Source organism: Dromaius novaehollandiae, chromosome 1, assembly GCF_036370855.1.
Source record: "Dromaius novaehollandiae isolate bDroNov1 chromosome 1, bDroNov1.hap1, whole genome shotgun sequence".
Classification (NCBI taxonomy): Eukaryota; Metazoa; Chordata; class Aves; order Casuariiformes; family Dromaiidae; genus Dromaius; species Dromaius novaehollandiae.
In genome coordinates, this window is record NC_088098.1 from 79,223,908 (window position 1) to 79,295,996 (window position 72,089).

General features: G+C 40.3%; 2 protein-coding genes across 3 annotated transcripts; one reads left to right on the forward strand and one right to left on the reverse strand.

Moving 5' to 3' along the window:
• Positions 1 to 3,557: 3,557 nt before the first annotated feature.
• NDUFA9 (NADH:ubiquinone oxidoreductase subunit A9) lies at positions 3,558 to 23,677 on the reverse strand. 2 transcript variants are annotated; one of them, XM_026106281.2, is made up of 11 exons: positions 23,535 to 23,676; positions 18,629 to 18,799; positions 17,695 to 17,792; positions 17,412 to 17,503; positions 14,365 to 14,506; positions 13,005 to 13,107; positions 12,196 to 12,263; positions 11,977 to 12,053; positions 7,871 to 7,966; positions 5,771 to 5,837; positions 3,558 to 3,848 (listed from the first exon to the last, which is right to left on the reverse strand). In XM_026106281.2, exons 1-11 carry the CDS (start codon positions 23,593 to 23,595, stop codon positions 3,678 to 3,680), a joined length of 1,146 nt encoding a protein of 381 aa, XP_025962066.1. In that variant the 5' UTR covers positions 23,596 to 23,676; the 3' UTR covers positions 3,558 to 3,677. The 2 variants fall into 2 exon arrangements, 1 of the variants encoding a protein (XP_025962066.1); XR_010390834.1 differs by having other exon boundaries at positions 3,813 to 3,848; positions 5,771 to 5,885; positions 23,535 to 23,677.
• Positions 23,678 to 30,939: 7,262 nt separating this feature from the next.
• Positions 30,940 to 37,168, forward strand: AKAP3 (A-kinase anchoring protein 3). Its single transcript, XM_026106276.2, has 3 exons — positions 30,940 to 31,032; positions 33,616 to 35,781; positions 36,643 to 37,168. Exons 1-3 carry the CDS (start codon positions 30,940 to 30,942, stop codon positions 36,796 to 36,798), a joined length of 2,415 nt encoding a protein of 804 aa, XP_025962061.2. The 3' UTR covers positions 36,799 to 37,168.
• The last annotated feature ends 34,921 nt before the right edge of the window (positions 37,169 to 72,089 follow it).

Here is a 72,089-nt window from a genome sequence, read left to right on the forward strand (position 1 = left end):
AAGGAATACAGCAGCTGCTATCTAAGACAACAAAACATATAGGAGTTAGAGGGGAAAATAAACAAAAAAGAGAATAGAAGTTTATAGATTAACAACAGTTAAAGGGAAAGCAAATAGGGAACCATTATTTCCTCAAGCTTGAAAATAGAAGAGAAAGGAATCATCAAAATGCAGTCAACCAAATGAAACATTGAAAATGAGGAAATATTTTTCATGCAGTATGTCCTCAATTTGCAGAGCCACATTTTAAAGAATGATGCAAGTTTACTTAAGATTTAGAAAGCAATCAGACAAATAAATGGAGGATCAGTCTACTGAGAACTATTAGATGTCCAGTTCAAGAAGACTTTAAGCTACAAACTGCTGGAAGCTGGGAAAGGGTACCCAAAGAAGCACCACTCTAATTGTTCTGTTACAATATGTTTCTCTAGCATCTGCTATTAATTGTTGTCATCTAGTTATTATTTAGGATTTAACTTGTTTTGAGAAAGACCGATAAACAAGCCAGTGTTTTATCTTTTATGTTTATTCTCCAATCACCTCCCTTTCACACTCATTCTCTCTTCAGATATATATATACATATATATATATATATATATCTCCCTGCACACTTCACAGATTTAGACAATCAGGCACCATAAAAAAAAAGACTCTCACTTCTCTAGCCAGAGAAACACATGCTGCATATCAAAAAAGGGCAGGGCTGAGACTAGGACACTGGTTTTCTGATCCCTACCAAGGCCACTATTCACATTCTACCAGAAACATATGAAGAAGCATGTGCTGATGATTCTGTGTCTTTAAAAGGTTCTTCATCAGTGCTATACTACATTTCTCAGCCAGAAACATTTTTTCTAAATCCAAGTGATAGCGACTGCCAGAGAGACATAGGCCAACTGGGATAAAACTGATGAGAAAGCATTGAAGGAGTTTAAGTAATGGAAGAAACATAGACTGTGTAATACGATGCACAGATGAATCCTATTGAATTTACAAGCATGGTTTGTCCCCACTGTCTGAAACCATAGGTGTCAGGTCACTCAGCTGCATTCACAGTAGAAGAGCTTTCACAACACAAGAGAAGGCGGGGGGGGGGGGGGGGGGGGCAATCCCACTAGGAACTACTGGATGCCTCATCTAAAAATAAAAACTAAATATATTTAAAAAAATTCATCACTGATGCTGCAATATCAGAGTCCCAAAGATAGAAAATATCACAGTTAAGGCTTCATACACTGGCTTAATTTCTTCCCCTTGCATGTTATGTTGTGGACTATATTAGAAAATGTGACTTTTACATTCAAGATCTCTGTGCCCTAGAGAGAATGCTTTGGAGGGTAAATAATGAGAAATAATACTGCAACTTCTGCAAGAAAGGAAACAGAAGTGCTATCTAAGGCAAAATACTGTGGAAAATTGAAGACTTTCAGCAACAGCAGCTGAACACTATTGTGACCATCCTCTTAGCAGTATTCCCATGTGGTGTGGAGCAGGTTGCTTAAACCAAATACTTTTCACAGCAGTTCATCACCTGCAAGTTCTCCATTTAGTGGCTGTCTGAATTAAGATTCTGCATTATTCTCTATGTTGCAAATGAAGTTATTGAAAAAGTAGCACTTTAAATGGAAAAAAGAAATCACCAGGTTATGGTAAGCATTCTCAGAATAGCAAGTCATTTCAAATTGGCTTAAACCAGTGCAGCATCGCTTTTGGCAGTTTTCTTCGGCCTCAGTTTGCCATCTGAAAATGGAAACCGTCCATTATCCACGCATGAATATCATGATAATTGTGCACCGCTGCACTCCATGTGAGACAATCCAAAAAATATTAGTTTTCACAGTAGGATTTGAATAACATGCAGTAAATCAAGTATATGCCACATATATTAAATGCGCTCAAATGAGGCTATTTAAAGTTAGGGTTCTATGGAAAAAAACATGCAATCAAGTAAAAAAAAATTAAATCATAACAACAGCTAAGGATCAAATTAACAATATGCACTTCACTTCTAGTTTTTGCTAGCCTTTGAATGTGTGACTTGGCAGGCTTAAAGTGATTGAACTTACTTTATCAAAAAAAAAGAAACAAACAATCCATGAAAGCCAACATGAGTAGGCAGGATCAGAAAATCCACACTATCACATGAACCTGCCTCCTCCCAACAGTGTAAACATTCTCAGGAGTAGGTTGCACATCAAAGAGCAACATGCAGCACCACTGAAATTAAACAAACACTTTGCCTATGGTTTTACAGTAGTTTGGTGACAGCAGAGAAACTGAGATTCTGATCTTTTGCTCCAGCAATGACTGTGATGTAATGGAGAGACTTGTGTGCTGCTTCTCCTAACCTTGACCTTTTTGCCCTTGTTCTCCCCCACACACACCCCCATGCTCCATTTTAATCATCTGCTCAGCCCCAGTCTCTACCTCAGGTTTCTCCACCACCATTAGGCTTCTACCTTTGATATCCTAATCATTTGTCCACCTTGTGCCAGTTCCTCCTCTCCTGATGTCACATCCAACAGAGGCAAATAGTAAGAAACTTGGAGGTGAAAACACAAGATGTTCTGTCACTCACTGCATCCCCTCTCCCAGCCCCAATTAAAACCAGATTTCTCACCAATCTCAGCTCATCCTAGTTAATGCAACTTGGCCTTCTCCCAAAACTAGCAGCTCCCTCAATTCAAGGAATTTCTTCCTTCACTTTTCTTGGAGCCATCAGAACACTGTACTGAAGACAGAAGATCTAGATCTCTGCTCAGTACAGTGCACGAATCTTACTCTGTCCTAAGCTGCACCATACCTAATGGTGCCCCTGTCAAAATTTAACCAAATTCAAAGCACAGTACTTGGTCAAATTCAGGCAGGGTTCTTCCTTTGATCTTTAAATAATAATCGTTATTATTATTATTAAACTTTGAAACAAAGCTCATCCCCCTTGCCAAAAATCAAGGCAATGCCCCAACACATAAGCTTTGAGCATCTCAAAATAATGAGATTCTCAAATTCAAAAATGGAGGAAATGACACATTTCCTCAGGTCTATGAGCCACAGCACATAGATTTATCACAAGAGACCAGGTGATATGCAGTTTGCATGCAACTTTTTTGCCTGTCTAATCCACCTTTCTTGATCTTAGAAACAGCATATGCTATTTTGGTTGGTATTTTCTATAATAATTCAGCTCAGCGCAGATGGAAAACAAAGCTCAAAAAAGTCAACAGCAACTAAGAAAATGGTTTTATCTTACCTGATAATCTGAATAGATGGTAGTACTGGCTCTGCCTATCAGAAAAAACATATTCCAGACCACATAGTTTTGAACTATAATGTTCAAATCATTTAAGGAGAGCACTTACTAAAACCCAGTGAAAGGCTTGCTTTGAGAGTATAGGGAGAAAGTGACTACAGAGACACATTGCCCCTCACCCCAATATTTTAATGCTCACAAACTAAGGAACAATATGCAAATTTGCTTCATGGTCTTTTAAAGAGAAGAATTACACATCACTGAGATTCTTCCATAATTAAAAATGAGACAGTAACACCAGTGAAATATAGTTTATGTGATTAACAGATTTTACTCAGTATGTTTACTCAGTATGAACCGTGTGGTTCTCCAAACTAGGTCACAGAAAAGCAGTTTAAGAAGCATGAGTAACCACCTTGGCAACTGTTACATGGAATATGTCTTTGCTGGTTTTGCTTCCTCCAGCTCAGCCTCCAACCAGCGGTATCTGCGGTGACGGCGCAGAACTTCAATTGCTTTTTGTTCTAGAGGTGTTGGTTGAATACCCAGGTCCTCCAGACCAGGAAGATCAGGAAATGTCATATCAGTTGTGTGAAACTTTTAAAAAATAAAAAATGAAAATAAAAATAAAAAAAAGGAGAGAGGGGAAGTCACTTGACAGAATGAACAGCATTACAGTCAATGTAATTGTGCACATACTACAAAATACTATGTACTTACACCTGAGATCACCTTTTTCTTTTATGGAAACAAACTAGCACAAATTGCTAGTACTAGAAAAATTTTAATACATCTCAAAACAATTTTCTACAGATGGCAAGTCCTGGGAGATTCAACTGCAATTACTCAGATTTTCATTTGAAACACTCCTTTTAACAAAGGCTAATGAGGCAAAATGTTTCCCCCAAGAAAGAACCCTACAATACAACACACTACTATATCTTGTACTCGATCTGAAGAACTGTTATCCATCCCAAATCCCTGACCATTATTTTGGGTGTTTGTTTTTTCTTGGGAGGAATGAACAATTCAACATCGCCCTACAGAACTGTGGCATAATTTTCAGAGATATTAAGCACCTAATCTACTTCAATAGGAGGTTCAGATGTTCTGCATCTCTACAAAACATCCTTCAGATTTGGATTTAGGAATGAAGAGCAGTAACAGATGCAAAAATTTTCTTCATTTTCTCCCCTTCATCTAAACATTATCAGGAAGTTTAGGTCAAACTTATAAAGGCATATTTGAATTGGAATCATATAAATCCTACTTCATCAAGAAAATTCACATTGAATTATCACCTTTGATAGGTTGGTTTACTCAGTTTATAGTTTAAAACAGGTTACTGCTACGGTAAAAATCATATTTAACGACCATATTTTCAACACATATGACCTATACCTTAGCAAACTGGGGCCTGTGTTAAAGTAGTATTCCCTGAAAGGTCAATCACATCTGATTTTGTGTGTACTATTTGAGGCTGAAAAGCTGGGAAAGGGGGGAAGAATCAGACACAGGAGTGACTTGCCATGCTGTAGCTGAATTGCAGTAGTTTTAGAGACTGGTGCATGGTTCTTCTATGAAATATGTATTACCCTATAAACTACAAAGGCAGTTAGAAGTTTTCAGAAGATGTTATGTCTACAGCCTGGGTCATTACAGTCAACAGAGTGATGGTGGCAAATCTCTCTTGCATGGGGGAGCGTCAGTGGTTTGAAAAAAAGCTTTGCACTTGACCATGAATAAAACTTAACTTCTTTACTTACTGCCCATGGTTTTTCAAAATGATTTACAACAGAATAGGAAACTGCTGTTTATTTCACAGAAGGATAAATTTAAACATAGAAAGTAATTGCTTACAGCTATTCAATAAGTAACCTTAGGATCAAGGTCAGAGTGCACAACTCTACCTTTGCTAACTTGCACACAGGCCAATAGTAGATTTAACAAGTATTAATGTCAAAGCTGTTTCTTTACTTGCAGTATGTTTTTTGCAACTTATTTGTCCACATACTCCACTACTCACATACTCTGAGAAGTCAGGAATAAACATGAAGCTACAACTTCTTCAATAGTTACAGAGTCTAATGTTAAGCACAAATTTTGGCTGTAACCAATGCAGTTAGTTTAACTTGAGTTGTTAAAAAATTCCATTATCTGGATAGCATAAGCACAATTTGAATGCAGCTAGAGGTACCTAAACTCACTAGTTACCTAAAGTGGGGAGCATCCATCCCCAAGGAGGAAGGCGGGGGGGGGGGGGGGAAGGAAACAGCTGCACATTGGATCTCTACTTTGGCTTTTCTGTTTTGAATACTGCTTTTTTGTTTGAGGGGTTTTTGTGTTTTTGAAAAAGCAAGCAGCCTTGACTCGTTTTAACACCAGGAAGGATGGGCCCTCCCCCACCATGTTACCTTTTGCTATATAACTAGTCATTTCAACCACAAAGTTACAAGTGGAGGTTACAAGCACACAGCAAAACATTCCCAAGAACAACTCTAGCGCTGTCCTACACTTACCCGATCCACTTTGTCTCGTGTTAACCATGGTTCAAATGGATTAATCTCAAAGCATCTTGCAATTAAACTGTAATCAGAAAGAGTATTGTAGAAGTACAGTCATTATCGAGACGCACTGAAGAAAATAAGAATTGGTAAGAGCATTTCAGACTCAATCTGTCCAGAGTGAGCAAGAGGTTGTTTCATAGCTGCTCTTCTAACCTAAAAATTCATTTAAGCAGTGAACAAGCAAGTCAGCAAGTTCTTAGCTGCACTTCTGGGAACTCTAACTTTGCTACCAAATTCTTCAATCTCCTATTCTTCCACTTCTGAAGGGAATGGATGAGCAGGTATCTGGAAGTAAAACCATGCCTTCGTGAGTGGGAAAGGCAAACTTCCACTTTCAATGCCCCACACACCACAGGGTTCAGTCTTGCCCGGACCTCTGCTCCCTGGTAGTGTAGGCAGTAATCCAGTTAGTCACAAACTCTGATTCATTGCCTCCACGGGAAAACATACTTGCTGACAACTAAATGATTTAACAGTCATATAAACAAGATGGAATCTGGAGCAATCTACATCTATAAAAAGGAAGAGGATCAGAGTACTTGCAGTTTCCTGAAATGAAACTTCCCTTCAAAATAAGTAAATCTGGCAGAGAAAAGAAAATAATATAACAATTTTCTTCAGTGTCTCAGGATCAACGGTATTCAAGGTAGCACAGAAGTGCTCACTTGGCAGGCTAGGAGCTCAGATAATTAAGTTGCTGCACATAAACAGAGCTAGACCTATCTGCCTTAGATGCATCTTTCCTCAAAAATATGAAATATTACTTAGTTTAGCCTACAAAGAAAAAGGCTTAACATGGCCTGAAAAGAATGTAAACTAATAAGAATAGTAAACAGCCACATTGTTACTTTTCAACAAGCTCCCCTGTGTCACCTGAGCCATGTTAAGCTACTGATGTGTCTATGGCCAATTTCTTCAGGAACAGTTCTAACAGTTTAAGATGTTGTTCCAGTATTATTCATCATCAGTTACATGAATGCAGCATGGAGACCCATTAGAAGATTGGTAGGAGGGTTCTAACACTGGTGACTTTTTTAGCTAAGTAATTTACGTTGTACTAAAATGAAGGAGGACCAGCACTCAAAACATTAACACATCTCAACAATGCCAAGGGTAACTTTTGAAATGGTGTTTAGCGCTCAAGGTAGCTCTTCAGAAGAATGTCTGATTATACCTCAAGGACAAAGCCCAGGCTCAGATTTGTACTACACTTTTTAATGCACTATTACTCACTAGTTATGGTGTAGCAAATCAGTCTCCCCCCTCATTTATCACCCCAGCGCCTTCAGTGTGTAAGATGTACAACTGCAGATGACGTTCAGTGCATGCAAACTGAGCCTTCACAACACATCTACTGTAGTCATCTGAAGTGGTACTACACCTTTCTCTTAATCCCTCCCCATTTATTACTATCTTCTAAAGATGTTACTACCCTCATATCACAGATGACAAAGAGATGTGGGCTTGCAACTGCATTGCTCAAATTCCCAGGCCAGCATCTCGATACAAACTTACCTCCACCACTGTTTCAAATCAAAGGACTGAACTAGAACAGTCAAATACACACATACACATCCTTATACGAATTCTGCTTCCAGGATGGCAGTGTTCAATAGATGGGAAGGAGAGCTAACAGTAGAAATACATTAAGCAGCTGTAAAAAAAAATCTGTCAGAGCCTACAGTCAACAGCATACACACAGATTTTCTCTGTGGTACTATTAAAAGTTCGCTTAATTTTCTAGTAATAGTCTATACCTAGGACCTTTTACTTCTTCTTGACTCAGCAAAAGCAAGGCCATTCAATAACTCTGTAATAAATAGTTAAGTCTTTTACAAGTACACATTTAATACCCTGATTCCTAACAGGCAGACTTGCTGCTTAGCAGAAAACTCAAGTTAACTCATGAGTACTCAGGCAAAATCCAGTCTTCACAACCCTACAATATTAAATAACATTGACAACATTAATATTAATTGACCAATGCAATAGTTATTTATGTTTCTGTGCTACTTGATGGATCATAAATTCTTAGAGAAGGATTCCACTTACTGATAAAGAGGACGTGGAAGTGGATATGGGAAAAAGGTTCGAAAGGAAACAGCATAGATGTACTCTACCAAGTCATAAAGGAGGTATCGATTAGGTCTGAGGGAAAAAAAAAAACAAAAAAAACAACAAACAGTAGGCAAATTAGGCTGGTTTTTTTTTTCTTCTTTTTTGGGGTGGTGGTGGTGTTCAATTTCTTGTCTCTTGCTGCAAATATTTAAATATAGCTATCAATGGCCTGTTTTCTTCATTCTAAATGATTCGTCATTTTCCTCACAAAAGGGGAGCAAATTCTGGTTCTAAAGATTCTATACTGTTTGAAACAAAGAGAAATTAAATTAGAAAAACATATCAAACACCAGTGATGGTAACAATATACTTCATCAATTGCAAAATTGTTTCAGTAGACAATGAAATTTATTCTGAATGCTTTTAAAGCACACTTTTAAAGTGCTTCCTCCATGTAAGGACTGATTGAAATTCCAAATACCAGATTTTCAGCACTGGAACAGGACTGAGTTTGTAGAAGCCCGTTCAGCACCCTGCAATAGAAGGAAGCCAGAAAACAAACAGTGAACTTAATGAGGTTTGTTAACAAAACATCCCATCTTTGGTAACAAATGGCAGCAAAGAAATCAATTCACTTGACTAAGAACATGGCGTTCTCTCCAAGAGCAAGAGGAAGAACCTAAGATAAATTCCCCCAAAAGAATGCATTTATCCTTCCAAAAATGGAGGGAAGGAAGCAATCAAGTTGCTTGCATGCTTGCAGTAGATTAAGAGAAACATACACCATTGGGAGTTCCCATTCCTTTCCTGTTATGGCTTTGCCTTGGCATTTTAATATTCTGGCTTCATAGATGGCTTAGACTGACAGAAAAATCTCCCTTGGCTTTTAAGACAACTTGCTGGTATTTCAAAACATTCTGAAAATCTTCATGATGACACCCCAGAATACATTGCTGAGCTCCGGCATGCCACTTGGTGTTTCAGCCTTCAAAATTCCATCCTGCTGTTTATAATCAGAAGAGCAGTAAGCACACCAGAAGTGTTTTTCTCCTAATGATCTGCTATCACTTTTCAGCTAAGCTGAAGGCCTCAATGAGATGACAATCCCCTTGCAATGCACAACTTCCTAAACATAAGACCAAACCTTTTTCATCTTCAACTTTTTTTTTTTAAAGTAACAGACACTGAATTACTGTCAGATCTCAAATCCCAGAAGAATGCAACCACGTTGGCGTAGACAGTTTAAAGATGCAAAACTATTCAAACAGTCCAGAAATCCAAGGCTGTGATGCAAGTAACATGCATTTCAGTTTGATAAATCAAATATCTTATTTCAAGGTTTGAGGTTCCAGGCATCCACACTGAGGCTTCAGTACACTTGCTCTTCAGAGCAAACAGCAATGTGCATAACCACAAACTAAACTGGTTGGTTGATGCTAGAAAAGGGAGGAAGCCCCAAATCACCTTTTTCTTCTTCTTTTTTAGTTTTTAAAAGCTAAATTAGGGCAACACATTCTCAAAGCTAAGTGAACATATTCAGGAGAACTCAAAAGAAATCAGCACTTGCACACATCCTTACCAAGTTGACCTCGGTGTTTATAGAACCTGTGAGATTTGAATTTATGAAGTTACATTAAAGGAGTATCATCAGAAACAAGGTATTAGTTTTCCTCTTTTAATAAAACTTCTGAGAAAGTTACACAAAAAGTGGATAACATTAATTTACTTATTCAGCTGAGAAAAAAGGAACTGAAGTATTCATCAGCGATTTTTACCACATTTGCTGCCCTTATATCTTAACATTCTCATGCTTATTTATCCAAAGCTAGTAAAAGTAAGTTTCAGTTCCACCCTAATAGATGGGAACACTTGGGGCAATATAGTATAGCCATACTTCAAAATGTGAGAATAAAGAAAAATACTGTTTGCTTCTCTACACATTACTGTATAGTAACAATACAACATCACTAAGAAACTAATCACATTGAAGCATAAGCTCTACAGAGCATTAGCATTCAAGATGCAAGATTTAAAAAGGGGATGAAGCAAAACCAAGGTGGAAGAGAGGGGAAGAGTGAAAAATGTAGAAAATGTAGAAAGTCCTCAGTCATTCAGAAATGGCAATGACACCACCAACTGTTATGGTTAAAGTTGCATTCTACCACAGAGTAGAGCAATATTCTTTTACAAGATCAGTATTTTAAATCTCAAACTGCTAACTCCTGTAAAAACAAGAAAAAAAAAAAAGCCTTATACAGCTTTATTCAAGGGTTACTCTGCAGATTTGATTTGAACCTTCAGTTCAGACAACTATTTGTTCAAAGTCTTTTCAGTCTAGGTGCCTGAAAACTCCGAATTCCTTGCTCTGAAAGTCTGGCACCCTTCCTTGAATTCCTGCCTCTGAAACCTGGCCGTTGAACTCCCGGCCTTCTGCAAACTGCCAAAAAAATGAGACTTTGAAACTTTAAGAACACATTCAAAGTTTAGCCAACTGCCCTTGCATTTGGCTGCAAACAGTGTTCTATTTAGCATGCAATCCTCACTTTCTCCTGCAGTTGGAGCAATTGCTTCTGCTGAGCCAAAGTAAGAAAGCCAAAAGCATCTCTCTTTCCTTGTCTGGTAAAAGTACTTTGGGTACATGTTGACTCATATTCAAGTTTGCCACCAGCAAATAAAGCAGTCACGCAAAAGGTTAATTCCAACACATCTGTGCTGGCTGGAAAGACTTCCAAATCAGGTGCATTTCTGCATTGATTGTAACTATCTGATACAAACGTATCTGTTTTCTTCAATAAAAAGTCTTTTTAAATGGCTGGCTAGCACTGGTTTCCACTTGCTTAACGTGGCACTTGACATCATCCCAGTGATTTGAAAGCAACTTCAGGTTACTTAACATCTCATCACAGCTTTTAGTTCTTTCAGACTCTTGTTGCCTTCTTCATCTTACTTTGCCAGTTTTTGAGTAAAAGCTCCTCAGCATGACCCACAAGAAGTTGAAGACCTGCAGCTTTTTCCAGTACACCAGTACCTAGCACAACCAGCCCGGCTGCTAGAACATCTTCCTCAACAACTTAACCATATAGTACTGAAGAAAGTGAAAGACTAACCAGCAACGATCTCTGCACTACAGGGGTAAAGAGCTGCCACTGTAAGAGCATCAGAAAATGAGTATGGAAAAACAAAAAAGTCACTGACATCCCTTTTGCAAACTCCAGACAGTAAACATATTTCCAGTGTAAAAGGGGAGAAGACAAAGATAAGCATACAATGGAAAGGAGGGGTGTTCAGCATCATTTGCAACTTGGCTAATTAGCAACTGTTTTCTTCTTCAATGTATGTAAAGCTCCTTTTGCCACATATATAGGACACAGACCAACTCCAATGCCACATTACAATATTGAAACATGAATCTTTGCCTTTACCGTGCCATTTTTTCTTAGAGCTAATGACCTATTCTACCTTGGAGTTTTTGTATTCAGACTATTCAAAAGGTTCTACTGCCTCTATCTGTTCTTATTCCAGGTCATTTTCCACACATTTTAAGCAGAATTTTCTCCAAAGCTATAGCTTTCTCCATTAGTAGATATAAGTATCTGGCCCTGCTTTTAAATTCTGGAAAGTTCTGTTAAAGTTTTGTTTACTCTTTCAATTCTTTTACATGATACTGACTATCGGCATGGATTTTATTCCTCAGTTCCGTAAAATAAGTATCAGTTTTTTTCATAAGCAGTCCAGGAAACAAGTTTTATATCACGTCCAACAGATACCTATCCTGGAACATCAGACATGCTGAACTCAAACTGTTTGCCAACAAGCTGAATCCCTCTCTTCCACCGATCTATCTTGACTAGTAAGTTTTTCAAGACTGCCCATTTCTTTGTATGAATACACATAACATTAAATGCAATGGGGCCCAAACTAGGTTCATCAGCATATTCACAGTAACAGCTTGAGTCACTTCTCCTCCCAAAAAGGAGGTGGAATTTACTGCAGCTCAAACTGTGTGTATGGATGGAGAAATTAAATGTGTTGTGCAGCATGCCAAAAAATGACACCAAAAAGAAGTACTTCAGTTAATTAGAATCAGACAAGTAACCTACCCAGCCAAGGCGTAAGTTTTTCCTTTAGCATCAGGATCCTTAATGGCATTAATAATTGCCTTTGCAACATCAACCACCTGCGAGAAACAAATTGGAAAAACTACCTTTAGAAAACACGAACGTACAGACAAACCCTTCTTCCAGAAGAGATGGGGGAGAATTCCTCTCACACATGCACACATCAGGTTTGGGACTGTCTTGTTTTTCAGTAAAACTTACATATATTGGTTGCTTCACTGTTTTTTTTCCCATGGAAAGAAGAGGCACACCACCAAACCAGCGCATGTCTGAACAGAGAGACATAAATAATTTAAGAATAAAATTGCTGAATCCTTTCAACAGTCAAATAACTGACATGCTGCACTGCAGCAAAACAAATCCAGAGTGCACTGACAGTGTGGATATTTCCTGAACAATGACTTTATTAAAACAAAAAAACAAACAAAAAAACAAACAAACCCTACTATCCAACTTTAGTACCTCTGTTTTCAATTAACATTTGGTTTTCTTATCAAAAACCACCAGACAATTGTATTTACTGCTTCCCCAAAGTGGTTCAGAGCTCTCTCAACTTTGTGAGACAGAAACAAATTCTGCTGTATGTTGTCTAGCAATTTTGCTGCTGATACAAAGCAACAGTAATGACTCTGATATATCAGCCCAGAAGAACTCAAGTCAATTTTTCCATTCCAGCATTACTAATGTGAAAAACTCATTTCAGAGGTAAGATTTCAAAACTTAGCTCAGACATTAGCTCAGAACAATCTAAACAAACAGCAACAATATATAAAATCATCAGTCACTTAGTCTAATTGAATTCAAAAAGAATTAAGAAGCTACCATTTCATCATAAGGTGAAAATGTATTATATTTTCACTACACAGTGCACAGTACAGCTAACAAAACACAGTCTATTTCTGATAAAAATATACCTCCCTGCTTTTCAAAGAGAAAATACTGCATTTTCCCCTTTCTCCTCTAGATACAGGTAAACAAACCAGATAGAGTTTTATTTCAAGAATACATACTTGCATAATGATTGAGAAAGCGGTCCTCTCTCCCAAACATCTCGGAGGGCTTCAGAATTATAGCATCTGGCAATTCTTCCCTCACTGTTTTCTCTCCAACTGCCTGTCATTAAATTAAGATGAACATATGAAGTAGTTGTAAATTGGATCCATTCTGAATAGGCCAGAATAGGATACCCTTTCAGAACATAGTGCATCCTGACTACAGCACTCAATGAAATAATACTGGCAGCAGAACAAAACTATTTCTATTTGACCAATTTCAGCTTTGCGATGTTTTGGTAAGAAGCAGGTCTCACAGAAAGCCCCAGAAGTCCAATAAGCACGTAGATAATTTATAGCTGAGATCCGGTATGGTTACACATTTAAAGTGACTAAGCTCAAAAAGTGAAGAAAGTACTAGATACTTCTCCAGCATGTCAGTATCTCTTAGTACTTCTCCAGCATAAGTCAGATCAGGGTTTGGAAGAAATCAGAACATTTACAGATCCCTACTATATTACTGGAACACTCTAAGAACAGCTTATGTACAATTTAAAATTCAGTGGCAGCTATCTGCTTTCCACAGGGGGCTGGTCAAAACAATAAAGCCTACCTATCCTAGAGAGTCACTGCACATTGATGGATACCATATTTTATCCCTGCTTTGAAAATTGTGTTCATACTATAAAGTAAACCAACACAATCCAGTGGGCTTAAAAAAAATCTGAAACTCAGACAGCAGCCATCTGGAAAAAATAAATAAATAAAAGAGCAAGAGAAAGAGAGAGAAAAGCAATACCAGAAACTGATCCCTCCTGATTACAAAAAAAAAAAAAAAAAAAAAAAAAAAAAAAAAAGGGAGAGAGCAAGCGAGAGAGCGGGCATGCGCAAAATTTTTCTTTTTTCTTTTCTTTAACTGAAACAGCTAACAATCCCACTACAAAGACCTATTATTGTGTCACTAATCTGTCCTTGCAGGAGTCATTTTGGCATCAACTACTTACTTATATCTGCTAGGTCATTCCAGTCTTAGATGTTAAGACTGATTCCAGATCGCTGTCCATCACCAAACTAATTCCTCTTTCCTAGTGACAGTAATTGTACGTGCAGACATATTCAAGGATAGAAGGAAGGAAGGGTTTTAAGGAATACATAATCTACTTCCCTTCAAAGCAGAAGTACTAAGCAGGATTTGTAGTTCCAGGAAGCACATGTTTTAAGATCATAACGCACAGAAATTACTTTCAGCTGAGGAAAACATTCTTTAGTAGAGAAAATTCATACAGAAATCTCCTTCAAACAGATACAGTTAAAAAAAAAAAAAGAGAGAGAGAGAAAGAGCTCTCCAAAAGTATATTCAAAAGAATTCCATACTTACTTTACTTCTGAGGTATTTGGATGGACTCTTCATGTTAGCATTCAGGTGAGATATGTGCACAAGTGTTTCCACACCAGCTTCCCTAGTTACCTGAGCAATAATTCTAGGAATATTTACAAATTCATCTTCAAAACTGAAGTTTCTAAAACAAGACAAATACAAATTTTAATTTAAGAGCAATAGTAGTTGCCAACCAATAGCAACTAGTAACATGCTCATTGTTCAGTTATCACCTGAACATACTTCACAAACTTATTTTAATGCCCTTTGTTAGCAAGTTTTCTTTATTGAGAGACTCTTCATAAAACAAAAACATAATGCAAATCAAATAAAACAGTAAGCTGCAATTATAGCAACAGTATCACCTGTTTTTTCTCTATTAAGATTAAATCACTATTTGAAAAACTCTTGCCCATTTCTCTGTGACAAACAAAAACTCTTCCCAATTGAAAACAGATATTTTTTTAAAGTGCTGCTTTTTAAAATCTGAGTAAAGCTATCTGTTTTCACAACACCTGTTAAAAATCTGACTTTGATGCCCTCAATTACAGAGGAGCTCAAAAATCCTGAGCAGTCTCAGAGATTGGACAGACGCTGGAATTGGAAACTGGACAAAAACAGACCAAAGAACTCACGAGTACTTAAACAAATGAAAAATTTTACATAGATGGAGCAGTTACAACAGTTTCATAGCAGCTGTAAGGGACTTCAAGGAAACGCGTGCAGAGGAATACTGAGTTTACGGCATTCAAGGGGCCTAAATCAGGGGATTCAACTGTAATCTCGTTTGGCATCTGATCAAAAATAATACAGAAGCTCAGTTTCCAAGCAAAACTGACACTATAGCCTGGCTACAATCCCCAAATTGCTTCCAGCTATCCCAAGCCTGGGGGGGGGGGAGGAGCACAATTGACTTCTCATGTTTCGATACTGTCCTTGTAAACACCCTGCTCCATCTTTTACGTCTGCTTTTGGGTAACAGACATTTTGTTCAAATGCCTATCTCTGTCCTTACCTACTCCTACAACTCTTCAGATCCCTCCAGAGTCTAAAGAAAGCCTTAAAAATAAAAAGTTATTTTAGACCCATCAATAACTAATCTGATCCTGGGAACCATTACTCCTGTTCTACTCACAAAAATAGATTTTGGAAACACACAAGAATGAACGACATCCCTCCTGTAGCTATGGAGTTCTCAAACAACATAGTATACACAGATGAGACTGTATACTAGTACTAGGCAAGGAGGAAAGTATTTAATGGCAGGCTTTACTTTTTTTGACTGATTTACATTTCTAATCTTACTTTTTTTTTCTGGCTTATGTTGTTCATACATTTTGGGATGATTACAACGGTTAGTCTTACCTCATATTTACCTGGCCACAGAATTTCACAGAAGGGTTCCAGCATCACCATTGATGTCGACACGGCAGTTAACATATATGATAAGGGTTTCTGGGCAATATAGCAGTAACTATTGGAAAACCTAAACATCCTTAACACGTACCAAGACCTCTCTCTGTTTTTGGCATTGTTGAAAGAGACCACAGTGACTAGGTTTGGGGGTTTTTTTTATTTGAGTGAATGTTTGATTTTTTTATTGTTGTTGTACTTCCAGAAGGCTTTATTTCAATAACCAAGGAGTCCTCCCTTACATAAACCATGTATTTCACATGAGCCCAGAAATTTGGAGGAAGAAAGTGCACATGAAAAACATATCTGAACAATAAATGGAGATTATGTAGTTAACAATTGTTCACTTCTACTCTGACAGCACTAGGAGTTTAAAGTTTCATATTTGTATTTTAGTAACAGTATGCACTAATCTTGGCAGGTTGGTTTGTATGTCATTACCTATATCCCAAAGTCTGAAAAAGACAAAAAAAAACCCAAAAACCTTGTCAGATGTACAAAATCAAAGTTAAGATGGGTCATGGTCTCTCTCTCTCTCTTTTTTTTTTTTTTCTTCTCACCAATTAAACTATGCTATAAACTCCAGCAACGGGATAAGGGGCTAAATGACATATCAGAAAAAAAAGTGCCTCTGCAAATTTGAATGCCAAATCAAAGTGTCTCAGAGAAATTATATATGATATTTGACTAGACAAGAATAAGTTGAAATGGATGCTTGCCAACAGACATGCTATTTTAGGAAAAATAATTTTAGAATTTGAGACTACAACACCAAACGACTATCCACAAAAACAGTCAACAGAGGCATTAGGCTTACAAACGTAGGTTAAACTGAGATCTACATTGGTTTCTGTCTGCTACAACAGGAAAATTAAGTACTGAATAAAGGCAAATCACACAACTAATGAGTACTTCTCTAGCAGTTCTCCACTAACAAGGCTTTAAATAAAGCAGACTTACTTGCATGCAAAAAAAAAAAAGATTATTACAGGTATTTTTTAACATAAAATAAATATTAGATTTCATGGATTTAAAAAAGGAGCTATTTAGAAGATCAGCAAGTTATCAGTACGAGAAAACTGTTTAAGACACTAATAGTATCTCTGCCAAAATTCTATGAAAGAATGACGTTATTAATCATACCCATAGAAACTTTCCACTAGCTATTCCCATTTATTAACATTTACCAGAGAATAATAAAAACCTGACTGTAGTTTATTATACAAGGTTATAATTCATCAGTACACCAAAGTGATAGCATGGAAGCCCACTTCTGTAACACCATAAATATGAGCCCAGAGATTTGTAAACCTGTATCACCTATAGGAAGCCACCCACCAAATAACATCAGTAAGGTGTACGAAAGCAGTAAATTTAACTGTCTGACAGGGCAAGAGTTGTGCATTAGACAATTACAGAAAGAATGTACTTTCTAAGAGCAGATCATAAGCAAAATTCCAGTTAACCATTCAAAGTAATGGAAGCACTTTTATGCACAAGATTTCAATCTTGTCTCTTCATGGAAGGCGAGTGAAATATCAGTGTCACTGTGTACTGTAAACAGGCTGTAAAATGCTGCGACAACATCCAATACATGTTGCAAATCTATGCATACAGAAAAAAAATGAAATTACTTTGTTTCCCACTCCTTTCCAACAAGATTAATGACCACATTGCTGTGTTCCACGGCTCTTCGGATAGAGTCTTTATCCTTACAGTCCCATTCCTGTAACCAGAGGATCAAATGGGAAATGGATGAGATAATGCGCAAACAGGCATAATCAAAGAAAGCTCTTTCATATCACTTCCATTTAGAGGCTAAACAATAGCTGGAGCTCTGACTTTGAGAATGATTAACAGACTTCCTTGTATAGCAATGGTATTGTATTTGATCTAACGCCAAAGCAAAAGACTTACTAAGAAGAGAAGTTGCCCCAGGTCACCCATCGGTCGCAGATACATGAGATCATACTGATCACAGCGATACGGGATGATTACTTGAGATCCAATGCGACCTAAGTGTTCAAAGAACTTTTCATTTATATCAAACTACTACATAACTTTAAGGAGATAATCTTCTTAATGTATGTCATTTCATTTTTTTCACTGGCATTAAAACACAACAAATAAACACAGATAACTTGAATACTCATCTGCAAAGCTAAAAGCAGTATCATAAAAAGTAGTAACTAATAAATAGTATCATAGGAATTCTTAAGCAGAGACGTACTTGAATAGTTGAGTGAACTAATAATCAAATAAGCTTATAAAACAAAAGATCTTTTCAATCAGTACATATTACAAACCCTAAAAATGTGTCACATCCAAGGATAATCATGTGTATAGATTTTAATTTGCATTTTTAAAAGCTGGATGGAGAAAGTAAGAAGGAAAAAAGAGAAAGAACTATTTAAAAAAAAAACAAATTTATAATCAAATTTATGTATAACTTGATCAGAATCCTAATGAATTCTGATCAAATTCCAGATTGCTGCAAATGTTTTAGTAAAATGTCCTAATATGGCTGAAAACAGAAGAATCAACTATGAGCTTCACTTCTTCTTAGAGTTACATCTCATGAGTTCAAAAAAAAGAATTAAATGAAAGAGAATGACTTATCGTGATGATTTGAGTAACCTCCAAAAGCTTCTGCATTTTCCTGCATTAAAACTATACAGTTTTCACTACTTATCACAGAGGTACCACACAGAACACATCTACACTGCTCAATTTTTAAGATCAAAAAAACAAAACAAAACAAAAGATTTCTAGGGCTATTCTGTAACCCGAAGAAAGACTGGAGTTTGGCTAAGCACCTAAACTTTTAATTGATACTCCTGGGATGTCTTACCTAAACGATTGACAACATATCGTCCCAGGAAACCTGTAGCCCCAAAGACAGTGGCCACGATGCCACTAACAGAGGATCTTCCGCTTCTTCCATGAGGGATTAGTGCATGATGAACTTGGCGGTGCTGCTGCAATCTAGGTGGCAACGCAGCTAATGCAGAAATGCCAGAGCCTACAACACAAAATGGGAGCGAGTATGTGATATAATTTAAGAGTTACTATTGTCAATCCATAGTTAAAGTGAAAGTTATTTTCTCATTACAGACCCATTTTCTCCAACCTGCCTCAGTAAAATTACCCATGCCAAGACTTCTGCAATGCTATTTCAAAGAAATCTGGATAAGTCAGAGGACAATGGGCTTGAGGGAGCTGTGGATAAAAAACAAAGACCAAACTAAGTCATGAAAGGAGCAGACTAAGACCACTGGTTCCTAAACTGCACAGAAAGCTTAACTGGCTAGCATTAGCACATGATGTAAGAGTTATGGCATAAAGTCTAAGCAAATAAAGATTACCAAAACCATGCTGGCTATGGGCAGGGCCCGCTTGAGTACTTCCACACCATGGTCTGTGAACTGTGGCGCAAAGACATCAGAATGGTTCTAGATGCAGTTAACCAGACTTTTCACCCAAGTCTAAAGACAGCAGTCTCAAAGGTTGGGGGAAGCAGCAATCCTCCAGCCTAGAGTAAGGGGAGTAAAGAGATGCAAAGAACCAGATCCATGTGATATGGAATAATGCCCATTTTCTCAAGAAAGAACAAGCTATGGAAAGTTGAAAGCCACTGAAATTAAGCATTGCTAGGATAGTGATATAAATTGACAAGACAGCCTGAATAGGGAGCCTGAAGAGAAGAAACGTACTTTCTTTCCAATCAAGTTCGACAAAAGGAACAAATAAACTCCTTTTAAGAGATTCTTGAAATCAAAATTTTTTAATGTTGTTGCACGTCCATGCTCTTACCTTCCAAGGACAGGTGAAAAAGTAAGGAATGGATGAGTCGTAGAGTGCACAAACACACTACAGACATACTGCAGCCGACAAGAGCAGACTGTAAGAGCTGTCTTTACAAAATCAGCTTGAGGATGTAACAGAAAACCAATAACCGACATTTGAACTTTTAATAAATCACGGCCATAAGCATTTTCTGGATAAGGATAAACAAGTTTCACCTTCCTCCTATCAACCCAAGTGACAAGAATCACAGCAAAAACATAACCAGTATTTGATATCAGAATGACAAACGGGGATAACAAAAAAAAATCCTACTTGCGCAGTGAGGGAGTTAATTGGATCCAGATACGGCTAGGAATTGCCAGGTTGGGCAGTAGCATTGATGTTATAGCCATGACTTTCTAAGGAGATAAAATAGGCAGGGTATGTTTGAACATAAAATACATTTTATTAGATCAGCTGATACAACTGAAACCAGAAAATCCACCAGTAAGATTTCAGTGCCTGAAGGAGGAGTATCTATGCCCAAAAGTTTGTCTATCCTTCTCTCTCCTTCCCTCAAGGAGGCAGTTTGACACCCACCTAGTCAAAGCAAGCAATAGCAGATACACATTTAGACTTTTATCAAATTAATCTAATACTAATAATCTAATAATTTTGTCCCGTTTCTATTGGCCAATTGGCATAAAACATTACCTATACAAACACCAAGTAGGTATATGACTTCCTAAAATGCAACTCTCCCATGAAAAGGAATGAAGCTTAAGAACAGTGAGATTGGGCATGGTGTCTGTCTCAAAGTGACAGATAGGCAAGGCCTCTCCATTGCCGAAATGAAGGCCTTGAGATTAACTATGAAAAAAAATACACTCTGTGATAAGCATCCATTCAAAAACAGAGCTTGCCAAAAATCTGCTGGAGTTTAATGGAAGAATACCTACATTTATAAGAACCTCTGTTCATAAAAAAAGCTATCCTTTCTCTATTTAGATATTAATGAGACTGGACGTTATGAAGCATATTTTTTTTGTGAGCGTCACACAATCCTTCTGGTTTTGCTAGAAAAACACATTGAACTCCCAATCGAAAAATTTACCATAAGTTTTTATTTTCAGAATCCTGTTTACTTGGGGTTTTTTGTGTTTAAACAAAAAAGAAAAAAAAACTCACTAAAGAACAAATTTGCAAATGAAATCAGGAGTATATACCAAATGCTTGGCAAAGAATAAAGCCAATGGCAATGCTGTGGGTTTCTGGATAGCTGAGATAAAGTAAGCTAAACGTTAGTGGCTGACCAGCTGGAGAAAAGCTTTGAAGGGAAGGACCTAGGGGTCCTGGTGGACAAGCTGAACATGAGCCAGCAATGAGGCCTCGTGGCAAAGAAGGCAAACAGCATCCAGGGCTGCACTAGGAAGTGCGCTGTCAAAAGGTTGAGGGAGGTGATCCTGTCCCTCTACTCAGCCCTGGTGAGGCCACATGGAGTACTGCGTCCACTTCTGGACTCTCCAATACAAGTGAGACATGGAGCTACCCGAGCAAGTCCAGTAAGGGCCACAAAGATGATTAAGGGACTGGACCATCCCTCATATGATGAAAGGCTGAGAGAGCTGGCACTGTTTAAGCTGGAGAAGAAAAAAATTTAGCAGGGGATCTTATCAAGGTGTATAAACATCTGAAGGGAGGGTGTAAAGAGGATGGGGCCAGACTCTTTTCAGTGATGCCCAGTGATAGGATGAGATGCAATGGGCACAAACCGAAATGTAGGAAATTCCACTTGAATACAGAAAACACTTCTTTACTGTGAGGGTGACTGAGCACGGGAACAGGTTGCCCAGAAAGGTTGTGCTGGTTTCCATCTTTGGACATACTGGATAGCAGAGGGTTTGGACCAGATGATCTTCAGAGGTCTCTTCCAACCTCAACTTTTCTGTGACTCTGTAAAGGGTAATATTGTTGCAGACAGTTGGATGAACTTGCTACCTTCATTCTTGTAGCGTTCTAATAACCATATTTTTACTATTTTGTTTTAGGACAGGCTCACTCAAAGAAAATTATTTGGTTCTTTATAATTACTTGGATTCCTTCATGTGCACTAAATAGCTGCTTTGTATCCTGTTCGAGATGGTGAAAGACAAAGCTGGGTGACTCACAGTACTTTCAGTACTTTGTTCATGTACATTTCTCCTTCTCAAGGTTTGAAGAAAACGTGCACAATATGCATATTTAAAGAATTACCATTATCTTCATTATTGATAGCTGAGAACATTTCAGTCCTTACAATACAACACCCAAGAGGAACAAGACTTTAGTTCACTGCAAGTATGTTACAAAACTCATTATTAAACAGATCAGCCTATGTAAGAAGGGCAAGAAAGTTAATCTGAAAAATTTCTATACCTATCTTTCAACTGCTTAAAGATTTTTCTGCTATTTCTACAAAAATTGTTGATGACAGACTCTCTCTGTTGCTACCACTGTCACGTTAACAAATAACATCCAATTACTGTCTTGTTTCTATCTACCTATGTGTCCATACACCTGCTGTTATTTGCCTCACACTGTGATCTCTTTAGGGGTGTACATCTTTTTTGTTTCATAATTGTACAGGAGCTTCACAATATATCACAATCTAACTAAATATGACTAAATGCCCAACTACCACTGCAATACGAATAACAACAAAGATGAAGAAACAATGAATAAGTGAAAAGCTCATCTCTTCAGCTCTATAGTTTTAAGGGTATCCAACATCCAATAAAAGCAAGCTAGAGAAATCCTGCTGCTATATTCACCACCAGGAAAAGCCCTTTATGCGGTGTGGAGCCCTACCAAAATGCAAGGCTAAGTAAATCCAGATAACGCGAATTAAAAGAGCCCTACAGCTTTCACAACCCATATTAGTGTTTCCAGGTTGAGCACACTGCTGAAAGCTTTTTGCCCTATGCTTGTGTGCAACACAGACTTGCCCAGGGATTCCGCCCCAGAACAGTAGGATTCTATCTTCCTCACTGACTAGAGTCCATTTGTCACTGGATACTTATTCTTACAATCCTTATTTGAAGCTGGTTATGAACATTGATCAAAATAAAACCTCAAAAGTCCACAGTAAACCAGAATCATCTTACTCTTGGAAGAAAGCACTACTGCAATTAAGAGTGTGTTCTGCACCTTTGCCACCCAAAAAATTCCATTTGCTAACTCCTACTTTTCATAACAGAGGAGTATGTGCTGTACCTGAGTAATTAGAAATGGGTTATGTTTTGGTGGCAAAGGCCCAAATTCAGAATTGTAATATAAATTTGGCACTTGAGCATGCTTACAGACCTAGGCCAAACTGTAAAGGTTACCTACAGAATCATGAAAATAATCTAAACCTTTAGCCTGCAGGACAGCATTTCATACACAGAGATTTTGACAGTCCCACTGAAATATTATTATTACACAGATAAGCTTGTAGCTTGAGTAAATTCCATGTTTCACTGCTGGCTACAAACTTTGGATCCCCAAAGAGGGGTTAGGCAAAAAATAGATGGCTTCTACCATAATGCATCATTTTAGCCAGCTACTGTCCAGCTGCAGCCCTATGAGCTCCCTCACCCAGCTCTATCCCGAGAAGGGTGCAGTGAGAAGAGCGCAGCCCACAGGAATAGGTTGGCACAGCACTGCACAGCCTATGCACCCTGCTTTCTCTCAAAGCAAAGTATAACGCAGAGGCGGGCAGGCGCGGAGCTGCCACACACCCCCGCCCGGAGGCAGCCAGGACCACGCTGGAACTAGCAGTTACAGGCAGCATCCACCGGCCTGTCGTGTCCTGTCCTGTCCTACCTCGGGCCGCCCAGGTGGAGGGCGCAAGGGCAGCCTGGCTGCCAGTGCTCCCCCAGGCAGAAGAAGCACCACGACTAAGGACGAGACGCAGCAGCCCGCAAGCCGCCCTCAGCAGCGGTGACACTCACCTGCCCTTGACGGCGACAACAAACCGCGGGAAGGCCACCAGCAGCGCGCCACAACCGCCATCTTGCCTTACCCACAAACCCTCACGCCGGACGGCATGCAGGCAGGGCCAAACCTGCCCGCCTGCTCATGCGCAGGAGCAATCGGCTCAGCGGGAACGGTTGGTGGAGAGAAGTGTCTGTCAGGAGTGTCTGTGCAGAGCCTTAGGGCGCATATGGTCACTGCGCATGGGCACAAGGTGGCTGCCGCCGCAGGTCGGTGGTTGAGCTCGCTCTTCTGAGATGCGGCTGTTAGCAGTGCTCAGCCGCGCGCGCGTCACCTCCACTGCTTTCCGCATCTGCCCGGTTTGGGGCCGTCTGTCAGGGTACCTGGGGTGGTTCAGGTCAGATTTATGAAGGACAGGTGGGTTTAGATCCACAGTTCTGGACAGCTCTAGAGGGGGATTTTTAGAAGCCCCCCAAGAGAGATTAATTTCAGTGTGTGACCCCCCAGCTTCTTATGGTGCAATTATTTATTGAGCTCTCTAGAGGAACTGCTGTTTTACAGGTGCTTGTGGCAGCTTCAGAATGCCAGTCCAGTTGGAATTGAGTCAAGTCCAACAATTAAGTGACAGTAACTTTTGGGCACTGCTGAGCTGGACTGATTTAAAACATTTTCAGTAACTGGTTATTTATGCCTTGAATTATCTGGCCTCATTAAATTACCGTTAAATGGAGATTAAACAATTACGTTAATTTTTTTTATATTGTCTGTCTTCTACAGATATGGAGCCATTCTAAAATTCTTCACTCCCTCTGTCATCCTAGGTCTTCAAGGTTTCAGTGAGATTTTTTTTCCCCTCAGCAAGTGCTGCTGTGAATGTTGCATCATAACCACACACACAGGGCACTTTAGATCTGCCACTTGCACTACTACAGCCTCATTTATCCTATGGATTCCCATTGCCTTTTCGTCTACGTTGAATACAAATAGCCATTCTTTTGTAATCTGGCTTACACCGCTGTAGCTAGTGCTTATATTCACCAAAATACTTTGTGTGAACACAGTACAAGGTAGAACAGAGAGTATTTCTGGTACTAAAGCCAGTGCAGTTTCCAAAACATTTGCTCGGTTTTAGCTCAACTCCTGACACAAATCTAAAGTGGCAGTTCTGCCAGAGCTGTGGCATAGCAGGTGGTTCAGAGATTTGGGCAAAAATCTAGATTTGCTGTGAACACTGGCTGTTTCTAGTTCCCGTCCACAACACACTTTTTTTTCTTTGACATGTAAGAGAGGTGCACAACAAACTAGGTGTGATCATCTCTTTTGCTGGTTCCTAGGAACCACAGCAGTAGGTTCCTTCCACCTCCCAACCCTAAACTACCTTCCCACCATTTTTCTCTTTACCTTCATTATGCCTGACAATCTCACCACAGCTCATGTGAGTGAGCCAACCTACCCCACCCCCTTCAGCAAATCCTGTCAGTACTGCTGTGCTTAGATATGCTGGAAAAAAACGTTCACAATCGACAAATATAATGAGTACTCATGGAAAGCAATGGGAAGTTACAAAGCGAAACTGGATACCCATCCTCTTTTCAGACGCCATGAAGATCTACATAAAAGTTAATACCTGATTCCTGCATCTCCCACAGCTGTTTTTCTTCTTGATTTAACCTGAGTGAGAACCTCTCACTGGAGACCTGGCCCTCATTTATTTTGTACAGTGCCATATATATCCATGGGAAGGGAATACATAAAAAAATCTAAGACTGGGCTAGAGAATAGATTGAGGCTAAAGCAATAGACTATAAATGAGGAGGTGTGTCTTCTGCTCCAGGTTTGCCACCATCTTTGGTTTTAATTTTAGAGGAGATGATTCAAAGTTCTGTCATTTCCATTCTTTATTTCTAAAAGAACACTTTGCTATTTCAACAGTGCATAATGTAGGCATTATATGTACTAGCTGACCAGAGATGCTCATGTGTTACAGTGATGCAGTCATAAAAAAGGCACTAAGGTAAGGGGTACATCCAACTTGTTACAGCTCCAACTACAGGTTAACTAGGTTAAATGAGCAATTTACAGAGAGCTGGATTTGATTTTAAAAACAATTTAGAACACCAAAGTGCTGAGTAGTGGCTATCTTGCTGTATTTGAAATCCAGGGAAGTTACAGCCAAACATCTAAAAGCAGCCTCAGGGCTACTGAACACCTGAAATGTGTGAGGATTTACTAAAAGCTACATGGATGTTTCTGGCATACTTCAGCACTCCCACTCCAGCCAAAAGGCAGGCTAGTTGCAAATGCTAGCTTTAACAAACAGCATGCCTCAGTTTCCAGGAGTCCTTGCACCCTTGGTCTCTCGGTGGCCTTGCTGTTGCTGTGGAAACACTGCTGTCCCCAGAGGCATTGTGATGTCACTGCTTTCCAGTTGGAGCAGAATAAGAGGGAGACCACAGAGTCTCTCTGGTGAGGAAAACTTAACAACTTGGTTATAAAACCATCCTTTAAAAGCTCTCTGGGCCCAACACACCAATGCTGCTGAGGTAGGTAAGTCCAATCAATTCTTTGTTTTACAAATGCTAACCGTGCAAGGCTTAAAAGGTAACACAGACAAAGCTTTCCTATGGGCCTACTCAGAGCCCGGTAAATCAGATTACTTAATGCACATGAGAGAAAAATGACTATTACTGGCTGGAGACTCCATTTGCTGTCTGGTTTCACCATCCTTTGAATTTGTCTGGATGGCTCTGCAGCTTAAGAAACCACTATGAAATAGTTTTAGAGTGTTTGCTTCTGAATCTTCCCATCCTCTTAGTCTCCCTTGCTCCTAATCTGGCTTTTGTGAAAGAGTCTGTGAGGAACAGAAGGCAGATGCTCTCCTTGCTTTGAAGAACTGCAGGCAGTGTATTCCCCTTTGAAATTCCACCTTCCTCTTCTGATAGGTTTCTCTGCTGAAGTGGAAGGTGGCTCAGTCTGGCAGTCAGGAACGCAGTCAGTATGGAGGAAGATAGGAAGTACCTCTGCCATGTACATGCAACGTTACGTCTATTTCATTTGTTAATGCCTATAAATTAAAAGTGTTTGGTTTGTAAGATGTAATGTAACTTTTCCAAAGTGTTAACTTCTCATGCTGCAATTAAACCATCCTGAGCATTGGCATGAAGGCCTTTCTGAGTACAAGAAAACAGATGCATGCTGTTGAGATCTTTGTGTGATAGGGTTTTTCCTGTGATGCTACTTATAAACTTGACTTAGATGAAGTTTAACTATTTACTGTAGATGGCAGAAGGGGGTCACAACATTGTCAGTGGATCAAGCACAAAGCTGGGACTCAGGAGACCTGGGATGCCTTCTCAGTTCTACTGCTGGTCAGCTCTGCAAATTCTGGAAGTCATGTTGCCTTCTCATGTCTCAGCTTCCCCATCTATAAAGAGGAATAATAATACCTCGTTTGTGAAACATTTAGAAATATAATAATGAAAAGCACTATATTAGAACAACATAGTGATATTATTGTTATTGGTTAGCTTTATTTCCTGTAGGTAGCCTATTTTTGAAGTTAAAAACCCAGTCCTACACCTTCTTCTATTTATATAGAATTCTAACTTTTATAATACTTATTTTGATTTTTTTTCTTAATTTTTCCTTATTTGTGGGATAGTGTTATTTGTTTCCTTTATTCTTGTAAGAATGGTAACTTAATTTATCCTAGCTTCCCTACAAATTGTCTTTCTCATAATATACAACAGTAAGTAACTTTGAGAAAAACCAATGTGACCACTTCCCGTAAGACCCACATAAACATAGTATTTTAGCACTGACATAAAAGCCTGCTTTTAGATAAACTAAAAGCTACAGCAGGCTAAATTCAGCCTCAGCTGAAAATGATGTTAGACTAGATCGCTGAGACTGAAAGTGTCATAGGAAGAGGAAGCTGAGGGTCTACCACAAGCACATCTCCTGGAACTCAGTACAAAGTACAGAAGGAACATGAGATACCCACGACATTCTTAGGCTCTAGTGTGGCTGTTTTGCTCCAGTGGTAACCCCAAGGAAAGCAGTGCACACCTGTGCACATCTCTCCTGCCAGAACTACCTGTCCTGGTAGTTGAAACTTGTGCTGTCCTGGACCCCATTCAACATGTCGGACCCAGTGTCAGAGTCCAATACCTTCTGATCAGGTTCTTTTAGATGTTCCACACTTGGAGGGTTAAATGTTCAGTACCAAATATCCTTATTTGAAGTTATCTGATGTTATGCGAGATTTTGACTTAGCAGAGTGATACAGCAATGTACGTAACTTACAATAAAAGTAGAAATTACACTTAACAGACTACAGTAAATGGAGTGTATAGCTGAATCGTGATACAACTGAGTTTCTCATTATGGGTCTCACCATCAAGACCCTAGGTGTCCCTAATCGTTGGGAAGGGTTGAAAACAGCTCAAACCCGTTGTTCTCTTCAAAGATCGTTTTGCTCTTCGTTTGATTTCTATACTATATTTTAGGCTGAGCCACATATTTACTCCTTCATATGTTGGTCTGGCTAACTCAGACTCTTGCACTCTTTTGGTTAACTCAGGGATGAACAGTTACACAGCTGTTTGATTTGCTCAGCTGATACAGCCTTTTATCTAGAACAAAGGCCACCGTTTGTTCCTCATTGTGTCAAGATAAGTTCAGCTTTATTTACAACAGCAGTGGTCAGTCACTCCATACATTCTTCTCTGAGCTTCATGAGCACATAGCCCTTGCATATCTCTTCAGAGCCTTTTTTCCACTGTAGAGGGTTCATTGATTGGTCTCGCCAAGGATTTGTGTAAAATGTTGTCTCAATTACCAGAATGCCTTTATCTTTGTTGTCTGTATACACAAATCTTCATTTTTCTCAGCCAGCACCAATTGTCTTATCAGATAAGGGATTCACTTTCTGGGTAAGCTGGGATGAAATAATCCTTACAGTTAGGCTCAATGACAGCAAGACATTTCTGGGGCTTCCCATTCCCATCTATCGTTTTGCTGAATTGCACTTGCAGAATTGTTTTTCTCCATCTATCTCCTTTGCTCTCCAGCAAGGCAGGCTTTGTTTCACCACACACTGGGTGTAATGAATTGAGCTGTTTTCCTTCTGATCTGAAGAGGCACAATCAACTTGAAACTTAGTCATTTGCAAAGAATTATAGGTACCATATCTGTTCTTGAGTCTTCCTAACAGTTTTGTAATCCAAATTGTAAGCATTTCCTCTCACCTCTAGCAATATGGAACACCCAGATAAGGAAGGAAAGTGGACAAGAAGAAATAATTGAAAAAGCTATAAAAATGTTTGTCAAATGCACAAAGTATATGATAGATGATTCAAATTCCCCTCATGACTACGATTAGTAATCTTAGATGTTTTTTATACCATTAAATAAATGAAAGAGACAAGAGAACAACTATGTAGTTGACAACTTTCCTCTATATCCATAGCCAAAACTTTAGCAGTAGTAGTGCTGTAGGCTGGAAATTGGGTGGCATTTTGTGATGCTTTAAAAAAATTAGGTTTAATGAATGCAGTAGGGTAAGTCAGCATGTGTTGTATTGCATTCTTTTTCAAACCTGAACATTTACCGAAGTACACTTGGTGAGTAGGATCATTGAAACCAACGGAAATAATGACAAATTATGAAATTAACCATCTGCATAACTTTGCAGGATTTGGAGCATAAAGAACTTTGGAGCCCAGCTCTTTCTCAACATTAATGAATAATACTAGTGTTATAATGTCTATTCAGTTAATTATATTCTGTTTTTGGTTTATGCTTCCCCATTCTTCTTCATTTGTGGATTCCCTATTCTTCCCCCATTCTTCCTGTTATGGAGATTGACTGGTTGCAGAGCCAGAGAGGGCTCTGTAAAATGGATCGTTATACTCCTGGAGGCAAGAAAGAACACAATTGGACAGTAAGAAATGTGGGTTTTAAATTATCTTGCATATGCATTTGCACGTAGAAAAATTACCCAAGAAATTAAGAAAAGAAGATTCTGTCTGTTTACGTATTTTTAAGAAAGTTACACTTTTTCATCAGTAAACTTACTAAAAAAGTTGAACACTCTGCACTGAAATGCAGTATTAAATGTTTGCATGTATGTAACAACTTTGGACCCTTCTCATTGCTTTATTCAAGATCTGTTATTCCTTGAATGTAGGCAGGTCTGTCACTTACATATGATAGTACTGCTGCCTTGCAATAAGGAATTTGTTGTCTAAATAAAGGAAAGGAAAAAATTTAAGTTTCTCGTGCTGTAAATTGGGTAAGTACATGCGGAGAGCTGAGACTTAGAATTCCTCATCTGCTATATGCATGTTATCTAATCAGCCAAAGTAAACCACTGCATGCTTTTCCAGACTGTAAGGGGGTTGCTCAGTGCTTAGCTTTGAAGCCTAACTCTTTCTCAACATTAATGAATAATAGTAGCTATATAATGTCTATTCAGTTAATTATATTCTGATTTTGGTTTATGCTTCCCCATTCTTCTTCATTTATATGTTCCCCATTCTTCCTGTTGTGGAGTTGCTTACATTGAAAATGTAAAGAATAGAGAAATTCTCTGGAGAAAGATGGTATTAGGGCAAAGGTATTTAACACAGAATGAAAGGCAGTTGGTATTTGACGAGAACTTAGCAAGTTCTTGTTTTGCTCACTTTCTTTTATGACAATCCTCAGTTATAATTTTAGCATCTAATGAGCTTTGGAAATTCTGATAATATTGCTGCATTTGATTTATGTCATTCTCAAATACTTTGCAACACTCAGTAAATTAAAGGTTAGCAAAATTAGAATGCTAGAATTACCATTTCACAAAGATATCTTAGAAACAATTTTTCTCCATTTTAGACCCTGATTTTATATGGCTGCCTACAGGAGTTGTTCTTGGAAATTGTGAGGAAAATCACAATTCTTCAGACTTTCACAGCCATCCTAGGAAAAAGTAAGTTATTTAAAAAGCTTAGTTTAATTACAGCTCACTTCCAAAAGAAGCAGGGGACATTATCTAGAGTTAAGGCATTAAATTAGAACTTTTTGTGCCTTTCGTAATCCATGTATAATATACTCAGCTGCATGAATTTTCAAAATTTGCAGGCTCACCCTATAAAACATCCTTTATTTTTGATACTTGTATTTTCATTCATACAGAAATTATTAGAAGAGCTTCATTTTCTCTGAAAGATCCCAGTTTCAGTGTAAGTCTGTCCCATCTATCCAAACCCATTGTTCCATAAGTGCAAACAAAGTGTAATGCTATCAGATTAAATCCTGACTTCTCTGCTGAAAATTTGAAAACCTCGTATTTCCATATTTCACCACATACTATAAGCTGTTCTTGTCTTTTTATATCTGTGCCTTTCTAAGATTTTTTTTTTTTTTTTTTACTCACAGATGTCTGAAAATATTGACTGGTTGCAGAGCCAGAGAGGGCTCTGTAAAATGGATCGTTATACTCCTGGAGGCGAGAAAGAACACAACTGGACAGTAAGAAATGTGGTTTTTTAATTATTTTGCATATGTATTTGCACGTAGAAAAATTACCCAAGAAATTAAGAAAAGAAGATTCTGTCTGTTTACGTATTTTTAAGAAAGTTACACTTTTTCATCAGTAAACTTACTAAAAAAGTTGAACACTCTGCACTGAAATGCAGTATTAAATGTTTGCATGTATGTAACAACTTTGGACCCTTCTCATTGCTTTATTCAAGATCTGTTATTCCTTGAATGTAGGCAGGTCTGTCACTTACATATGATAGTACTGCTGCCTTGCAATAAGGAATTTGTTGTCTAAATAAAGGAAAGGAAAAAATTTAAGTTTCTCGTGCTGTAAATTGGGTAAGTACATGCGGAGAGCTGAGACTTAGAATTCCTCATCTGCTATATGCATGTTATCTAATCAGCCAAAGTAAACCACTGCATGCTTTTCCAGACTGTAAGGGGGTTGCTCAGTGCTTAATGTTGTTTGTGGCACAAGCCAGGAGTATTCGCATTAATGTTTAGTATATAAATCCAAACCAAGTCATCTGGATTCTTACCAGGGTAACTATAAAAGTTTACTTCCTGTATCTGAGGTCTTGGATGTCAAAGGGGAATATTTCCAGAAGCATGCATACCTCAGTCTGCATTCTCTGTGCACCCGTGATGTATTCAGAATCTTTACTGAACACTTTTTTTTGGTTTTGGTATGACAGTGCCAATTTTTTATTTCTTCAGATTCATGCAGCCACATACCCTGAGATTATCAGAAAGTTTGGTGTTTGTTTAACTTCCAAATACTGTTATAGACAAAGATAGAAACAAAAAAATTTGCAAAATGCTCTGTATTGTGGATTGCTTGCAATGGCTTCAGAGTGAAGCTAGATACAGTATAACTGGAAAATTCCATTTCTGAATAAAAATTAAAGAAGAAAGAATAGGTGAGTAGAAGAGGAAAGAAGAAGAAGAAGGGGCCACAGACAAAACAGTTTTGTTTCCACTGAATCTTTATGTTAGGCTCAGGTTTCAGCTTGCAGTATTTATACCTTTTATAAATGATGGAAAAGATGGCAGAGTGAAAGGAGCCAGTCTGAGGAAGTAGCAGGAAGGAGAGATAGCTATATTCAAAGGAGTCACCGGAAGAGCAGAGATGAGAAGATAAAATGGTAGGTTGTAGAGGACTGCAGTTCTTTATTCTGGGTTCACCAGTGCATGCCAGGGTAAATCAAAAATCTGTACAATATTCAAACAGTCAGATAGACATATGAATTCATACCTTATAACATAGAAACATAAGGAGGAAAGTAATCATTTGTGGCACAGCCACAGCATGGAAAGTACCTAGCTGATCACACAACTGTCCACTGAAGTATACGTCATATGTGCTGACCATCCCAGCTAGCAGAAGCAAGCCATTAAGAGCAGTCAGAAGGACCCAAATATGGTTTAATGCCAGTCCAAAGAAATTGAAGCTTTCAGCCCGTAAGGAGTGGTACAGCTGTAAGCTTTGCATGTCTGATGTTTCTATTGTCGCCACTCTGCTGATCAGGGTGCCACTGGCAAAGCTGTATATGATGAATTCTAGCAGGTGACTGGGAGCTCCTTAAATCAAATCCCTGCCATTCTGCAGTTACCTAACTGAGCTGCAATTATCTAAATGAGCTCATGCCTATCTTGATAAGAATACCTGTACCAATGCCCACAGTTTTGAAGTCTACTACAAACTTATATTAGCCTCAGTGCTAAGTGTAAAAGATTTTCTCCATATGCAAAACCTTCTTATACCAAAGCCATTTTTAGACATTGAGAGGGAATGGGCTTAAGAAATTTGCCTCTAGAATTAGTTCTGCCTCTTGAAGTGGAAGAAGGAGTGAACGTATGAAGCTTCCATATGCTATATCCCCACATTTTTCCCAGTACTTGCTGCACTGCTTATACTGACATGTATACAATTTTTCATAAAACTATACTGCAGACACTGGCTTAAGAGCAATGCTAGGCAAAAGGGCTTGTTGTTTCAAGTCCCCCAACAGGTTCAGAAAATACTGAGATATCTGTCCCTAAATTCCCTCACTGTTCTGAGCTTTTTCTGTCACTCTTTCCTATTTGAACATGTTACTCCTCCCTTTTTGCTGTAGAAAGATATACAGGAGGAGTAGCTGGCTGACTGTACATTGATTGTAAGGAACAACAGCAGCACAGAGGGATAGGGGGTTAGAGACTATGTTTTTAATCTAACATAAAATTAGAAGTATCCACAATATGAGATAGCTGTAACCATCACTCATAGAACAACAGTAACCCTCAAGAGAAACAATAAGAAAAGCTTTAGTGGCACGATGGCAAAAGCACCAAGGCTTTGTCTGTGTTAGTACTTACATAGCTACTGTCACCTGTGGAGCTAGTTTGTATCATTGATATCATACCACTTATGTCAATACACATGCTGATTCTTCTGTAATCACTAAGACCAGTCAGAATTTCATCAGGTACTTGCACGTAATTCCTTGCCATGGGAAGAGCCTTTGTACCAAGGGTTGCATAGAATGGGTAATGAATCTTTATGCATTTCCATTTTGTTTTGTTCCTCAGACTGATTCAGCAAAAGTTTTCAAACAAGTTACATCTGATCCACTCAAAATCTTGAGCTGGCTTCGAAAAGACCTTGAAAGATGCGCACTCAGCATTCAGGATGTGCTGAAGACTGCTGAGCAGCAAAAGGGTGATGGAAACTCAAGAGAACCGTCTACTGGGGGGCAGAGCTTCCAACAGCGTAGTGTATCACCAGGAGGATTCAGTGTGTATGGTGAACATATTAGCATGGATGTCAGATCCAACACTGGGTCACCAGATTTTCACTTTGAGGTGAAAACCACTTCAAATCCAAAGGAGCCAAAGGACACAGATGATCAGTCTACTACTATAGAAGGCAACCAAGGGTTGGATGAGGTTTCCTTTTATGCTGACAAACTCTCTAACCTTGTTATTGCAATGGCACATAAAGAGATTAGTGAAAAGTCAGATGATCCTGACTCGTGTATACACAAGACACATTTTGCTATTTTGGGGGAACCTGGTCATAAATCTGTTGGAGCAGGTACAAATGAAGATAAAAATAATCCATCAGAGAATGTCACTCGTGTCAATATGAAAGAAACTAAATGTGAAGATAATCCACCTTCCAAAAAAGCATTTTTTTACAAAGAAGTAAGACAATCTTCCAATAGAAATGAGCCTGTCCAGGAAAACAAAAAATGCAATCACAGAAAACGGTTTGGCCAAGGTGAATTTACAAATACTTTAAGCAAAGGGATACTAAATTATGCCAATAACGTGGTTTCAGACATGATGGTCTCAGTTATGAAAGCCATGAAAGGTCAGGCAAATGACTCAAATATAGCTTGTATTGCCCTGAAAAATGTGTTACTGAAGCACTCTAAGGCAGTAGTTTCAGACTTCATTGACTCCTGTATGAAAAACTTACATGATGTAACAGGCAAACTCTTGACTAATTCAGATTTTGCTTCTTCAGTGAAGCAGACTCTATTCACAGTAGGAAGTCACAAGGCTGCAGAAATTGTTCAAGCAATGTTGAATCATTTGCATTCTAGCTTAATCGTGCAAAAACCTGGAGGAGATAAATCTCAGTCTCAGAGTCTATCATATGCATCTATGAAGACAGGTTCAAGAACAGCAGATGCACGGGCTCAGAACTTGAGGTTTGGAGCAACAAAATCTGAAACATTGCCAAAAGAAATGACCTGTGCAGAAGTAGTGGGCAACCATATCCTTCAGCAAGGGCTTACTCTCTGGCATGAAAACCAAAAACAGTGCAGCCAGTGCTCAAAATCACAACCAGGAAGGGAAGCCAGAACAAAATCACCAGACAACATGCCCTGGGGTTCAGAAATTCAGGATGTTGACAACAGTTCAGCAGATTCATGGGCAGAGCGCTTGATTGTGACTGCATTATTACTGTTACAGTATCATCTAATCCAGCAGGAGAATGCCAACAAGAAAGAAACAGAAGGTAACAATACTAGCAAACCAGGTCCCACTGCTTTTGGGCTCTTGTTAGAGGAGTCCTATGGTCCCACTTTCCAGCAAGCTTCAGAAAAAAGTCAGGATTCATCAAAAGAAGCTGAAGAGTCAGATTCACAGAAGTCTGACACTGAAAGACAGAAGTCTGAAAATGGTATGTCCAGTGCTATGTTAATGCTCGTCCGGAAGTTAATAAATGAAACTGTATGCAAAATAGAAGGTCAGCCTGGAAATCCAGTCTTGGATGAAATGAAACGGAATTCTGTCAAAAGCGCTGAGGGACATATTAGCCTTTCAGACGTTGAACAGTCCTGTGAAGAGGCCATGTCTGGACTGACTAAAATATTTACTGATCAGCTTGACCTAAGCGGAAGAGATGGGAGCGGTGCACAATTTATTGACAGTCTGGTGGATACAGTGACAAAGTTGAGTCTTATGGTAGCTAAATACAGCAACCCTGAGTCATCTCCGACAGAGAGGGGGAGCAGGGAAGATGTCACAGGATCACTAGGCTCTAAGGGCATGGGAACTGCTGACTCTGTGGTTGGGTCCAGTGAAGAAACTGTATCAGGTCACAGGGTGGTAGTGATTAATCAGAATCCTTCTGAAAACATATATAACAAACAGGTCCGAGCCCTCCTACAGTGGATGGTTGCCTCTCAGACAGACATGCCTGTGCTGTACTTCTTGGATGATGAGGAGGAATTCCTGGATAAGGTAAGTAGGGCAGAAATTAGAATGTGACTCAGTTGTCTGTTCTGTTCCCCCAATCCCCAATCTTACTGTCTTTCAGGGAACAAAAAGCTTTTTCTCAAGAAAATCTTTTCTAGATATTTCTCTTTTTAAGCAAGTGCCTGGGATAGCAATGTGGTAAAATTAATGCTACTGTCTTGTTACAAGGTAGTAAACTCATAGGAATTAGAGATGTAAAGAAATATATGTACATCTAGTTCAGTACAAAGGTGGTGTAAAATTATAAGCTGTTTTTTCCACAAACTTGATGGGTCTAATTTTAAAGGTAACAAATACATTTGCTTTCAACATTTATTACATAAAGATTTTTATATTCATAACTTTTAATAGCAATTCCATTTAACAAATACTAACATTATAAAGATTATGAATTGTTCACAAACATTTTACCTGTGTTACTGAATTTCTGTGAATTCTGAATATCAAAATAATTCAGAATCCAAAATTACTTTTCACTCTCTATTCTCAGTATATATACTTTATTTTTTTTCAACTTGAACAATGAAGAGCAGCCTGAATTGTGTTTGGAGTCATTTCGCCTTTACTGATGACCCAGCAAACTGCAGATCTTCACTTGCTGTAGTTGTTTCTAGGGTGGCAAACTTGGAGTCCAGCCACAGAGAGTGTAAGCTTCCAAAAGGAGAATGGAAGTAGATGACTGAGATGCATCTTCTACATCACCATCTCCCCCTCCCGCCCCCCAACACAGACACACAGACACACACGGGGCACACTCCTCTTCAGTTCATCTTAAAAATAATCAACCTTAGCAGAACTTCTGGTATATCACACTTGTATTTTGTTGTGTTTCCATTTTTTCCACAGCTTCAGAAACTGTCATCAATAGCAGTGGAGAAGGGATACAAAGTTGGAGAAATTATACAAGCAATGCTGAAATATGAGAAGGAAAGGCAGTCTAGTGAGGCTCTGGGGAATGCTGATCGGTTGCCAGTCCTGGACTGGCTGCTTAATAACCTGTGAGTGGAGCCATTGCCTCTCATGTCCTCACCAGCAGCATGATGCTGGCCAGCCAAGCACAGAATTTTGATACCAGCCAAGCACCTAGCAGAACACCATCATTTCAGACTCATTTATCCACCAGTGATTTGGAGGAGCTGATATTAATTGTACTACTCCTGCTGAGCAAGCATATGAATTAAAAAAAAGCATACAAAATACCTCAGGAAATCTGTCTGAAAACTTTTGCTTGTAAACTCCCTTTTACCTGCCTCCACAAAGCAAAGTTGTGGCTGCCTCCACCACAGAGTTCCTGTCCTTCCTGAGTATCTTTCTTGAGGCGGAGTTTGGCCTGGTACAGAAGGACCCAAGTTCTTTACCTAGTTTTAAACATTCTTAGAGTCAAGTCTGATGGATACTGACTGAGTGGTTACCAGTTTGGTTCTCCTGCAAAACACTGACCATGATACAGCTTGCTGCTTTCTCCATTTATAGGATAACTGCCTATGAATGGAAAGAGAAAGTGGGAACATCCAAAGAAGAGCAAACTCCTTGCTGTCTGGAGTGACTCGGAGGTTGTAACAAACAAGCCTATCAGTCATGCAATCTGGCCAATCCCTGTTTCCTAGCAAGCATTTAGCATTCCTCAAAGTTGGCTCATTATCACAAAGCATTTGCAAGTGTGAGATTGGTGTCTAAGCATGTACAAAACCAAGTTCTGTGTTCTATAGTGGGTAGTGTGTTCTTTAGAAATCTGTACAACCATCAGATCACTGCAAGAATTTCTGTATAAATTCACTCTGCTGAGTGACATCAGAAAAATCAGAGATCCAGGGAAAGCATGTTGTGACATAAACTTTGGGCCTGGAGATTAAAAGTGATTTTATATAATTTGGAATATGGAAAAAAATAGTATGTTATTGAAATTTCCAGATAATGCTAATTATAAAAAGACAAAAATTATCACTGAGGGCATAGACTATGACCCAGAAAAATTATAAATAGGTATAGAAAATATCAGGAGAGATAGAATTTAGAAAAATACAAGGTAGAGCAGAAAAATAATCTGAAACACAAATATGCAGTGGAAACAGGAGCCAGGAAAACAGCACTGGAAGAGACCTAGGAATGACAGTGAAGATCAAGTAAGATGTGTCTTCAACATACAGTTTTATTCAGGGGCAAAGAAACTGTATGGAAATACATTAAGACTTGACTTAGTAAGGTGCAAGGGTGCAAGTGTCCTCAGTTGTACACTGCCACAAGATTGCTCCTTGACTAACAAATCCACTACTTTAAGAGAAAGATGTTGAAATAATGGAGCAAATTTAGAATACACAAAGTGACTAATGGTCTATAAGATGTGGGTTTTTTGAATAATTAAATATATCTAAATGGTTTACAAGATGTTTGAGTGGACATAACACATAAAGTCTGCATGTGCAAGAGATCTGTAAATATTAAAAGAAAGGAATATATTTAGAAATGTATAAGAAGGCATAACTAAGATAACAGAAGTAATTACCCATAAGTAATCATCATTAGCCTTCATCAAGATTTATACCTGTGTACTTGATAGCTGATATTGGCCAGTCATTTGTGTTACTTTATGAACACTTATATAGTCAGTATATATACATTAATGTTACAAAGAAGGTCAGTGAATTGAGTAGTCATACCCTTCTGATCCTTGCAGCCTATTGAATGGATTTTGAATGCATTGAATGCCCAAGTTCGATCTTGTTTGCACTAATGTAAATCTAGAATGACTCAGTTGAATTCAGTAAACCAAATGGTTTTCTGCACCTTAAAGGGCATCTGTGACAGAACCAGGACTGTAGTGTGGAGGTAGCATGAGTCAAGTTCAGTGGCCTGGGCTATACCTTCCCAGATGGCTCAGGTCCCTGCCTGGGCAGATTTTCCCAATCCAGTACTTCACAGCAGGAGACTGGCATGGCTTATGCCAGTAGTGGTGCTGTATTTTCCACCATTGGAGGCCCTCAAAGAAGATTCTGCCAACAGAACCCAATACATGATTTTGATCTTATCCAGCATGGCTTCTCTGTGTTTATGTTGGTGCAGCCCACCATCAATTTTTCCCTGTGTTCATAAGATACAATCATAGAAAAAGAAAACATCAGATAAAAAAATTCCTTTCAGAGTGAGCAGGAAAAATTTCATGAGGAAAAACACTCTGCACAGCTGGAGGACCACACAGATCAGCCTCATTTGCCAGACTATAGCCAGTGATCTCATTTCAGTGCATGATGTAGTTAAAACAGGGAGGCTTGATTTGGATAGGGAAATAATATCAACAGTGGGAAGAAGTGAAAGTATTGGTTTGCTCTGTGACTATCATCTCAATAGAGCTAGGAGACAGACCCCTCAGACTGTAGGTTGCTTGTTTCAGAAACATTACCTTCAGTTTCCTACCAAATGGACAAGTAAGAGCTGTCAAGAGCCAGTGGGAACATCCGACTGGAATAGTTATAAAGGGAAAAGACAATTATAAAGTGAATATTGGAGGCAGAGAGAACCAAGCTAGTCTTTTTATCTGCTAATGGGACGTCTTACTCCTGCATGTAAGTACAAATAGATTTGATGTGGGAGTCTGTAGATCTCACACAGAGTAAACACAGACATTCCCATTACTGCCATCAGCTGATGCAAGTTCTTTCATAAAACAGTAAAATGTGCTTGGACTTGTGTTTATGGCAGGAGCTGCTGAATGTACTACTGACAGAATGGAAAACTTTATGTTAAAGAAAACATATAAAATAAAATTATTGTTCCTGGACTTCAAGGAAATAAAAGTTTCCAAAATTAACATTTTGTTTTTCTCTATAACTAGACAAAATTGTACTCCAACAATACACAGGGTGGGGTGCAGTATTTCTGTTTGTCCTGACTACCCACATTTTAAAGCTTCTGTTGCAAGCAAAAGTCTGGAGTTCATATTGATTGCCCTATTAGGTGGGGACAGAATTTTCCTAGATGGCTTTAGATCCACCTTTAGTCACACAAGTAGGTAAGGTAGCTGCATCAGATAGCCAAGGCAGAAGAAAGAGACTATGTCTAATAATTTGTTAGAATCAAAAAAGCAAGTGTTTGTCAGCTGTGAAGTTATTATTTTTATGAGTTCTTTTTTTTTAATCATCTGAACTCTACCTAGTTGCCCATTTTTTTTCTTCCAGATCATCTCAGAAATTTTGAAACTCCTTTCTTGTACAATTCTCCGTCAATAGAATAGAGCCAACAGGAGGAATATCAATGTCTCCTAATGTCAGTGAATCCAGACTCTTGTTGCTCAGAGTTCCGTACTATCCATAAATTGGGGGGAGGAGGGGCAGAGTGCCTATTTGCCTTATTTACTCCATTGGAAAACAGTGTTCAACCAGATCTTCATCAGACCATATCACTAAAGCTGACTGTTGGTCTCCAGGTGAAGTATCATGGACTTAGCACCACAGCTGTTTCCCAGGGCGGGTGATCAGTTTAATTTTGCATTGTAAAATACCATTTCCAGGCAAAATAAACACTTCCAGACAAATTTTCGAAGGAAGTATAAATCAACTTGTAGAAGGTTATTCTGAGTGTTGGGGGATTTATTGATGGGCCTCAATTATGGCAGCAGCAAACTCGAGTTTGAAAGTCCCAGCTGAGCTGCATCCATTACAATGGAACTCAGTACATCAGTCTAATCTACTGTCCTCAATCAGCCCCAGGACTCCTTTGCAACATAAATGATTTCCAGATTTCTCTTTCCCATTGAGGATATTATTTCAGATTACATTTCCCCAAATATGTCAACATGTATATTCCAAGCTGAATCCTGTTTTCTTTTAAGTCCACATTTCGAATGCCTGTATACTATTTTTGTCCTCTTTTATTTGCAGCTACTCATATGTATATTTTATTAATCTTCAGTTTGTATACAAATTTATTTAAATCATTACTGCACACTTTTCGAAGTTTAGCGTGTTCTTGGCTGACAGTCTTTTCAGTTTGTAGGCACACAATCATAGAAGATGCATTTACAGGAAATATCAGTAGGTCTCCTGATCTATTCCCCTGCACCACCACAGGATCAGCACTACCTAAAACAGGTAAAACTGCTACAACCAGCAATATGGAAAGAAAGTCCCTGAGCTTGGCCTGCTTAACCCTGCTCCCTACCTCTCAATAGAGCCATAACTCCAGGCCTCCCTCCACCTACTATAGCCACAGAAACTAACTAATTTGTAGAATAAATGAATTCAAAATTGTGTTTCACTTTGAGAACAAGGGATAAAACTATATTCTTTACCTCTTCCCCCTTGCATTTGCCACCTTAACTGCCTCAACTTTTGGTGGGACCTCTGCAGGGGCTATTTCCAAGAGTTCATACTCTGGAATAACTAGGGAGCTTTATGGAGAGAAACAAGACCAGTCCTGAGAGGTTTTCCCCTCTCTCTCCTCCTTTTTCCTAAACATTCTCCCTACTGAATCTAAATATAAGGTATGCTCGGAAAGACAAATCTCTTCAACATTCACCAAGTCAAAGCCTGTGTTTCTAGTCACTTGAACTATGTGCCTTTTTAAATGGTCCTTTTTCAGTTCTGAGACAAGGATGTTAAATTTATAATCAGTAAGTTTGTCAAAGTCAGTCTGGGCTGTATTGGCATTTAAAAAAAAAACAAAAACAAAAACAAAGAAAACTCCCAAACCCAGAGCACAAGCTTATTTGAGTGGCAAACAAAAGGCATAAAATTAAGTAAGAATCGCTATGGACTGTTTCTTCTTCACAGAAAATCCTGAGATTGGAGACATTCTGGCAAGCCAAATGCTGCTGTTGTATGATTATAGATGCTGCTGCCAGCAGATTTACTCTGTGGGTCTCTTTAGAGATTATCTCCAGTTCCGTGGTTTTATATTCTGGTGCACGGTGTATTTCGATTGCATATGTGTTGGAGATATTCATTAGGCTTTCAGAAGGATATTCCATAGCTGTAAGCCTTTTAAATCACATACAATGTGTTTCTTATTTCCCTATGGCATTCTGCTTGCATCTGCTTGGTATGTAGAACGTCCAGGCCAGCCACATTTCAGTGGACCGTTTGTCTCCCAGTGATGGAGCATGTGGCTCATAATACAGGGACATGTAAGCATTCATAGTGCTTTTCTTTTGAAATCACATGCCTAGTGTTTAATACAGTTGATACTTTTAGGGAAAAAAACAAGACTGAATTGTTCTCTATACCCAAGAAGAAGGAAAAATATTGGCACGTTTGTGCTTGTGGAAACTTCGCGTTTAAGGTTCACAGAAAATTGACTTGAAATTTCTCCTCCTAAGGCAACAGTGAGGATTTCTTACAGAGAATGTTATGTTTTCTACTCTCTTTGCTATGGAAAAATCTTGGATCTGTCTCAGTGGCTACAGTATCAGTGCAGTTCTGCTTCACAATGCCATGGTTTACTGAAGGCTACAGCAGGCAAGTAGGGCAAAGTTTGAGGAGAGAACTGCTGCAGGAATGTCTGTGAGAGAAATCTGGCTGTTCTTCCATTATTTTGCTTTCTGCACTCATGGCAAAAGAGCAAGGAGAAGAGCTAGAATAGGATTCCTTACATTCTTCAAACACCATACAGATGCCTAAATGCCCCTTTACCCCACACAATTCACTAAAAACCTGAACATCTGCTGCTGGAAAAATGTACATCACTCCATACCCTGACCAGGGTGAATGTGCCAAAACCTAATTAAGCTCTATTAGCCTTTAGAGGAGCTCTCCCTCTAGTTCATCTGTAGGGTTGAGTCTAATCTATGTTTTCAGAGCATACCTCCTAGCTGAGGCTCCATACACAGAAGCCTGAAAAGAAGTTTCTTTCCATATTTCAGTGCTGGGCACTTTCATGAAATGATCAAAATCCAGGTTCAAATCCCTCTTCAGTCCAAGTAGTTGTGTATTCACATTTCTAAAGTAGATGGTGAATACTCAGCTGACCAGTTTCAAAAGGAGAGACCAAGACAGCCTCCTTCCCACAAATAGCTCAGTCATGGGATGTTTGGCTAAAAGATGGAAAACATAGCTCAATCCCTTGGTCTACGGCAGGCGGAGAGGGAACTGCATCTGAACCTGGCACAGGCTGTTCCTCGTGCATAAGGCTGTATTTTGTAAAGAAAAGCAGTCTTGGTTCAAACAATAAGCTCCAGAAGAGGGTTTACAGGCATTAATCCTAAACACTGATAGATGCTTCCCTGTCAGATCCTAAATTATGCCATCTCCCATTTACTAGTGATTATTGAGATGTCTCCTCATTTGCTTTTTTGGGATGCCATGCTTTGAGATGCCTGACTCTCCACATGTATTTTTTTCTGGGCACCTCACTTGACCAAGGACTCTGAATTTCTTTGGATGCCTCGAATGCCTAAAAGTTGTGAATCCTCTTATGTATCTAGTATAAAAAGCTTTTTCATGGGCCTAGATAGACCTGCTGGAAGAAATCCACAGAGTTATCAGGACAGCTGTTCTTCCCTTCTCAGTGTTTTCCAGTTTCTAAAAGAGACATTGGGTGTATATTCTGCTGCTTCCAAAAGGAAGACATTTAGTGAGATAGATTCTCAGCCACGTTAAGCCATGCTTCATTAAAGTTGTGAATGTCACTTCACATTCACTGAGGACCTGCCAGAGCTTTAATCTTTTTGCTGCTTATTTATGTTACTCAAAGATGATACGTTCCCAGTATAGTGCTTTGTTAGTGGGAAAGATTGCAGTGTTTTAGTAACTCAGAGCCTTAGTAAGACATAGCTATACCCATTTTGTTTCCCTACTTAAAATTTTGCATGGCAGGATGGAGCAGGAGGTGCCATCAAATGGACTCAGTGTCCCCTTTCACAAATAAAGTGTGTCAGCATTTCTACTGGGGCCCTTCTCCTGAAGGCTGTTAATTAGTGCAGAACTCAGACTTCAGTTCTCTTGCCAGGGTAGATGAAAATGGTTTTGGAAGACAGCCCGGACAGAGGAATTTGTCATAGGTTAGAACTGTTCCAACTCCAAGAACCAAGTGTACGGCTTATGCAAATCACTTTGCTAAACACAGATTCTGTGTTAATTTTTTCAAGGCTTTTTTTGACTAGCAGCAAGAACTCGTTTGCCAGATCCTGTCTGAAATCAAAAAGAAAAGATTCCTTTTCTGCCCCTCCCCCCACAAAATAAAAATGTTTCTAGTCTAAAACATGTCAAGAAAGAGCTGGGATGTAAGAATAAGGCGTTCATAGGAAGTAGAAATGGCAAAACCTGATGACATCACCACTCCATCTGCCTCAGGCCAGCAGATTCCTCAGCACAATGTGCTTCACAGTGCATTGAAGGCAAGGCTGGAGGAGGCACTGAGCAGGGGCCCAGAGCACAGTGACGAAGCGAGTCCACAAATTGCATGTCAGAGTGTTTTCTTGATAACTGGCACGTGCCATCTTTGTCAGCGCATAAATCTGAATGTAGGTAGGTGTGTCACCTGTTTCAAATTATTAGTGCTGGATTTTGTCAACTGTTAGCAAGCTGTTAGGTGCTTTAAAATTTGCCAGAGCAACACTAGGAATATTGTTGATATCAGCAAGAAGGAGAAGTTTGGATGTGGATTGCCCAGTTTCACAGTTTAAAGTTATCATAGAATTCCAAATCCGGGTACACACTTGCACCAAAAGTAAGATTCAGCTCCAGAAGCAAAATTCATATACCTTTTCAACCACACAATTATTATGCCTCAATTTAAAAGTTCCTGAAGTTCAAATTAGCAACAGGCTGCAGGGATTAGCAATCACTGGTGCTCAAGTCAGTGCAGAGTATCAGACAGACTCACGCTCTGATCATTTATGGCAGAAAGTTTCTGTCATCCAGAGTAAAGATACCTCATTGGATTCACTTCATTTTGGCATTTCCACTATGTCACTTTAAAAACTGCATTTGAACTACAAGGGGGATTAACTTCACTTTGGATCTGCATGAAAAAACATTACTGTATTTTTTTATAAATATGGGGATTCGAACAGAGAATAGTTCTCAAAATAGAGCAGGTGTTAAGATTTAGGGTTTAATTTCTGGGACAACTATCATTAGGATTTAAGTATCTATTAATTTATTTCAAACCATACAATAGAGAGAAACATATCTAGTACAACACTTTCAAATTATCAAAAAATATATTTTAATTTTTGGGAACCCAAGCTTTTACAATTCCATATGAATTATACATGGTCCTGTATGCACTTTTGAACTAAATATTTGTTATTTTCCTAAAAATGTGAGAGCTATTAAACAAACACAGATGGTACGGTACTTAATACATTCTTCTAATTTTACATTCCCTACAAGCTTGTGAATCTAATGAGTACAATGATTTTTAGTTGCAAGGTTAGTACTTTAGATTCAAATGATTAAAAAAGAAAAGTTTCTTTGCTGCTGTGGCTCTCTATCCCTATGGTTCTTTACTTTTTAAATTCCTAGTCTGAAGTCTGCAGGGAAAGAGTTTGTTCAGTCAGAGTGTCCCAGACCTGTACCCACTTCCCGCAACAACTCTGGCTTGCTATGCAAACTTAAGGAAATGCTTCCATCTTTCTTTACTGCTACTTTCCTTCCCAGTCTTTGTCTGTCTTTTTCCATTCAAGCTCTGTGACCTCCTGGACAGATAAAAATCTGTTTATACAGGACTTAGACAATAGGGCTCAAGTCTTATATGGGTCCTTGTGTGGCTACTGTAAAGCTAACCAATAGCATCACTATTTTTAATCTCTTTAGCCTCAGCACCAAACTGTATAGAAGATTTTTTAATTGTCTGGGATTTTGTCTTGATCTCAGTAATGCTTCAGAAGCAGTTCCTGTCTTTAAACACTGGGCACTCATTAAGAAACTGTAATGAGGTGCATTTGATGCCTGTATGCAACAGGTATTCTTGCAGAGCTTGGACCAGGCACCCACTTCACAAACACGGGTGGTTGCACAGATGTCAGTGGCTTTGCCTGCATTCCGAAAGATAAGCCTGTGCCTGCCTTACTTACAGCCCTTGTGTGCCAGACTTGCAACAGCCAGATAGGTTTTGTAAGTGAGGAAAGATGTGAAAAATACGAGTATTTCTCAATCCACGTTTAGTTCAGGAGACAGCATGAGGGCAGCAGCGAGTTGGGAAACAATGAGGAGCAGCAGCCCTGGACCAAGAACATTTCTGGATGCAACCCTGGAGGGTTAATAAGCCAACCTCATTAAACCAAGCGGGACCCAAAACTGGAGGGAACTACCAAGGTCTGGAGAATTCAAATCTCAGCCCAGCTGAGATGCACATGGGAAACTGTTTCACATTATTCATTTGCGACCAATCTGAATTTTTTTCTGAGCTTCATCAGAGCAATATAAATCTATTTCACATTCTATGACACAGACAAAAAAACAAGCTGCACTGGTCAAACTGGGAATATTTGGTATGTTTATAAATGCAAGGACTGAAATCCTAACCTTACTGATCTCAACAACAAAAATCCCACCAGGCAGTACCAGGACTTCCCTCAGTGAAAAATTAAACAGAATTGCAAGAAAAGACCATGAGTTCAGCAAAGAGAAATTGGATAAAGATTTTAGGCTTTCCAGTCTAATATCTGATTCAGTAGCAGCAACAAAGTGATGGCACTGGTGTGTATAATGCCAGGATAAAAACAGAAAAAAAAAAAAAAAAACCTTCTTTTATAAAATTTAAGCAATTTCAGAAACATTCTTGTTCACTGTCCATTTTAAAACAACCTTTTTTTTTTCTAATTCACTGAGTTTTTCAGAAAAGTGCTGAGTTCAGTGAAAGGAGGAGACAGGTTTTCCCACCTGGTATTAAAAGTGTCATTGTCACCACAAGGAACATGTCACAAACACATCAGAGCTTGGACAGAAATATTCACTGGCTGAAGTTAAACATTAGACTTGACTGTTGTCAGAAAATATGTTTTTAAAATGTATTTCTTTCTGTGTACACTAAATGCTGGTTAGCATTTGAAGTTCTATGAAATAACAGTGTTTAACTATTGCAGGTTAGTTTTAAACATTTTTTTTCCTGAAGTCCAGAAAAATTTACAATACAGCAAAATTCTGGAAACAGATCTCTAAACACTTGGAGTGGCAGTGGGAGGAGAAAAAATTTTCTTTAGACTTAGTCAAGGCTGTAGGACGGGCTTTTGAGGGATTTTTTGTTAGTTTCTCTGATTCCCAGTGTGATTTCTATCAGGATGGTAAGTATTGCCTTTCTTCCCACTGCAGCCATCAGAGCAGTGGAGAACTGAAGCAAAACTTTCAGTGACATCACTGAGGCCACATTTTGTCTCAAGGTTATATTAAAGCAACATGTGAACTTGCCCAGTCACTTACTGCATTTGAAGCATTGCAGCTGATTGAACTCGGAGGCATTAGAGTGCAAGGAAACATAGGTACTAACTGCTGCTGGAGACTTAAAAAAAAAAAAAAGACATCAGTTATTGTCTTTTGCAAAGGCAAAGTGTTGGTCAAAGCATAAGCTGTATTCCCAGCAGGATCTCTGAAGCTGACACAAAGCATTTCTAGGAATTATGCATGTTTCTTCTGATGGCAGTTCAAGGCATTTCTCTCTTTCCCCCACCTGCCCAAAACTTTAGCTTCAGTTCGACAGAGTAGCTGAGAAAAGCCACTGACATCCTTCCCTGGACATATGAACGTAAAAAAAACCCGAGACCTGATTGTATCTGTATTTGTGCCGAGGCTGACGGGCGGTGAAGGCTGGAAACCCTCCTCCCCGTCCTGTGACAGGACCTCACAGTTAAACTGCTGTTTTCAGCATTTTGTGCTGCCATGATGCCCCCAGATCCACTGCACAGAGCACAGAGAGATACATAGTGAAACTCAGTCTGCACCAGGAACCACCTGCAAACTGGTTGAGCAGATAAACATGAGGGGGAAGATGATACAGAAAAAAAAATCTCCTTTTATAAAATTTAAACAATTTCAGAAACATGCTTGTTCCTTGCCTATTTTTAAAACAACCTTTTTTTTTTTATTTCACTGAGTTTTCCAGAAAAGTGCTGAGTTCAGTGAAAGGGGTGAACCATCTTCCCAGTTGCTCTTGCACTTCTTAGGGGCACCAGGCCTCCTTTCTCCTCGCCCTGTGATGCTTTTCATATGCCACACACTGGCACTTTGGACACTGTGGTGTTACCTTGCATGCACGTTGCTGTAATTGTGGGGGGAATTCAGATTCCCAGTTTTGCCTCTTTTCCTTGTTCATGACTCCAAGCCATCTGCTGCTGGTGAGGGCACTCCTTGCTGCACTAAGACAACTTGCAGATATCTGTACCTCCATCTCTACTCAAGTCTCATTTTACAATATATAAGTTCTACCTTCCCCCTTTCTCTCTTTTTCTTTTCTGTTATTATTCAGCTTTCTGCCTTGTACATATCTGAGTAAGTCTGGTAGTACTTGTGTTATTCTCTTGTATTTTCTATTTACGATCTATGTACAGTTTAACTCCTATTATGTCTATTTTGTTCCTATATAAAGCAAAGTTTATTGTTGGGATGGATCCAAAACTGGAAAGAAAACGTCATCAGGTTTTTTCTCTCCATCAAAATCTGAAGTTTCACATTCAGCTCTCTGAGTGGGTGAGAGTTTGGCTATTTCCAGAAATGTTTTAGTCAAAACCTCCAACTCTGTTATTCAACAAAATCTGAAATCATGCTGAAAGTTTTCACTGAAGCTTTGAATTCCAGCCAGCTCTGCTCTATTGCTGCAATTCTAAAATAATGTACATTTCCCAATATAGCTGTCAGTTTTGGGGAAAACAGTCCATTCACTTTAAAAGGATTGCCTGTCCTGCAGAGTTCATTCCATGTGATAACAGTAAGATCTCTAAAAGAAATCAGAAAGACACCCCAATTGCAAAAGAATCAAATTTTGAAGGGAATTTCAAGGCTGCTAAATTCTGTGAAAAGGTAGAGAAAGGCTCTTTACAAGCAAGGTGTATGTTGTTTCCTGTGTTAGATATACATTTAGCACAGGAAGAACATTTTGAAATAGAATCATTAACAACACTGAAAAGATGAGGCAGAACTTTTCAGGATGCAACAACAGCAAAATATTGCAAAAGATGAGAGGTTTTACAGCCTGAATCATGGATAAAGCTTATTTTTCTGCTCTGTTCATAACCTTGCTTTTTTACGAGTGGCTGAGGTATCCCAGAGATGGACTGGGAAGGCATCTACCAGCATGTGGCAGCATCACTGAGGATATACCCCAGGGGGCCCAGGATGGTTTTATTTTAAACACAGTTTTAAACCCCCAGCCTCACACCTCCTGCAGCCTGTGCTGCCGCTCTCACTTCTAGGGTTCAGAACTGGCTGTCTCACCTTGTGAACACATGAAACAATATTGCTTGTAGATACAAACATGCAGGCATTGTACCTTAAATCAGATCGTAACAGTTCGAGGTGTGACAGCAGCTAGGCATTATAGTAAGGCATGACATCTTCACTGCTTTTCCTCTCTGTGTAAAAGGCATGCAGATGTGTGTGTGTGTGATACTGCTTGCGGGCATAATGCTGAGGAGAACTAACCGCTGCAGCAGTGAATAAACTGACTTAGCATTTAAGCATACACTGAATTTCATGAGCATCTTTAACTGCCATTATTTTCTTTTGAGTACTCTGCCAAACTGGGGGACTCAAATCATGCCACTGAAGTTTCCAAAAGATAGAGAGTAAAAGCACTTAGCCTGCAATCCTAGCAAACCCACTACTGCCACAGAACAAGTTAATGGGAGAGACTCCAGGCTGATCATATTCCTTGCCGTGCAGAGCTCTGGCCACGCACAGCAATATTCCAGCTCTGCATTCTCCATGTGGCTTTTGGAGCAGCTTCTCAGAACAATGGGGACTCTATTCCCTCTCTCCCAGGCATAAAAATTGAAGCGTGCTGAAGCCGTAAACAACTCAAGCCAAGATTCAACACAACTCAAATAGTGCTGAACCCCACAAAAAGCGTCCAGGTTTCTATCCTTAGGACCATGCCCTACGGCCTCAAATATATGCCACTTTGTGACTACTAACCTCATCTCCACCTGTATACCTGTTTGTGTGTTCCTTGTCTCTGTTGCAGATAGGGAAACACATTGGCATCTCGCCTCAATACAGTTGCAGGAATTTCCAGCAAAGCTGTCGACACATTCCCAGCCAAATGAAAGGACAGCAGAATTTCTGCCACTACTACCACAAAACAAGTTACTAGGGCAGACCCAATGCTGATCACAGAGCTTTGCCAGTTCATACCAGCCTTGATCTGACTGACTGAGCTTACCTCGAAATCAAAAAACAAAGTCATTTGCACAAATCAACAGAGGTGTCAGGAGGAAAAATTTCAGATGAGGTAGAAACAGTCCTAGGCCATTTCAGATTCCAGTTCCTACACAGAAGCCATTAACCAGCAAATGCAGGTTATATTTCTGATCTTGACAATTTCTGTCCCAAATCAGCACTCCAACTAACTGCATGGTCTCCCCTGTGACAGTTGGAAAAATAGTCTTTTCCCTAGATAATGTCTGAGTGTCAGGTTCAGGGAGCCTGTGAAGATTTGGTGGCCATGCCTTTTCCTCTGACTGAGATTAGCTACCATCTGGTAATGCCTCAAAGAAGAACCTGTCCCCATTGTCACTTCCTTTGTCTAATGGCCTGTAACATCTGACCTCTGCTTCACAGGTCACAGCCTTCACCTCATTTCTTTCCAATAGGAATAATGACAGCAGGGTGAAGTTCATATGATACCTCTGGTAAGTGCTACATGTGAGCACTGGGCTTTCGCAGCACTCTTCCTTTCTTTGATGCTAGCATTTCTGTTTTGACCTTCTTGCAACATTAAATCGGTCTGCCCTGTCTGCCACCAAGCTGGCTCTCTGGGTTGCAGGGATCTGCTCTTCTATTTCTCTCTCCTTACTCATGGTCTACGAAAACCCTGAGCTGAAGGTGTGTACTGGTTGTCTTTTTGCAAGGTTTTTTCTTTTTCTTTAATCACTACTTTAAATTCTCTCTGTGTGTTCTACCTTCAGTACAATAGCTCTCATTCCTTATGTAATTGATGTACTAAAGACCCACTGACCATCAGAGCAAGAGATAGCCTCTGCCCCAAAGGACATATTTTTTACTTCTGTTTCTCAAAGGAGTGAATTTAGTGGCAAGACTCCCATCAAATACTGTGAGAACAAGATTTCTTGTTAAGTGACTCACATGTATTCATGGCAGAACATTCTGGCAACATTAAGTATGGAGCCTCAAATTCCTGAATGCCAGTCCTGGCTCGTAACAATGCAAGTGCATCCCTCCTTATATGGGCTGTGCACCAGTGTCCCTGAAGACAAAAGCACTTCACTGTGGGCTTCAGAGATAGCAGGACTCAGCCCACCATGGTCTTCCAGTGTCATTTGTTCTACCACTGTGCAGAGCATTCCTGTTCTCATTCCACAGACAGGGAGGAAGGAGATAGAAAAAAGCTTGGCTGGTGACAGCCTTGGAAACAAACTTCTACTAGCCACACAAGAGGTATAGACATGGGAATAGAAATACAGACTCTTCTTGCCTGAACCTACCAGTTCCTGAGCTTGGGGGAAAACTTTCCCTGTACCAAGATAGGATTTTACTTTCCCTGGCTATTCAGGCATGGGTTTTTGAAGAACTCTAGCAGATTCTGGTGCTCAGGTCCTCCTGGAAGTCAGTTCAGGCCAGGCATCTAATTCCTCTTTGGTCCCTTAACTGCCATGAGAGTGGCAAGAAAAGGTGCTGAAGGCACTGGCTTGTTGATGACATACTTGCCAGGATCCTGGGAACCAGACTGCAGGAGAGCCACAGCCATCATGGCCAATAACTGGGATCACACAGCACAAGCAAAGTGCATGGCTGTCCTGCAGCCAGGCTGTAATTATGCAGGCATGGCTGAGCAGTCTGAAGCTCTAGCTCTGGGAGGAAACAAGATGGGAGAAGTGAGAGCACCTCTCCCAAGTTCAGTTTGGGAGGAAGCCGCAGGTCCTGGCCTGCCTCAGCCTGCAGTGGAGCATGGGGACCTCAGGAATCCAGAACCTCTGGTGGCTGAACTCATCCCAGGGCACCTTGTCCCCTGGCTCTCCAAAGCTGTCATGCTGCTTTTGGTCATATGCAGATTTTGGCATGCAGTTCCTCATCAAGAAGGCTGGAAATTTCTGGGTCACAATTCACCGCAGACATATATGCATGTATGAGGAGTATGGATAGATAGTGACTTAACTGTGATCAGGGCTGAATCAGTTGCAATTTCCTTTCTAGGCGCTGTTCAGCATTCTGCCGCTCTGACAGTTCAGATAGAGCTATGTAAGTGTCATAGAGTGGTGAAGCACAAAATAGTGTGTTCTCACCACTGTTACGGTCTCTTAGTGGGCATTTTGCATTTCTTTCACTTCTCTCTTATTGCTAGGAATGGGGTTGAAATGTCACTCTCCTTCCGTTGGTCACAAGGGAAATCCATTTCAGGCAACCTTTCTTACAGTAACTGCAAATATTTTCCAAATGAGTTACTGAAGAGGTTTTTTAAATTTTTGAAAGCTTCAAAATGAAATTATTAGCAATAATTTAAATAGTGTTTTGACATTAAAATAGCTCAAGTAAAATTTTCAGGGAAAAAAGCCAATTCTTGACATTCCAAATTGAGGTCAATATTTTTAAATAAGCCCAGCGGTACTTCTCTCTCTCCAGCAGCTAAGGAGTTCAGCCAGGAGCCTCTTTTGAGGACCTAGACACCCAGCTGGGTGCCGAAGCAGGAGAGGGCTCTGTCCGACAGGCAGCTCCCTGGGAAATCGGGCTCCCCGGTTCCCAGGACCCGGGAGGATCCAGACCTTCAACGTGCCAAGCCGGCCAGTAGGGCTCTGGACCGCCTGCAGAGGGCACGCTCGGCCCGGGATTGAGGCTATTTAAACCCTCTGTCGCTTCTGCTCGTCATGAAACGCACTTTGTTCGCGCTGGGGTGAGTTTTAGGAGTCTAGAATTTTCATCAACATCTCTGTTCGTTATTCCTAGCAAAAGCACTGAGTTATTTAGCAGTGTCAGGCCAGTGTGACAGCTTCCAGACGGAGATGGATATACCCTTTAAATTACAGCCAGGGATCCGGCAATTTCAAGTATGAGGTCAATCTGCTCTTTTTCCTTGGGTATGTAATGGGAGGTCTCAACAAAAAAAGAGAATGAAATTATCCTGTCTGAATCTTACTCTTAACACAGGAGAGCCCTGACTTCAGCAGAGGCGTCTGACTACTGCTGTAGCAACAAAAAAATGATGAGGAAGACCATGAGACTGAGACTTTTTAAAGAGACAGGGTTTCCGTGTTCTCTTTTACATCTCCTCTTTCACTCCTTCCTTCTCTTCTCTCATGTACCTGCTCAGATCTGAGCTGCTGAGACTGATTCCTTTCTGCAGCTGACCTCCCTTTACGCTGCTCTAGCAGAAGGCCACAGCATAAAGCAGCTTATCTTCCCTGAAGAGCTCCTTTTACTGCCAGAGGGACTTGGGGGAACTGGACAGAGACTGAGACCCAATGCTGTATGACTATTTTAGTCCGATGTCTCAGGGTATTCACTGGCATTTCATATAGGATGCCCCAGACTTGCAGAGCTGCTAGGATTGAGTGTGAGTAACACAAGGCATGCAAAGATTTACTTGTCATTCCAGTTAAGGAATGCCTGCTTAAGGATACTTATATATGTTTTACACATCATCCCTTTTTGCCAGTTTGGATAATGAGACATTTGCTCTGTACTTCCAAAAACGTGGAAGACCTAAGGGAAAATATTTCAGGACATTTCTCTTTGGATTTGGCATTTACTGTAGCATTCAGAAGTTAAGCACACAGCTAATAAAAGAATGTGCAGTAATTCATTTTTAATGATCGTTTCCTGGGTGTGGTAAGTGGTTTTGTCCCTTTAAATTCTTATGCAAATAAAATCCAGATAATCTTCTTAAATAGGTAGCTATAGCTGTGTCAGCCTATTCTGAGCTGGCAGGAGAGTTGCATAATACTTGGAATTCTCTAAATTGTTCATGTCAGTGGGATATCAACAATCGGCACAATAATAATGATAATGGGCATGTGTTTGCTTGCAAAGAAATTATTGCATAACTAAGGGCCTCATTAAGGGTTTTCAATATCTCAGAAGAATGCCCCCTAACTTCCTGATTATTTTCCTGCTGTTAATACCACCATCACACAAGCCACTCCCTAACGGACTTCTAACAAGCATGTTGTTTTAATCGCTCAGTAGTTAGGAAATTCAGATGTGGAAACATATTTGAAATGAATTAACAGTGCAATTATGCCTGGAGTGCTTTCATTAACAGAGAAGAAGAGTGCCTGCTTGTGAAACGGCCATCTCGCCAAAGTACTGCTGTCTCATTCCAGCTTGCCTGGATCATGAAGCGATGACCTTAATGTGACTCCAGTCACCCTGCACAAGGGGTACAAGAACAATTATTGTTAAAGGTAACCTTCCTAGTAATTTTTACAAGACCCTGCTAAAAAAGTGAACAGTACCAACTCAGCCCCACCCCAGCGACACAGGAAACCAAATGACAGCTGCCTGGCACTCAGACAAGATCACCTATATCAGCAGGTCCAGGGCACCACAGTCACAAGCATCCTGTAAGCTGAAAAATTCCATGGAGTATCCATTCCCTGTCCCTGCCTCCCCCCTCCCGGAATATGCCACAAACGTCTCATCATCCAAAATAATCTGAAAACCTTCACCGCCAAGCCTGCACTGTGCCAGAGGGAAATAACCAGAGAGATTTACAGCAGAATTTCTAAAACACACAGCTATTGGGATTTATTAGGTGGCAGTGCCCAGATGACACCAAGACCATCAGAAGGATGCTGAAGGCTTTAAGGAGGCCTTGTACACTCCTGAGCCTGAAGTCTCTGCACACAGAGTGGCTGCATGATTATAGGAGGCAGGTCTAACCTTCAGGTTTGGATCTGCCTTTCCAGTTGTGGGCTCAAGGCCTGGGTCTTTGGCATGTCTTAAGATGGCACTAGATAATCGAGGAAGCCAACCACAACCCACACTGCAAAGCAAGGAAAATAAAAACAACACAACTGTCCCTGCCAGTGTGACCTAGAGCAAAATTCCTTCCTGACCCTAGATCTGGCAATTGGTTTAACCCAAGTATGTGAGCCACACCTGCCCACAGGTACTTGAGAAATTTTCCAGTACCACTACAAGCATAAGCATGCTTGTCCAACCTCCTTTTTCTAGCCGGGGCTAATCCAGTGCTTCAAAAGTGAAACTAAACTCTACAATGCAGGCGACAAATAATAGCATGTGTGCAGAGGATTTCTTCCTGGTCTTCAGCCAGCCAGTGCAAGCCTGAAATGTGGCAAATGGCAACTGAGTCACCCTCAAACCCCTTTTTCCCCCTCCCCCTCACAAGCTTGGGGATACCAACAAATCAGTTCCCACATCCTCATGAACAGCAACTTCCCACCTGCAAATGCAAAGCTCAGGGTTGAAACAAAACTACCTGAGAGGAAATGTAAACTAGCAACTTGGAGAGACCCAAATGAGCCAGCACTAGGCAGTCAGTCCTAGTCTTGTAGCAACAAAACTACTTGCTCTACCACCTTGTCCTCCTATTGCAGACATCAGCGGTCACAGAGATAGCTACCTGGAGTCTCGCCCCCTTGTTACACTCCTCAGTCTTCTGATGAAACCAGTCACTGCCCTGGCTTCTGTGTTTCTGAGTCCTTCAGGTGGCTCAGGGCTGCTGTTCTTCCTGCTTATGTGTCAGAAACAAGCATATTTCTTTCCAGATTTCTAGCTGCAGGCATACACTAGAATGCTTCTTTAGTTATGGTTTTAAAGTCTCGCTTTTCCACTTTGAAATTGCTAGTCAGCTGTAATGTAGGGGATCAGCAGCAGCAGCTGCAACTGCCATCTTACACATATAATACTTTACCTTTGAGGGTTAGGCAGTGCATCCTTAGAATATAAGGTAAGCAAAATGCTGTGGTGTGCCTCTGCTTTATCAACATCATTGCAAGTGATTGCAGGTGGGGCCAGATCCTCTTCCCTTTTAAGTCAACAGCAAAACTGTGTTTTTCTTCACTTTTAAACAGGTGCTATGAAGTCCATGGAATGGAGGCTCTTAAAAGGCCAAGGAACATTTGGAACTGGTACTTCAGCTGCAGGGTAAGTTAGCTACTTCTGAAGGTTCTCTCAACTTTGGTTACCCTGTTTCTGATGGTTATGCATAAATATCAGCCTACCTGAGTTTTTACCATATTCACTCTGTAATTGGAAGATAACCCCCTCTCTTCCCTTAAATTGAGATGGCTGTATAAACTTTAGTACAGAAGCATGCAGAGCAGACATATGCAATCACAGTGTTTTATGATATTTGGAAGCTCTATATTCCACACATTAAGACTATAAAGATGTAATAAGAAAAATCTGGCTGCTTATCTGTTTTTAAACTTTTATTCTGCCAATGTAGGATAAGGTCAGGGCTGGGGACAGGAGCAAGATGGGGGAAAGAATTGTGATTAGGGAAAAATACTTCCAGGACTTCAGAAGTGAGGCAAAATGAGTGTGTGTAATTCTTCTTAGGTTATCAGGGATCTGTACTGGTAATCCTGAATATACAAAAGAGACCAGATGGCCAGCATGCAGAAATGTGATCATAGTATAATGAACCCATATTTTTAATAGATCTTACAAACCAGATTCTGTGTTACAGCAACAAGCAGGAAAATCATAACCTAATAATCAGTACAAAGGGGTTTGGAAAGCAGGCCCACACTAACGGTTATGAGCCAGGTAGGAGGTGTTTGGATTCAATTCCCATCTTGGCCATTGATTTGCTGTGGGGACTGCATCACATCCCTCACCCAGGCATCAGCTTCCCTCCCACCTTTGATCTGGTTTTATTTAGTCTGTAAGCCTGAGAACAGGCACTATGTCTTAACATGTGTTTTTTTTCTGCACCTGGTATGACAGAGTCTGATTTCACAAGGAGACTCTACATCCTACTGAAAACATATACAAAAACTGCACTAAAAGAACATTGTTTACATTGTGATTACCTATAACACTGTGGTCTGGCCATAAAGAAAAAGTGGGCAAGCTCATGTGCTTGGCAGAAAAAGGGGTAAACTCTGCCTCATCTAGAAACAAATGAGCTCCCCTGCCATCTCTTTCCCTCTGTTTCCACTACTTCCCAAAGCACACAAAACACAGAAACTCATGGTCTTGCAATTCCCAGGGGTGAAACCCACATTCTCCCTCCCTGCCTTCCCCATCTGTGGCCCTGATGAGGCTGAGATCCCAGTGTAAATCTTGCTGTCAAATATTGCCCCCAATTTCATACCCACAAGCAAGTAAAATTAATGTTGTCTGGACAATCAGAATCTGTCACTTCCTTACTTTCAGCACTTGGCAGTGCTACTTCAGTAAGACTGGTTTTGTAGGTAATTCCCTTGGAATCATTTAGAAGGAAAACCTTATAAATTCTGTTATGTCAGAATCCTACCTATCAGTCTTACCAGAGAAGAGATTTATACCCTGAATATCTAGGACTGCAGCACTGATTTCCTCAGCTCCTTCTGCAGGATCAACTATGTTCAGTATCAGCAGAAATATGCTTCAATCCCAGAAGCATAGGAATGTTTTTTGTATACCATGTGTTGAGTCCAGCAGTAGGTCCAAGGTGGAAAATCAAGGCTATCTCTCCATGTAAGAAGCTATGGGATATTCCCAAAGGCATACTGCTCTGAAATGAAGGTGCATACTGCTCTGAAATGAAGGTTCATACAGCTCCGGGGGCGCATAAGTGTTCTCTGTGAAGCATCCATGTTCAGTGATACTGTGGGAGATTCCAGGATTTTCCCAATAATCATGAGGAAAAGACAAGGGGATTTTTTAAAGAAATTTCTATTTCAGCTCAATTTAAGTGAGATTCCTCAGGATACAAAAGACTTTCCCAACTCAAAACTTTTTTCAGGTAGATTTGAAAGATCCACCATAACAAAGGGAAACACAAATACAGACAGCCATTGCTTGATCCTGTAATGACGACAATGATAGCAGCGATGTTGTGTTCTGAAGACATATGCACCAAGGTCAGCAGACTTGATTTTGAGTTCATGGTGTTATACCACTGAGGCCAGCGGAATGACATCTATGTAAGTGAGAGGAAAACTAGGCCAGTATCTTGTCCTATGGAGCTGAGGCATCACAGACAACACTGATGTTCCTTGCTTTCTCTACTGGACCACAGTTAACTTTGCAGTAGCAGTAAGGGCATGCTGAAACTAAACACAATTTGCTAGATTTGGCAACAGAGAAAAATAGCACTTCTCAAAGCTAGCAGTGATGAAGCCTGTGATAAAGTCTTCGGCAACTCGGCAACTCAGTCCCCCATGCACTGAATGACTAGTGAGCTGTCAGCTTAGTGCCTTACACATGGAGATGTTTCTAAGATAATATCTTCTTAGAAAAAGATCAAATGCAAGCGTGTTTTGCACAGATGCTGCCAGAATTCTGCGGCTGTTTCTTCTTTGTTTTGCTCCAGAATGTATGGATGAGAGTTTTATATCAGGTGCTTCTTAGGCACCCTGTTAGCATGAGATGGGTATATAAGGCATCTGATCATGTTCCTTGGGAGCTGCATGGTCAGGCCATAGAGCAGATTATGTTCTGTGTTCTGAAGGACTAATTTATGTTTTGTCTGTTCATTTAGCTATGAGATGGTGACCTACTCCATCAAATTTTGGCTTGAACTAGCAATCATTTGCCTTAGTCTTGTTCCCCTAATCTGTTGCACATCATGTGGTTTATGCTAGGATGATATATTATACTCATCATCTCTTGATGCAACAAATACAGTAGTTCGCACAAACACATGGGAGACAGAGCAACATGGCATTAAAGACTAAACACCAAGGCTTCAGTATCTGTGTTTTTCAAACATTAGGTCTGAATAATCAGTTGGGTTGACTCTGAAAATTATTCTTTGTGTTGCATACAGCTCAGAGCAGGAAAACAACAATACCTTCTGATCACTAAAGGCCTGCCCTGGAGAATTTCTCTTTTCCTCTTATATAGCATGTTAGGTTTCTGGCTTTTGCCCTGCCAGACTGGAGGCTGGGGAATATTTATGGTGATTTTTGTGGTTGATGAATTACTCTGTGGAAGAATTCTTGTACTGTTATTATTTATTATTTGCTGAGTGCTGGCAACATGCTCCCATCTCAAAACAGAGACTTTACATTGGGAAACTTCTTTATCTGCATACAAACATGAAAACACATATGCCCTCACTTCTACCTCAAATTCCAGCGAAGTCACTGTTTCTCTGTGAGTTTCTGTTATGAGGTGTCCTTACAGGAACTGTGCCTGAGTGGAGAGGCAAACCAAGACAGTATGTATGGACTTGATCAAGAGCGTTAGTGTCTATCTTCTAGACTGAGTGTGCTCATGTGGGAGAATATCAGCAGACCCACCTCCTCCAGCTGTGTAGAACAGCCCCAACAGGAGCCACATTTTGTGTAGTCCTGGCTGCCTACACTCCAGATGCAGCAGCACTGCCAATTTCCAGGCCCACCCCAAAAGCAATGGCAAACCCTTCACACACGTCTCTAGGAGGATATGTAATAGTCCTGGGGCACTATGGAGACCAACGTGAGGAAAGGTGGGAAATGCAGCAGCTCTTGCCAGCGCAGGCTTCAGATGAAGCCTGCTTTCATTTTAGAGTACTGTGTGCAAAGCCATGTGTGCCCCACGGACAAGACCAGGCTTTATACCTAACTGAGCTCCCTTGATCCTACTGGCTTTTGGAGTGACAGGCTTAAAAACTCCGGGGCAGCTCTTTGTAAATCCAAACTGGAATTCAGTATGAACATGAATAACACAAGCTGCACATTAGCCTCTATTATTTATTTTGAAGTTGAAGAATATTTATCTTAGCCTGTCTCTAAACCTGGGACACATCCTCAACAGTCTTCCACTGAAGTGAGAAGAGCAGCACGAGGAATACTGCAAATACCAAGGTAATGTCATCTGTTTTTTCTAAAGCAAACTTGGCAGATTTTGAAATGACACCCACTGTGGCAAATTCCAGGCCTCAGTAAAATTGTTTGATAATGAAAATATGAAATTATGAAATGATATGAAATCTCAGATATCAGTAATGGAGGGCAGAATCTGTGATTTGTTGTGGTCTTTTCAGATTGGGGCAGAAAAGGAACCATGCAGCTTTATAGCAAAGGTGTGGGTCCGGGGGAGCAGTATAGACACATGCTTTCTCCTACAGTGCCCAAAGCAAGGGGCATACCAGGGCAGTAGAGAGATGTGATGGGAACATGTAACCTCAGCTGGTGACACAGCTCCTGAGGGACTGCTAAAATTGGCTAGGAAGACATCAATGCTATTTTCTTCTCCTCTTTCCCCTAACCCCTATCATTTCCAGTTGGGCAATATATGTGGGTTGGGCTGGGTGGAGAATCTGGCCCCTAAACTGCTAATTAAATATTTCAGGAAACTTTCAACTGGAGAGTAATGTTCAAGGGAAGTTAGGCTCAGTGTTAATTCTACCACTTACTGTCAAGGTAGGAATACGTGCAAATACTTGCTTCCTCCTCTTCAGATGAAGAGATGCAAATGAACACAAGATGGTATTAAGGTGGAGAAAATTTAGGCAGAAGACTGGAGGAAAACTTTTGAATGATGAGATTTATTTGCCTGCCAGATAACCCCAGAGCAAGGAAAAGATACAGTATTTGAGTCACCAGGGCCCTAGAGCCCATGCTGTGGCAAAATAGTCCTGTATTGACTGGAAGTGGACGGTTATGCTGCATGTCCGAGCAGGTATTTCTATCCCAGAACACAATGTGTCAGCAGTTCTGCGGAAGAAATGATTCCCTCTGTTCCCTTTTGCACACGAGTGCTATTGCATGCATGCTGTAAGTAGGCTGTATTTGAGTTGGCCAGAGATAAACCAGCAGTTTTGCATCCATTGATTTGTTTGTTTTCACATCTACCTAGCCATGGGTACCATAGTGTCTCAGCAAATGTTTCTGAACAGCAGATTATCAGAAAGCATGAGGTGAGGTTGCAGCCAGACTGTTTTTTTTTCCTCTCTCTTTCTGAGGCAGAAAGCATTTGTAACCACTTTCCTGTCTTCACAGAGCTGCAGATGACTGCATCTTCTTGGAATTTGCTTGCCTGTGCTGGCACAGAGCAGCAGGCAGAACCGTCACCATCACTGGGGATCTGTAGGTTGTGTCTCTTCTTCTGCAGCTAACCAGGGCCACTCTGGTTTCTGTTTTCAGGGAAGAGGAGTCTAGTGATGTGTGTAATCTAGCTCCAGTTAGGTTCACAGCTGATAGCAAAGCCTGAGGCAGGGAGGAAGTGGGAGTGAAGAGGAGATGAACCCTGCCTGAAGCACTGTGAGGCACTAAACACCCTGCAGCAGCTGATGGGTGGTCGGATGGGTGTGGGACGTGCAGCCCTCGCCTCTTTACATCAAAGCTCGTAAGAAAAACAGCATCCCAAGAATAAGGGAGGGTGATTCAACAGCTTCACAGCACCTCTCCTGTGGCAACAGAGCACTTTTCACAAAAGGCAGCTGACCGAGACAGGGGCAACCAAGCACAACTTAGGGAAGAGTTCTTGGGGCTGAACTTCCTATTAAATCATTGTGTGGTCCTCAAGGTGCATGACTGCTTGCCCTCTCCCTCCTTAGAGAGTTGCCACAGACTGCAACAGAAGCAGCAACACATATAAGATGTGTGGAAACCCTGAATGTTGCCATCAATACACCAAGTCAATTCACAACTGAGATAAATTTCCAGCCCTGCTGGCAGGAAGGCTTTTCAGTTTTACTCCAGGTGGGCATTTGGCCCACCTCCTGTGGTACCATGCAATACAGTGGTAAGGCCGTATAACCTTTATTTGGAAAAACATTTCCTAAGGAGTTCTCTCCATTTGGGTGAAATTTTTTATCTTGCCTCTAATCTATCTATCTGCCTTCTGATCTTGCCTCCTGGGATATAGCTTTGTCTATTACTGCTTCCATCTAAAGCTGGTCTAAATGTAGTTGGGTTTTCTTTTTTTTAACCACTTTAATTATATCCACTTAGAAGTACATGTATTTACGCTGGTGCTGTTCCCCAGTGGGGATGCTGCTAGAGAGTGTAGGCTACTGAAGCTGAGAGGAAAGCTTATATGGCGAGACCCTGTGGACTGCCTTTGGCGGCTATTGTTGATCAGGTTTTGCCTGGGAAAGTCAGGCTGCCTGCATGGATTCCTCACTCTTGTGCAGCCTACAGCCTGTGAACAGCAACGGTTTGTGGTCGTTAAAAGACTGTTAATTTTTGCCCAGGCCTGCTAGCCCTTAAAGTATTTCTCACTTCTTCACATAATCTCTTTAAGCCTAAGCACCAGGGTGGGCTCTTGCTAATTCGCTAGCTGTGTTACTTTCAGAAGGACGAGTGTGTGAAATGTGGGAATGTGGCTCTCCCTGCCCCAATCTCTCTCTGACTGATGACAGCCCCTGGCTGTGCTTTCCCATCCCCTCTCTTGTGCCAGTGTCATTGCTTGAAGATCTGTGTGGGAGTCAAATCTTGGAACTGATCCATTGACAGCTAAATGCAGGGGGGAGAGGGGTAACGATTCATTTTCAGCCACGTTAGTCACCTCATTCAGTTGACCCTGTCGCAGCTTGAGATCTCACAGAGATACCACACAGAGCAGTGAGAACAAGCAACCAGTGCCAAGTGAAAGGAGAGCACCACGATTTTTAATGGCCTCCTAGCTGAAAGGTGTTCTACCTTGATTGCAAACATCCTGTCCTTGCCATCATCTTCACTCTGAGTCTTGAATCCTGTTTCTACTCTCTATATATTCCTGTCTATCATCTCCCATCCAGCCTCTCTAGATGTCTCACTTTCCTCTCAGTTTGGATCTTCTGCCTTCCCACCCAGACCTTATCCCCATGCAGATGACCTGTGGCATCCTCTGCTGTGTAGTTCCTCTCATTCTTTTCCCAGCAAATTACTCTGACAGTTGAATATCACCACTGCTGACACATTTAATTAAAGGTATGCTGGCTAAGATTTCTGCTGTTCTCTACCAACTACATCCCCAGTCTTCCAGGACAAGAGAATATTTGGTCCTATTGTACTGATATAGGTATGGGTATAGGACAGTATGGGCAATTAAGGCCAAGAAATGAAACAGAAAAAAATAAGATTGCAGATCTTGAGCCAGACCCTGACCTACTGCAATAACATAATGCCTGTGTCTATATCAATACCTACTGATGCACATAAACTGCTGATAAGCACAACAGATAAACCAACATGTAGCCCTAAACAGCAAGTGGGAGGTTTTGGCTTTCTTATTCTCCAAATAGTTTTAAAAGTTAGTTGTCTCTGAAAATTCAGGGCCTGATCAAAAGACCCATGAAGTCAACAGAAAGAATGACAAGGCTTTCAGATCCTCTTGGATCTTATTTGCATGCCCTGGCCCCTGGAGGAGAAAGGGAGGCAGAGCTGTTGGGGGGAAAAAATAATTCTCATGCTTGAAGAATTCTTTCTGGATTCCTGGGGGCGTGTCAGGCTTGCAGCATGCCAGCAGCTAAAAAGTGCACACTTCGAATGCTATCCTTTGCCAAAACCTCCTATTGCAATCAGATAAATAAAGGACCTTCATGTGATCTGACTTATTCTGCAACACTATTGGTGCAAGGCTTGAATACCATTCTTGAATCATAAAGTCACTGCATAGTTTTTGCCCGAAGTGCTCTCAGCCTGGGAAAAATGGTGTTGTCCACTGCATCAAAACACTGCAATCTCTTTATAGAAGTGTCTTTAGGTCTTGAGAAGCAGGATGAGGAAACAGAATGTCCACTGCAACTCCTCACTCCATCTCAGCTGTAAGTCTCAGTTCAAAATGATGGAAATCTGCCTTCCCAGTTTGAATGGCAGAGCCTAATTTTGGATCATCAGAGATGATCCCCAAGTTTGGAGCCAGCTAGCACTTGAAATCTCTTGAGATTTTTGTTAGCACATATTACCTCCACTAGCACAAGTAACAAGTCAAAAAATATTTTTAAGAATTCAGGAACCAGCTAGAAAAGAACAGAATAGATGTAACAAATATGCCAAGTCAAAATGGCTGGCAAATATGTGCCCTTTGCACATCAAAGACTGTGATACCCTGGGAGACAACAGCTATTCCAATTCTGCTTAACCTCCAGTGAATAAAGAGTCAGGCGTCACTCATGTAAGTGAATGAAATCACAAACCAAGGTCCATTCCACACCAGGAGTAAAGTGGTTAGTGAAAGGCACAAGGTTTCCAGTGCTGCAGGAAGGGCAAACAAAAACTCCTTGTAGTCTCCATTGCATTTTCAGCAGCTGATGCTGGTTCTTTCCAAAGCCCAGGATCATATGAAGCAGTGACAAGAGGTTGGGAGCACCTACAGCTTCCTGAGTTTCTTGCAAATTCTTTGTAAGAGGCCTTAATAGCCAGAGCACATGATGTATAACTGCTATGCTGAGGACTGAGTTAAGCGTAAAGCCCCCTTGGGTCAGCCTCTCCTTTTGCAGCCTGCATATACATTTGCACTTGGGGAGGACATGCATGTGATCAGCGTTCTCTTTAAGGGGTGTTTGGCACCCTCTGAGTTTGTTCTCGCTTAAATCCTTCCACACATGCTTTGCAGCTTAAGCATGAGAAGGAAACAGGGAATGTGTGGGATCATATGCCCATGCTAAAACAAACAGGAGCTACATCCCACTTGACCACACCACTCACACCAATACCAGTGACAATACAGAAGGCAAGACCAGACAGCATTGGCGCCAGCATGTAGACATGCTCATGAACCCACATAAAGCAAGGGCAAGAGTTTTGTAAAAATCTGAAGCTATGGCCTGACAGAAACAGGTACTATTGGAAGTGAAACAGCACTGATGTGTGCACATGCGTGTGATGAGTTATACATATCTAGTCCACTTTGCTTTGTGTGTATGTGTGTTTGTGTGTCTGTGATTTACTTGAGCATTCAGCATTTTGAGTAACTTTTTTCTGCTTTTGCCAATATGGGAAGATTGCATCCCACTGTTCTCCACACTGCTCTCCCCTTCTCTTGATGGTCGAATGATGCTGCTAATGTTTCAGCTGCATCCATCTAACCGATGCGAATATTTAGAGCTGTTAAATTGATGAGCTGAGTAAATAGGATTGGTGCTGTATGCCCAAGGAGGGAGCACCACTGCTTACACAGACTGATAGAAAGACAAGAGGGAAGACTAACGTGGAGAAGATTGCTTTTAAGCCTGCAAGAATATGCTATATGGGAAGTACGCAGACAGCTTCCAATCTGCTGATGATTGAATTAGACATGCTCTCAAATGTGAAGTGCCTACACAAGTCAGAGGCTTAGCTGGTGCTGGTCTGCTGAGAACCTGCTGAGGTGCTGCTGCAAGGATCCTTGCCACCCCAGCAGGCCTCGGGGATGTCTTGCTGTTGTGGGGCAGAAAGCCCCTGCTGCTGGGCTGTGCCCAGCCCACTGTCCCAGGCACCAGAACTTCAACCCATTCCCAGGGAAAGCTGAGCAACTTTGCTTCCATCTGTTCACATGACATGGCTTTGCAATTGGCCACATAACACACCAAAGGAAACTGTGAAGTGACCTCTCACTGAGTGGTGGAAGGAAATCTCCCTCTCTTCTTTTTTTTTTTTTTTGGTCCATATGAAGAGTTTGAATGAAACAGACTCATGGTCTGTTTAAAATATAAAGTGGTTTTATGACACATTTTTTGAATCCATGCTTGTCTGGATGCTGATTATTGTGACTAACAACAGTGTGAGCCAAATGCTTTCCTTTTTCCATATGCTTCATTAATATTTCCAAGTACTTTGGCTGCTCTTTTATGAAGACAGTTTCAGAAGAGAAACAATAATAAAAAGGTCACACCTGGTCCATTCTTCAGAATAGCAGTGAACAGCATTGGGTGAGACCTTTCTGAGATTTATAGAAAGATAGCTCTGAATATTTTTAATCAGGGCAGAAAAAAATCTAATCAAAAATATTTTGGCTGCTGAGTGGAGGAAAAATGAAATTAATTTTCCAGCTGCAAATATTTCACACAGTGTACAATTGTGATAACTGTGGTTTATTACATGGATGTTATCCCCTTCTGATTTTCTATTCAAAGAGAAAATATTGGTGAGGAAACCTTTGTTTAACACCTATTTTGACAGTGGTTAGGAAAACAGCACTCTGACTTCCATGTGCTCATACTTAATTAAACACTGTCCTTGTTTTTGAAACAGATGCTCACCCTGATATTCTGTAAAAGTATTAGTTATAAATCTTTACTTTCTTTGTTCTTATGTTTGTTTATTCTGGATGGGAATAGCAATATCTCACCTGTGAGGTGTAAGCTGCGACAATGAATTGAAATAGCTGAGAAAAATGCAGGAATGACCATGACTTCCCTCTGTAGCCCGCTGCACAAATTACTGCCATTTTACCCAGGGAGAAAAAAGGGCACAGACTTGACCCCAAGAAGTGGGTTCTGGAGCCAGAAACCAATCCAGGTCTCAGTACTGACTCCTAGTCTGTTGCTTTAGCTACTTATCCTGGGTTACAGGTAGCTAAAAGCATACAGCAGGAGTGGAGCAATGCACTGTGGGCACATCCAAAATTGAAGTGCGGCATTTCTCTCTGCAGGAAGGGGCTGGGTTTTCTTACCATAAGTCAAAAGCTGGCTGAGAATTGCAGCTAGACTTTAGGGAGACATTCATGCTAAAATAATATCTATCTGTGTATATAGATGGGATATATAAAATATATACTACTAATGAATAATATAATAAATAAGATGCAAGAACTTTCAAGCATTATGAAGCTTCTTGAATGATCTGGAACATAAACAATACTCCACTTCCCACCAGCAGCCAGGACACGGTGAATCCCCTTGGATAAGGTACAGAGGAGAACGAAGCTGGTCTGGATACTCCCTAGCCCCCATAGCTGGGGAGGAGACACCAGAACCTCTCAGCTGTATAGACTAAGTTTCATCTTGCTGCCCTAAGGATGAAGGACTCGGACTGGGCCTCAGTCAAGCTGCTTGTTACGCTGGAAGGAGAGGTGCAGAGGGAAGGCAGAATGGACAACATGAGCGACCTAAGATCAGCCTCCCCACAGCAGTAGCTACAACCTTGTCCTTTTCCTCAATAATAATAGTACCAGAGACCATCCTGGCTTTCCAGTGCTCTTTCATATTGGCAAAGCAGGCAGCTAGGCTATACCTATTCTGCACACACACTCTGGACATCCCAGCTTGTAGTCTAATGTAAATGCCTGCTTTCCTGTGCTTAACTAACTCATAAGACACCCTCAAAAAGGTCTGCGTTCTAATGTAATGGGAAAACAAGTTCTGAACTGAGAAGTATCTTGTGTTGGTGAGATAAGGGAAACCTCATCCCATTCTTTGCTTCCACAGCTAATGGAGGCTGCCCAGAAAGTGACTGTGCACTGAATGCCAAATGCATCTTTTTAAAGGAATCATTGACTTAGAAATGGAGAAGAGCATTCTTCCAAGCCCTGATTTGATACCCTGTGTGCTCATCCTTCCACTGACATTAACAGGCAGACAGACACCCTGTTTCCTCACAACCCAGTCCACACAGACACCTGGATCTCCGTGGATTCTTCTGTTGGAGCATAAGATCAGGCAGAAGGGCAGGGAGTACCAAACAATGAATCAGCCTACAGGAACTTAATTTGATCACAGACCAGCTTCAGAGTGGCTCAGTTAATCACCTACTCCTGGTTTGTGGTTGTATAACTAAAAGCAGAATCAGACCTACTGTTTCTTAATTTCCCAGATACTGTTATCTCCTGATATAGTACTTCAGGCCTGCTGCTCACTGTAATTGCAGAGTGAATCCAAGTGCCCTGTGGTCAATGATAGATTGATTGTAACATTGTCAGGAAGAACAGCTTCCAAGTGGCTTCTCTGCTGATTAGGTCTCTGCTGCTGTTATCATAAATAATCTTCTCCATAATTTTGGACAGCTGTGGTGATGGCATGTTTGGTTGTGTTGTTTGCCTATTAGGCATGGGGGTACCTCTAGTGTCCCTGATTGTATTATCTTGTGCTTGTAATTGAATGCAGCCATCTAAGCATTCCTTCTCCTGTCCTGGAGGTTTCTGCATGTCCAAAGCTGACTGCAGTTTTTCTTTATTTTTTAGTTCTACTCAAGTAATTTCTCAGTCAACACCTTCATTGTATTTCTTTGGGTCTCCATCATTTGGACACATCAGTTGCATTTATTCCCTTCCGATTTACCATCTGTAGCCATACAATTGTGGTCAAATTTCTGAAGTGTTTGTGCTGTGTTGTCCTTTGAAGCATGTATAGATAGGCATCAAAAGAGGTCCCTAGTCAAAGCCTGATGGTTGGGTGAGTCTCTAGACTTTCTACCCCCCAGGGAGGAGGCAGACTGGAACGGTGCCCCAGCTCACTCAAGCCCTAGAGCTGTGTCCAGTGCCCTTGGGACCACTGTACTTCAAGACATTTCAAAATTTCAGTGGAGTAGGCAATGATACCCCTCTCTTTCTTCTTCTGAGGAATACCTGGGTATTAATGCACATTCTTTACATTAGATGAAATTCCCGTCCTTTCCCACCTTCCTACTAAGTTTAATTTTAATTAATAAGCTAATAGAATTGAATGAAGAAAATTAGTACTTTCTGTAAAAGCTTGTGTTTCTGGCCCAATCCCTAGTTGTCGTTTCTCTTTGCCAAGCCTGTGTGTGGACACATGCTCCTGGTTGTTCCTCTATGGGACAGATGGCTGTATGTCTCTCTTGATTGGTCTCACTCACTCACCTAAGAGATCCCCTGAGCTGACTCCGCTTTTACTCCTTTTCTGGCCTCATTAAAGCTGTTCTTGATTTTATCAACTCTTCCTGCAGTTGTGCTCTTGAATTTTATATAATTAAATCAGATAGCCTATTCAAAGAAAATAAGATGAAATTAAGGATGGAAAGGCTTCTGTAGATCCATTAGACAAGCTCTACTCCCTCTGGAAGAGGGCAGGAAAGGTACATTTACTTCTCATTCACGCAAGAGGTTTGGCTTTCATTTCGCCCTTGAGAACGAGTTCCAGGCTAACAGACCTCACTATTAGAAAGCATTCCTTGATACTTTACTTAACACTTCCACTGTTTAATTAGTTGGATCATATATAGTCATGCTCTTCACAGTCCAAACCAGTTTCTGAAAGGTTATTTACCCTCTAAAATACTTGCTCACATCAACCCCCATCATTATTCTGCTGAGCTTTACATCCCCTAAAGTCAACAAGGAAATCCTTCCCCTGGCTTCAGTGGTCTTTTCGTCTGTTTCTTCACTAACTTACCCTTTTCTTGCAAGCTAGGAGCTATTACCACATCTTTTTATTGAGCCTCTCTCTCTCAGAGGTACCTGTGCAATATGCTCCAAGAGGAATCAGATTCCCAGATTCACTGCAATGTTTTGTCTCTGTCATTTCAAGACTCTCCACTGAGGGAGATGTCCTTAGTTCTTCCCATGGAAAGCTTTCCTGCCATGTGAGAGCACTTGGAAGACCCCAGGAACTTATCCCAGTGCTCCATAACCCACGGCATCATGAACTTTTGTGAAACTAACTATTTAATTGCAAATGAACTTTTTGGAAAGGGATCCAAGTCTGGGGGGGAGGCGGGGGTGGAAGAGACGGTGGCCAGTGGAATTGTTTACTTAATTTTCCCTATGGTTGTGGCAACCCAGGGAGTGGCTTGAATGAAACCAGAGCCCACGTGTACAGTTGGCAGCAATCCTGTGGATTTGCAGGATTCCCTCTACATTTCTACTTGGTGTTCAAACACTCTCCAGAGCATGTCACTGTGGGCCACCCTGTATTTTTGAGACTGTGTGAACGTTATGGATAACTCTACACAGAAATAAAACTGAATTCCACTACACAGAAATCATCAGCAAAACTATTCTGTCTTTGGAATTGCTGGGACCGCTGGACTGTGATGAGAAGGCAGCTCATGAATCTGCTGGTTTGTGATGGTACTGAGTTGAATACAAGCGATAACACAAGATAGAGCTGCTTCCACAAACATTACAGTCACTGCGAGCAGTTTCCCCACTGCTGATGGCTGGCTGTTTTACTAAGAAGCCATGCTGGCTATTGGCCTCAAAGACCAGCAGTGCATTAGCATGAAATGTAGCTGGTGTACCAGAGAACTGAGAACAAAGGATTTCTGGATTAATATAAACTTGTATATTAACTCCTGTGACCTTGGCTCTAGTTACATTTTGCCTGTGTTTACTTATCTGTGTAATAAGCATATTTGTCTACCTTATCCTGTCACTGTGATGTTTCATTGGATAATGTGTGTACAATGTTATGCAGTGGTAAGTATTGCATGATGGAGGTGGGAGGTGGTAAAGTACTGTTGAGATCAAAGAGAAGAACAAGAAGCCAGACTCAGTGGAGGTAAACTGGCGTCCTTTTTTTTAACACCAAGGAAACTGCTGATTCAGGCCCGTTGAAAATCTGATCTCAGTGAAGCAAAGGTGGAGACTATCAGACAAGCAATAAGAAAGATTAGGACTTCTTCAAGAGGAAGAGATGGGTTCAATGTGAGGGAATGAGAAAACAACAAGATATTGACTTACTGAAAAATGAAAGGGAGAAAAAAGAATAAACACACTGAAGATGAAAAAAACTCAAGCCTCAGTTAACTATCAAGGGATGGCATGAATAGCTTAGAAACAGAAGACACAAGAGAAATGAGGAAATGGTGTAAAATAATGAGCAAGGAAGGACAGTTCAGATTGCTGGTCCTTCACAGCAGGAATCATCTGGTATCGTCTTTGTACAGTATCTATCTAATACCGAGGGGGTCATATTCTGAGATGACTCTGATACTAATATAGTGCAAATGAAATAATAATCAGCCACTAACATTCAGTAGTTGCATCAGCTGATTGCTATCACAGCCAGAATAATACTTAAGGTAATATGTCATATTTATACTTTTTATTTTTGGTCCATAGAGGCTGACCAGTAGTCATAGCTGCTGCAACAGATCTGGAATGACTGTTTCATTCTCTATTACCCATTTATTAACTAGACACACTAAATTCTGTTATCAAATAATGAGGGAAAAAGAGTTGAAATGTCTTCAGAACATGCATATGACTTTATGATTGATAGGAACCCAGTGACTCCTAAATTCAAAGCTTATTTGGGGTAGTTGTCTCTTTGAATTCCTGGGAGGTTTTTTTGCACTGCTAGGGGTAAAACTATGTGAATACTTAAATAAGTTTTTACAATATTTGCTGGGGAAAAAAAAAAAAAAAACACATTTTGGAGAGCTTTAGCTTTAGCTCTCCAAAAGGGTTTGCTTTCAGTGAACACTCCATTTGCTGCTCAATGAACATTCCAGAGACCAGATTTTACTTTCTCCAGTGTTTATCTGTTTATCAAAAACACTTAGACAAGACTCTGGGGTTATGGAAAGGCACATGCAGTAAGAATTCATCTATTTTTTCCCAATTTTTGAAAACCCACTTAGGAGTCTAAATTCAACTGAGACCACTGGCATGGTGTTTTTCAGTAGTCCTGAACTCTATTGCAGCTCCCACAGGACTCAAATTAACATTGACAGCAGAAAGAACAGAAGTAAGCCAGTATTAAGCATTTTTCAAATTCCTAGTCTGCAGGAGTCAAAAGAATACAAAAATGTGACTTACCCAGCCACCTACCTTGCCCACAGGTGTTCCAGAAGCATGAGAAAAGCCATGGGGCCACATTTGCTAAGGTGTTTAGGTACTTGATCTCATCAGTTTCAAAAGGAGTCAGGCACCTAACTGCTGCTAAAAATGTGGACCCAAATAATTCAAACACCAAACACTTTATTCAGGAACCTGTTCTTTAACAGGGATTCAAAAATATTAGCAGAAGTTGGCTTCTTTCTTTCTTAGGCTTTGATCCACAAAAGCAATTACACGATTCACCATTAAGAAGGAATATATGCCTGTTAATTAAAACAATAATAGTCACAGAATATGTTTTTATGACATATTCCATTCAAAGAGCTGTATCAATACACAGTACCAGCACCTGGAGAATGGACATTACTCACATTTCATGCTTAAGGAAATTGACACCTAGGAAGATTAAATGACTACTATAGGACCCACAAAAGAGGCAAGAGAAGT

Coding starts and splice junctions, on each gene's coding strand:
- NDUFA9 (XM_026106281.2), bottom strand. CDS start 23,595: ATGGCGGTTGTGGCGCGCTGCTGGTGGCCTTCCCGCGGTTTGTTGTCG. Junction 13,108..14,364: donor CCAAATACCTCAGAAGTAAA/GTAAGTATGGAA, acceptor ATTTAATGACAG/GCAGTTGGAGAGAAAACAGT. Junction 12,054..12,195: donor CAGTGAAGCAACCAATATAT/GTAAGTTTTACT, acceptor TGTTTCTCGCAG/GTGGTTGATGTTGCAAAGGC.
- AKAP3 (XM_026106276.2), top strand. CDS start 30,940: ATGTCTGAAAATATTGACTGGTTGCAGAGCCAGAGAGGGCTCTGTAAA. Junction 31,033..33,615: donor AGAAAGAACACAACTGGACA/GTAAGAAATGTG, acceptor TTTGTTCCTCAG/ACTGATTCAGCAAAAGTTTT. Junction 35,782..36,642: donor AGGAGGAATTCCTGGATAAG/GTAAGTAGGGCA, acceptor TTTTTTCCACAG/CTTCAGAAACTGTCATCAAT.